Genomic DNA, 71,339 nt, shown 5'->3' on the forward strand with positions numbered 1-71,339 from the left:
TTTTTTTAAACAAATGTACGGTTGTTAGCGTCAGAAACTACTTAATGATATGTTAAAGATACTTACTGCGTTTGTCATCGCAGTCAGAAGTAAGAAAAGCAGAGCAGCTTGTCGCAACATGATTTGTGACCAGAGTAACAAACGAAATGGACGAAGCTCCTACGAAGAGATTATGATGACATAAATATTAGACTTCTATTCATGTACAGTTCCGATACAGCATAATACAACATTATTACTGGCCAAATTTATCATACGTACCCTGGATAACGTGATCCTAAGGTAAAGATGATCCGTACCTTGATTCCTTTGATGTGAATCTTTAAAACCTACGAAAGATAAAGACGCAGCCAGTTAACTTGAGCTTAGCTCCGATTCATGTCTTGATAGATGTATTTTTCAGTCACCGACAGGCATACTCCGAGGTCTAACTACCTACGACCTTCCGATTACTAGGCTATTAAACTAGTCTAATGTGACAAACATCCTGCATACTCCTAGGATTTGAATGGTGCTAAGTGCTATATATATCTTATTCTCAACCCACCTGGACGAAGGCTGCTGTTGCAAGTTCCCAAAGGAAATGTCCTTCTCTTGAAGAGGCAGGGAGGTTAATGATGAAATAGGTGTGGTAAATGTAGCTCTCCCATTGGCTGGTGGTGACGTCAGGAATCAGTGGTTGGCAATGAACAAGGTAAACGCTAAGTGACAGCTGTCAGTTTTAGAAGATTGGCAGGCTCAGCTGCACTATCATTAAAAATTCCCCAAAAGAAAGCTCATTGTTATTCCCAGCCCCCCAACCTCGTTGAATTCCCAAAGCAACTCTCTCCTTAAAGGTTGGTATGTTTCAATACAATTTTTGATTAGCACGCAAGCCACTTTTGTCCACAAACCGAACTATTTTGGAGGAATTTTAATAAGATAAAGGTTAGTTCATAAGTCTTACGCCTCTTTCGTGCTTACCAACCTCCGCTTGCATCCATAACTCGACATTCCCACTCTGCACGTTTAACTGAAAGCTCATTGCTATTCCCAGCCCCCCAATCTCGTTGAGTTCCCAAAGCAACGCTCTCCTCAAAAGTTGGTATGTTCACGGGCGGTCCAAGCTCAAGCTGTGAGCGATGACCATCTTGCGTAATAGCAATCACGGCGCAAATATAAGAGTTTGTATGGGAATATTTACGACCCGGGGGGGGTGGGGTACTCCAAAAAAACTGGGTAGGGGTGTGCGGCCCGCTTCCCAAAACCCTTACCCTATTTATGACCAAAATCTGCGATTTTCCCTACCCTATTTATGACCTGAAGTAGCTTCTTCTAAAAAAAAAACGAACCCAGGACTAGAGTGCAAAAATCTATACCCTATTTATTACCAAAATGGCGGCAAAATGGCTAAAATCGATACCCTATTTATGACCAAAACAGCCGAAAAACCATACCCTTTGGCGCCGCACATACCTATATAGTCCATATAAGGGAGTACCCCCCCCCCCCCGGGGATTTACGATTTGGTTTAGGAGGTACAAATACTGGAAAGTTCTTTATAAAAATGACATACCTTGCTTCTAAGGTGTATTGCCAATCGTCTGTTTGCTATTTTGCGCTGATTTGAGGCCATTTTAACGAGTTTTCACTTTCTAGGTTTCCCACTCCTAAGAGAAAGACTCTCTCGTAGGAGTGGGACTGACCTAGACAGTGAAAACTCCCACTCCTAAGAAAAAGTCTTTCTCTTAGGAGTGGGAAACCTAGAAAGTGATAACTTGCTAAAATGGCCTCAAATCAGCACAAAATAGCAAACAGACAATTGGCAATACACCTTAGAAGCAAGGTATGTCATTTTTATAAAGAACTTTCCAGTATTTGTACCTCTTAAACCCGATCGTAAATATTCCCATACAAACTCTTATATTTGCGCCGTGACCGCTATTACTCAAGATGATCACCGCTCACAGCTTGAGCTTGGACCGCCTGTGGTGTGTTTCAACTTAACTACTAAGTCTGCGTCCCACGCATAGAATTTTTGATTAGCACGCAAGTCACGTTTGTCCACAAACTGAACCGGTGTCAAATATTTTACAGGTTAAAAACAAGTGTTGGGCATAAGTAAAACTTGATATATCAGCAATTTGGCTCATATTGCCATTCGCCCTTATGGATTATTTTAAAACAAACATTTTGTCAAAGGCAATTATAACATAGCGTGCGTGCCTCCCTATCTAATTCCTGTAGGTGGATTGCATTGCCGCCATGTTGGTGGACCAAGCAAAAGAACATCTGTTCACCAAGTTTGCATAAAATTGGCCGCTATGACGTCACATGCAAACCATCAATTGCAATCATCACGGTATATTTCTCAACAAACGCTCGGCCGTGCGTCCATAAGATGAAAAACAAGCATGGAAATACGTTTGTCTACATTTTCAATGACTTTAAACTAATTCAAAGTAGCAAATTTTAATTGAAATTTTTAGATGAAACGTCCTAGTTTAAACCATACCATCGTGGCGTGTTTGTAACCAACCAATAAGAACCTTTGTTTTTCTGTACAGTGCATTGAGAGAATTTTGTAATCCATCGTTAACGTCTTATCAAGATCGATTTTGAGAAACATTTTACAAGGAAAATTAAAGAAAAAAACGTTACATGACGTTTCGATGACTTCATGTCATCATTATCAAATGCTGTAAAAGAATTACCATAAGAGACATATATATATATACAGCTGTTTCTACAAAGGTTGTCCAAAAAAAGTGTTAAAGCGTACGCGACAATGCCGAAAGGTAGTCTGGGATATGCTAGAAATACCCAATAAATTTCAATACTCGGAATCCATAATGCCTCGACCGTACAGTGAATACTTAAGATGGCGGGTAATATGGATTCTGAGCTTTTATTGAAATTTATTGGGTATTTCCAGCATATCCCAGACTACCTTTCGGCATTGTCGCGTACGCTTTTACGCTTTTTTTGGACAACCTTTGTCGAAACAGCTGTATACAGATAGAGATGTGTGTGAATTACAAAAATGCAATTATAGTAAAAGAAGAGCATGCAAATGTTTATACAAAGTGTTTGGCGCGAATAGAGTCACTCTGAGTGTTAAGCTTTGGTCCTTTCTTCCTGATCAAGAGCATTTCAAAAATCAAGCATTCAAACTTGCTCCGGCATTTTTAAGAATTTTGAAATTCTCCCGTAGGTCCGTTGGTCTCAAACCATGTTTGTCCTTGAAGTGTTTGCCGATTACGGAATGTTCCTCTGCACGTTGTTGGAGGTGGCCGCACGTGTAACCGATATAATTTGCATCGCACAAATTGGTTAACAATAACAATCTTTAATGGCTCGCAAAGAAGGGTCTCCAAGAGGACGGTTTACAGCATTTTTTTGAGGGTATTTCTTTAAAAACGGTATTCTATGAAAGGGGTGTTGGATAGGATTAGATTTCATAGCATGATGGCCAAGTCATTTGTCGCTCAACGTGAAAAACATCAAGGCAGTTTGATCTTCCTTGATAGTCGCTGTCCGTAGAGCATGGCAAATGACGAATGAAAGCTAAACACAACGATATCTTTTAGATGGTAAATTCATTCAAAGCTATACCTTGCATATATGAGATCCTAAACGCATTTGGTATTAGAAAATATGCATCGGAAAGCGATATTTTCCCCCCCACTGACATTGCTAAAACTAAAAGGCGACATTGGCAAATATTTTATAAACAGCTTTCGACCTCAAAAGGAATCACTCCATTGAAAGATACTTGGCTAAATAAAATGGGCTACGGAAAAAAAACCGCACGCTTTGAAGTTTTATGGGTCGGTTTCAAATACAAAAGAGAAAGCTAAAGATTTGTATTGTAATAAACCTATAGCTACATGCTATTGCAGTTTTTGTCCTGTGGCAACTAACATGCTAACCATTTAATTTAGAGAAGAAAATAGACTTCAACAAGGTTCTGTGCTCGCTAAACACAATAACAGCATTTTATTTTAACATGAACCTCATGATATAATAGATTCTTGTTCCCTTCATTTAAGTAGGTATTACAACTAATTGCACCATAACTGAAAGCTAGCTACTGCAGTAAAACTTTGCATGAATTTCGTGTTTATGCAATCTTAGAGCTTATTAAATCTTTTTTAATTTCTATTAAATTAAAAAAGGTGTGTTTGGCGGACACCCGCAGCCTGCTGTCATAGACGGTCATCAAGCCAATGGTATCCCCGGCCCGCAGCCTGATCACTCCGGCAGTGTATACGCTTCCATAGTCGCCTCGTCCCCTTGGATTTCATCATATTCAGTTGTGAACCCTTCGAATGTTGGTCCCTCCTGGAAATCATTGATTGCTGAAGAAAGAAAACAAAACAGAACGTTGAGATGGTCAATCGTGCGTTAGAGATTAGCTTTATGTTTGCCAAAGTTTCAGGAGTCCTTTCTTTCAAGAAAACTCTAGTTTTTCTTCGCAATTTAATCCGAATTTCTAAGCCGAACAGATATTGCACTCGAACGAATCATTAGCTGTTCGTGCTTAATCCAATCGTTTACCTGTATTGGCCGGTTGCGCAGTCATAGCTGTCCCTTCCAGCTGTCCCAAAGGTTTCTAGAAAGAAGGAAAAAAAAAATAGTTATGTATACAGTGGACCTGGAAACAGTCTGTGATATCCGAAGAGAGAGGTTTCTGGCAAAACTGTTTTCTGCGAAAATGGGAAAATTCAGATTTTCAATTTTAGAGTTAGTAATTGGAAAACTCGGCGCGAATAGTTTCCTCACTGGCTTTTCGCTCTCAAGGTGGGATCCGACCAGAAGAGGACGACTCTCCAACCGAAACTGATGTCACCGGTACATTAGGATTTCTTGGTTCCGAAGTTCAGAATATCTGTGAATAATATGAACACGTGTAACCGATTAGATCTTAACGTTGTGTCACTGAAATCTCTTCCTGTTCGATCAAAGTTTCACCATTTAACACGAGAAGTGACTACTTTGGGTCTTTTCCTTGAATTCTCATTTTAAAACTAGGGATCGCTCTTCCGTGAATCAGTATTGTCAAAGGAAAGAAACCTTTTGCTAATAAATCACACGGGCTGTGTTAGGTGTGAGTTCAGTGAAGAAGACTGCCGAACAGACGGCGAAACTCTACTTCGATGGCAACCTATCCTGAATTTATTTCATTAAAAGAGGCCTTCTTTGAACTTATCATTAAACACTTGCACAGTTTTCGGCGTCAGAAACTACTTAATGATATGTTAAAGATACTTACTGCGTTTGTCATCGCAGTCAGAAGTAAGAAAAGCAGAGCAGCTTGTCGCAACATGATTTGTGATCAGTTAACAAACGAAATGGACGAAGCTCCTTCTTTCACGCCAAATACAGGCACGAGATATTTACGCTCTTGGTACAACCTGAAGGGAGTAATCACATACGAGAAAAGTGCAATCAATAAACATTAAACAGCTGAGTAATGAAAAAACTAAAATGGAGATTTTCACAATGTCAATAGCACCAAAAACAGGTGAAATAGGAAAGGGAATGTAGAATATGATTGTTACTTTTTTTCTTAATCACCATTTCTCACAATTTCTTGAAAACAGATTGTTAAAAACTAATAAAATTATTTATTAAATGAAATTTGCGCTGTGAGGTAAAAAACTGTGCTAATATTTCGTAATTAAAAACAACAGCGTCTGGCAAGTTTGATTTCAACCTAGTTTTCCAATCCAAACAGCTATTCAAATAAATTAAAACAAATCCACTTTTAATTCAAGACCTCTTCGTTGCTTGTCAGTAAACAGACTTTCACTGTAAAATTGAATTCGAACCGTTTCAGACTCAAACAATTTGTTAATTATGAAAACTTTTTTTGATCCAGTGTACCTCATTTTTCATTGCCTGTGAAGTTAAATTTTGGTAATCCGTTACGTAATAGATAGGTGGTAAAACGTGCAATGAATTATAGCGATCACCTCAGTGTGATTAAGTTATCAGACGCATACACGTGTCTCAGTCATTCTTTGTAACAAGGGAACAGAGATAGCTAAACTGCAAGCAGTCCCTTTCTGGATAGTCGAGAAGTCACGCGAAAAAGCCGAGCACGAGAAAACTGGAGCAAACGAGCGGAAGGGGGCTTGGGGAGAGGCCTCTCCCCCAATCTCTTCTCGTTTATTTCTCCTCGCTCCAGTCTCGCTGCGTTGTGAGCGCAACCTTCTAGACTAACCAGAAAGGGACTGCTTGCAGTCTAGAGATAGCTGTTGAGATTCTTAATGGCTTCTCAGTTGTTACTATATTTTGATTACGATATCACTTAGTTGTCAAAGAATAGATTGTTGAAAATTCATGGAATCATTTAGTAAATGTTTTAGTTGTTTTATTGAAAATAAAATAATAATAACAAGTTTCATGCATGGAGTAAAACCGTTGCGAATTTAGTCGTAATTAAACACGTAATTAAAAGTCTCCGTCATCACTGAAATTACTTTTTCCTAAAAAGAATTGATTAAGAGGCTTCCTTCCACGGAACAAGCCAGTTACTTAAAAACGCAGGGGAAAATATTTTAACAATTATTGTTAGGCACCAAACATGTGACAGAAAAGTGCTCAAATTTTTGCTGCTAATATTTGCTTTTTATAAGCTTTACACAGCTGAGTGATAAGAAAACTTATAGGAAGTTGTTTCCAATGGAAATTCAAAGGAATGTAAATAGGCTATTGCTACTGTTTTTCTTATCACGATTGCTCACAGTTACTTGAAAAAAGATTGTTAAAACTTAAGTGTCGGAAAGATTTATCAATGTTCTTGTTTTGTTATCATGAAGATAAGAAATCTGCCACTTGGATGAAAAACTTTGCCGATCTTTTTCGTAATTAAAAACGGCAGCCTCCGGCAAGTTTGATAGTCAATTTGAATAATTTGAAAGACACCCACTCCAAGCCTTCTTCTTCTTCTTATCGTCGTTAACGTCATATATTTTTTTTTTTTTTTTCACAAGGCAAATGAACCACGAGTATCGCCCCAAATGTCTCGTGAAATGAAGATATTATGCAAGGCATCGCTTTGATTTTCACTCTGAAGTATCCATCTACACATCCTGCCTTAACATAGCCGTTCCTAACAGAAGACCTAATAGAAAGTTTTATTACTGGCCAAATTTATCAATCATAGCTTGGATAACGTGGTTCTAAGATAAAGATGATCCGTACCTTGATTTCTTTAATGTGAATCTTCAAAACCTACGAAAGATAAAGACGCGGACAGTAAACTTGAGCTTAGTTCAGATTCATATCTTGATATATGTATTTTTCAGTCACCGACAGGCATAATCCGAGGTCTAACTACGGGAGTTGAACCTATGACTTTCCGATTACTAGTTTGGGTGTCTACCGCTAGGCCAAAGGAGACTCGTGGTAGCTAGGCCATTAAACTAGCGTCATGTGACAAACATCCTGCATACTGTTAGGATTTGAATGGTGCCAAGTGCTATATGCACAATTCATATCTTATTCTCAACCTACCTGGACGAAGGCCGCTGTTGCAAGTTCCCAAAGGAAATTTCCCTCTATTGAAGAGGAAGGACGATTTATGATGAAAAAGGTGTGGTAAATGTAGTTCTTCCATTGGCTGGTGGTGACGTCACAAATCAGCGCTTGGCCATCAACAAGGCAAACACTAAGTGACAGCTGTCAGTTTTAGAAGATTGATAAGCCTAACAATAACAATAAGAATTCCCCCAAAAGAAAGCTCATTGTTATTCCCAACCCTCCAATCGCGTTTAGTTCCCAAAGCAACTCTCTCCTTAAAGGTTGGTATGTTTCAATAGAACTTTCGATTAGCACGCAAGTCACGTTTGTCCACAAATTTAACTATTTTGGAAGAATTATTAATGGAATAAAGGTTACTTCATAACTCTTCTTACAGACTGGTCTATTGTTGTGCTATTGACTACAAGTTTTACTTGTTTCCATTATTTCGAGTATAAAACCAATCTTATGATACTACTGCTAGAGAAAGTAGTGTTGCTCTCGATTACGCCGTGAGCAACTCTAACGCCTCTTTCGTGCTTAGCAACCTCCGCTTGCATCCACAATTCGACAATCGCACTTTGTTCGTTTATCATTTCTTAAACAAAAAAACATCATTGAGCCCGGAGTTAAAAAAAGGCTGGCTGCTCAGTCTCATGCTAAAGTACCACAGGAATGATTTCATTTATACGCTTTGCACGGTGCAAGTTTGGCTTATTCTCTTGAAAATGTTACCATCAGGTAACCAAAGCGACGCTTTCATTGGAGTAATCTTTTGTTTACATTTTCCAGAATTTCTGGCTTATTCCCACTCAAATGTTCCTCACAGTTACCTTACTTCTGTCTGATGAACTACAAGGAAAACGTAGGTAGCATAAAACAAACCATGCAAACAATCCCAAAGAGAAATCACTTCAACCCTGAAAACAGCGCTGGGATGAAAGGCTGTTTTATATCCCCCAATTAGCAGGGCTATTTTAAGCAAAGGCCCTTAAATTTTAGTATAATTATTTTAAATTCGGCTTTTACAATTATGGTTGTAATTAAAAATTTTAGATGAAACATCCTAGTTAAAACTATACCATAGTGGCGTGTTTGCAACCAACCAGTAAGAACCTTTGATTTTTCTGTACAGCGCATTGAGAGAATTTTGTAATCAATCAATTGCGTAAAACATTTTTCCGCCCACTACTTTTTTGTCCCTATGTAATAATAGAATTGGTTCATGCTTTTAGCTGTGCGTATATCGAGTTATGGATGCATGCTGGAAGTTTGGAGAGCAAGAGAGAAGCGTAAGATTTATCTTCACATTTAGGCAAGTCAACAAGACTAGAAATTCAACAAGACTAGAATACGTTTATCAGTGATTCTTCCGCCGGTGCGTGAACTATTTTTGATGGAATAAAGGACTGATTTATTGATGTGCTATTGACAGCAAGTTTTACCTAATCCATTATTTCGAGTATAAAACCGCTCTTATGATACTACTGCTAGAGAAAGTAGTGTTGCTCTCGATTACGCCGCGATCAACTCTAACGCCTCTTTCGTACTTAGCAACCTCCACTTGCATCCACAATTCGACAATTGCACTCTGTTCGTTAACCATTTCTTAAAAAACATCATTGAGCCGGAGTTAAAACAAGGCTGGCTGCTCAGTCCCATGCTAAAGTACCACAGTAACGATTTATTTTTTACGCTTTGCACGGTGCAAGTTTGGCTTATTCTCTTGAAAATGTTATTGAACGTGCTCTTTGCAATTCCAATTAAATTAAAGGTTTTCTTGCTAGATGAATTGCAATAAAAACCCGGTTGAAAAAAGTAGGGATCAAAGAAAGCAAAACAAATTAACGGACGACTTTTGTTTGTTTAAATGTTTTTAAATTAAGTTAACGGTTGCCTTTTGGGAGGAACCCAGAACAGAACTGGATAGGCGCCATATTTAACAATTAGATTATGAGCTCGAAATTTCGACTATCACGCATAGAAATCGAGAGTGAATAATCCAGTTGTTTTAGTAAAAATCTGCTATTTGTTCAAATCTTGCATGTAACAATAAGACAGGTTCACGTTAACACTAAAAAAATTGAGAATTTGCATCCATGTAAGTAAACTTGTAAAAATCATGTAAATATTCCAAAAGATACTGTAAATTCCAATTTGCATAGTTTTATACCATTTACAGGGTTTGGAAAATACTGTAATAATCATGTAAATTTTATTACTAAAACGTGTAAATACCATGAAATACCCTGTACATTTAGGTTATAAAAAAACAGCACTCGTGTCAATATGCCGCAAATTCTCTTTGAAACCTTGTAAAATATCCTGTAAATTTAAAAAGGGAGACTTCTTAAACCCTGTGAATATCCTGTATAAAAGTCAAAAAGGGAGACTGTACAGACCCTATAAATATGCTGTAAATTTAAAAAGGGAGACTGCTCAGGCCCTGTAAATATGCTGTAAATTTAAAAAGGGAGACTGCTCAGGCCCTGTAAATATGCTGTAAATTAAAAAGGAAGATTGTTCAGATCCTGTGATATGCAAACAAAGAGACTGTTTAGATCCTGCAAATATCCTGTAAATTTAAAAAGGGAGACTTCCCAAACCCTGTAAATATCCTGTAAATTTAAAAAGGGAGACTGCCCAAACCCTGTAAATTAAAAAAGGGAGACTTCCCAGACCCTGTAAGTATCTTTCAAACTGAAAAGCTGAGACTGCGCAGATCCTGGTGTGAAGTGACTGGTTACAAATGTCTATCCAACAATTTTTTTTTTCAACAAATACATGTTATGAAAAATTTGTAGACCAAACTACTCAAGTCTCATCTCTCGGCAGATGACTTGGGGCGACGTGCAACTTTACATGGAAGCTGACGGAACTTAATACTTAGAGCATTCTGAACGGCAAACGAAAACTAGAGCGGGAGCTGAACCTCGTTATGTCAGAGCTGTTAAACCGAAGGCTTTCGCAGCACTAAACGGTCCACCTGAAAGAGACCCAGTTGCCGTTTACAAGATTTATTCCGAAAAGCGAACTGACGCGATGCCGAATAAACCTGACGCGTCATACTATCTTGAAATAAATTACACAAAAAGACGTTTGTCAAATAACTGAACTGTGGTTTACGTCAAGGGCAATAGGTCAGAGTAAATTAAAGAGTTGATGATAACCATGGCGGAAAAAGGAGGCTTTTCAAGTAAACGACTGACAAATCACAGCGCTCGAAAACGCATGATACAAAAACTAAACGACAGCGACATACCTCCTAGTCACATAATGCAGCTCTCAGGCCGCAGAAATGTCCAAAGCATTAACAATTATAGCCACATATCTCAGCAACAGCAAAAAAGCATGTCAAGAATACTGAGTGCGACCTCGACTGAACTTCATAGAGTATTGGCTACAGAAAGTCAAGCTGAAACTCTGTCTTGAAGTTTTCAGTCATTAAGCAGTCTTACAATGCATGGAACAAGTGTATTTAGCGGAACAGTCTTTCATGGAGAACACTTTAACATTACCATAAACACAGTAAATCAGTCAACTAATGCAAACTTAGCAACACGAAAGCACACCTTCAAGCATGTTAACCCTATTTCAGATTCTTCGGGTAAAGATAGTCCTCCCTTGCAATAGACGTTTTTAGCGTGGTTACATATCCTCAGTTCTTATTCGTATACTTTATTTTTGTACTTGTTGTGTGAAAATTCTTGATGTTCGATTTCTAAACCGATTAGAATGACTTAAGACACGAAAATTATGTTATGAATCGTCTTTTTCCAACCATTTTGCTGTTGTTGTTTTCCTTTATGAAACAACGTGATATTTTCGTGTACTTCCATTTTGTGTACTTTCAGTATAACAATTAAACACTTGAGAGCTATGTGTACATGTTTACCAAACCTGTTGAGCGCGGAAAAATCTCAGTATGTATTAGCCTGCGAAGACAGACGTATTTCCGGCTGTCGCTTCTCTCCATGCGACAGCCGGAAATACGTCTGTCTTCGCAGGCCAAGTGCGTTGTAAAATAAACAAACAAAGGGAAAGTGCTTTGTACGGTGTTTACGCACGAGTTGTTTTTGCGAACGAGTTCGATTTCTGCTACGTCAACAACTCGTGCGCAAACACCGTCCGAGCGCACTTTCCATGAAGAAATCTATATATATTAGCTGATATATCTGAGTGTATTTCCCGTGAAAATTAACTAGTACCTAATCAATGATACAAAAGGAAGCTGAAAAAAACTCCACTATTGTAGCAATGTATTGTATTCCTCCCCTCAGAGTATGATATGTACGGAATCTGACGTATATGTCTATCATTCTTTCGGACAAGGGAACAGAGATAGCTTTTGAAAAGGTGAATAATTTATTGATATGTTTGACCACAAATTCTGCCCTAAAATTGCTGAAAAATAGATTGTTAAAGACTTTTGTATGAAAAAATGATTAGTTTCCGGTATGGAGCAAAAACAATGCTAATAGTTCGTAATTAAAAATGCTAACCGTCGGAAAAAATTTGATGTCACGCCGGTTTCCCAGCTTAAACAGCGACTTAAATAATTTCAGAAACCCACTCAGAATTCATGACACTAATGTAAATGATTCGCCTTTGAATTACTTCAAAAAGTGGTGATAAAAAGGACAGGTACCTCATAATAGTTGTTCTAACTTTGGTTGGAAAGCCCAGTTTGGTGGCTACTTTGGTATCAATTAATGTAATGTAATGGGATAAGATCATTTCGAACCTTGATCACCAACTCCCCCTTCCCCCACCCTCCCCCCCCCCCCCCCCCTCATTCCAAGGCATTGGACTCTTTCCGTGCCCAGGTAGCATGAATTATCCATGGGCAGTGTGGGGAATTTGAACCGGAAGTGTCAAGTTAATAAATTATTCGTCCCGCGGAAACTGGGGGATCTCTAATGGCTCACAATTAATGGTCTCCAACAAGTTAACAGCATTTTTTTGAAGGTTTTTTTTAAAAAACGGAAAGATGCATGCAAGCGATATGTGTCCCCAACTGACGCTTCCAAAACTAAAAGGCGACTTTCGCAAATATTTTATAACAACTTTCGACCTCAAAAAGAATCACTCCATTGAAAAATAGTTGGCTAAATAAAATGGGCTGAGGAAAAAAAAACCGCACGCTTTGAAGTTTTATCGGTCGGTTTCAAATACAAAAAAGAAAGCTAAAGATTTGTATTGTAATAAACCTACATGCTATTGTATTTTTTGTCCTGTGGCAACTAACATGCTAACCGTTTAATTTGGAGAAGAAAATAGACTTCAACAAGGTTCTGTGCACGCTGAACACAATAAGAGCATTTTATTTTAGCATGAACATCATAATATGACAGATTCGTTCCCTTCATCTAAGAAGTTATTACAACTCATTACACCATTACTGAAAGCTAGCTATTGAAGTGAAACTTTTCATGAATTTCGTGCTTATGTAATCTTAGCGCTTATTAATCTTGTAAGCTCCAAAAAAGGTGTGTTTGGCGCCCATCAACAGCGCACTCTCTTTGACGGCCATCAAGCCGATGGTATCACCCGGCTTCAGCATGGCCACTCTACCAGTGTATACAGTCCCATAGTCGACGCCTCCATTGCCGTATCCTGTCGCCAAAATGGCGAAGGATTCTCCGTTGACAGTAAGGGCTACGCGGTTTTTGCCCGAAGGTCCATCTTTGTAGCCAAAAAAAAATACTTGGGCGTAAATGTAATAAAACCCTTTCTTCGTTACTTTGATTTGATCATTTTCAGTTGTGAACCCTTGAAATATTGGTCCCTCCCGGAAACCAGTGATTGCTGAAGAAAGAAAACAAAAAGAACGTTGAGATGGTCAATCGTGCATTAGAGATTAGCTTTATGTTTGCCAAAGTTACAGGAGTCCTTTCGCTCAAGAAAACGTCAATTTTTCTTCGCAATATTAATCCGAATTTCTAAGCCGAACAGATATTGCACTCAAACGAATAATTAGCTGTTCGTGCTACATCCAATTGTTTACCTGTCTCCGCCGGAAAAGTTTGCTTTCCCTGCGATGCCCCTTCCAACTGTCCAACTCGCTTTTTTTTCTAAAGAGAAGAAAAAAAATTATGCATACAGTGGACCTGGAAACAGTCCGTGATATCCGAAGAGAGAGGTTTCTGGAAAAACTGTTTTCTGCGCCGGAAAATGAGAAAATTCAGATTATCAATTTTAGGGTTAGTAATTGGAAACATCGGCGCAAATAGTTTCCTCTAGATTTCTCACTAGCTTTTCGCTTGTAAGGTGGGATCCGAGCAGAAGAGGCCAACTCTCCAACCGAAACTAATAACCCAGGTACATCGTTGTGTCACTGAATTCTCCCGGCTGTTTCATTAAAGTCTTACCATTTAACACGAGAAGTGACTACTTTGGGTCATTTCCTTGAATTCTCATTTTGAAACTAGGGATCGTTCTACCATGAATAAGTATTGTCAAAGGAAAGAAACCTTTTGCTAATAAATCACACGGGTTGTGTTAGGTGTGAGTTCTGTGAAGAAGACTGCCAAGCAGACGGCGAAACTCTACTTCGATGGCAACCTATCCTGATTTTATTTGATTAAAAGAGGCCTTCTTTGAACTTATCATTAATTAAACACATGTACAGTTTTCGGCGTCAGAAACTACTAAATGATATGTTAAAGATACTTACTGCGTTTGTCATCGCAGTCAGAAGTAAGAAAAGCAGAGCAGCTTGTCGCAACATGATTTGTGGTCAGTTAACAAACGAAATGGACGAAGCTCCTACGAAGAGATTATGATTACATAAACATTAGCAAATATTAAAGTAATTATTATTAGCAAAGCGGAACTGGACGAAGATCCTTATACTCTTGGTACAACCTGAAGGGAGCAATCGTATACGAGAAAAGTGCAATCTATACACATTAAAGTGCCCCTAACCCTTCGATTTGTTTTCTTTTGGTAGATTTCCATATCTTTCAAGAACTCATTTTCGGAAACATTTATGAGAAATATTGAATCATTTTCTTTTTACGAGCGCTAGAAGTGAAGGCAGTCTTGTCGATATTTTCACCTATCGTTCGCATTAGTCCCCCACTCGGCCAAATGTGTCCAAATATGGAGCGTGACGTAAGAAAAGGACATCATGCAAAAGTATCCGAAGATTCGCGGTAATGCTTCAATTGTAAACAGACAAAATTGTTGAAAAATGTGTGATTTTTGGATGCAGCAACTCTCGAAATGTAGAGAAAGGAATCAGCATGCATAAGATTCCTTCTTTCTTTCAATGCTTCGTGCTTTGGAATGGTGTCCTTTTCTACGTCACAACTAAGAAAGTGTCAAATATCGGACACTTCTCATTGGCTCGTTCCTAATGAGCCCACGAGACAAAAATTTGTCCAGCGGGGCTTAAAGCGCGCAAAAAATTTAAAAATTTCAGTAACTTTTAGCCCTCGTAAAAGAAAAGGATTCAATATTTCTAAAACATTTTTTCGAAAATGAGTTCTTCTCAGATATGGAAATCTACCAAAAGAAAACAAATTGAAGGGTTAGGGGCTTAAATGGAGATTTAAATGGAGATTTTCACAATGTCTATAGCACCAAAAGCGGGTGAAATGGGAAAAGGAATGTAGAATATGATTGTTACTTTTTTCCTTAATCACCATTTCTCACAGTTTCTTGAAAACAGATTGTTAAAAACTAATAGAATAATTTATTAATTAATGTTTTCGTTTTGTGACGAAGCTATGAAATTTGCGCTGTGAGGTAAAAAACTGTGATAATAATTAAAAACAACAGCGCCTGGCAAGTTTGATTCAAATAAATGAAAAGAAAACCACTTTTAATTCAAGATCTCTTCGTTGCTTGTCAGTAAACAGACTTTCACTGTAAAATTGAATTCGAACCGTTTCAGACTAAAAAAAAATTGTTAATTATAAAAACTGTTTTTGATCCAGTGTTCCTGATTTTTCATCGCCTTTGAAGTTAAATTTTGGTAATCAGTTACGTAATAGGTAGGTGGTAAAACGTGCGATAAATTATATCGATCATCTCAGTGTGATTAAGTAATCAGACGCATAGACGTGTCTTTGTCATTCTTTGTAACAAGGGAACAGAGAAACCTGTTGAGATTCTTAATAGCTTCTTGTTGCTATATTTTGATTACGATATCACTTAGTTGTCAAAGAATAGCTTGTTGGAAATTCATGGAATCATTAAGTAAATGTTTTAGTTGTTTCATTGAAAATAAAATAATAATAATAATGATAACAACAAGTTACAGACATGGAGTAAAACCGTTGCGAGTTTAGTCGTAATTAAAAACGTAATTAAAAGTCTCCGTCATCACTGAAATTACTTTTTCCTAAAAAGAATTGATTGAAAGGCTTCCTTCCACGAAACAAGCCAGTGACTTAAAAACGCAGGGGAAAATATTTCAACAATTATTGTTAGGCACCAAACATGTGACCAAAAAGTGCTCAACTTTTCGCTACTAATATTTGCTTTTTATAAGCTTTAAACAGCTGAGTCAAGAAAACTTATAGGAAGTTCTTTCCAATGGAAATTCAAAGGGATGTAAATAGGTTATTGCTTCTTTTTTTCTAATCACGATTGCTCACGGTTACTTGGAAATAGATCACAGATTTATCAATTTCTACTTTTGTAATCATGAAGATAGGAAATCTGCCACTTGAATGAAAAACTGTGCCGATCTTTTTCGTAATTATAAACGGCAGCCTCTGAGTGATAAGAAAACTTATAGGAAGTTGTTTCCAATTGAAATTCAAAGGAATGTAAATAGATTATTGCTCCTTTTTTTCTTATCACGATTGCTCACAGTTACTTGAAAATAGATCATAGATTTATCAATTTTTTGTTTTGTAATCATGAAGATAGGAAATCTGCCACTTGGATGAAAAACTGTGCCGATCTTTTTCGTAATTATAAACGGCAGCCTCCGGCAAGTTTGATTGTCAATTTGAATACTGAATTTTAAAGACACCCACTCCAAGCCTTCTTCTTCTTCTTATCGTCGTTAACAAGGCAAATGCTCTACGAGTACCGCCTCAAATGTCTCGGGAAATGAAGATATTATGCACGCCTTGCTTTGATTTTCATTCTAAGTATCCATCTACACATCCTGCCTTAACATGGCCGTTCCTAATAGAAGACCTAATAGAAAGCTTTATTTCTGGCCAAATTTATCATACGTACCTTGGATAACTTGGTCCTAAGATAAAGATGATCCGTACCTTGATTCCTTTGATGTGAATCTTCAAAACCTTCGAAAGATAAAGACGCGGACAGTAAACTTGAGCTTAGTTCAGATTCATATCTTGATATATGTATTTTTCAGTCACAGACAGGCATACTCCGAGGTCTTACTACAGGAGTTGAACCCACGACCTTCAGATTACTAGTTTGGGTGTCTATCGCTAAGCCAAAGGAGACTCGTGGTAGCTAGGCCATTAAACTAGTCTCATGTGACAAACATCTTGCATACTGTTCGGGATTTGAATGGTGTCAAGTGCTATATGCGCAATTCATATCTTATTCTCAACCTACCTGGACGAAGGCCGCTGTTGCAAGTTCCCAAAGCAAATGTCCCTCTATTGAAGAGGCAGGAGGATTTATGATGAAATAGGAGTGGTAAATGTAGCTCTCCCATTGGCTGGTGGTGACGTCACGAATCAGCGATTGGCCATCAACAAGGCAAACAGTAAGTGACAGGTGTCAGTTTTAGAAGATTGATAAGCCTAACAATAACAATAAGAATTCCCCAAAAAGAAAGCTCATTGTTATTGCCAACCCTCCAATCTCGTTGAGTTCCCAAAGCAACTCTCTCCTTAAAGGTTGGTATGTTTTAATAGAATTTTTGATTACCACGCAAGTCACGTTTGTCCACAAACTGAACTATTTTGGTAGAAGTATTAATGGAATAAAGGTTAGTTCATAACTCTACTTACAGACTGGTTAATTGTTGTGCTATTGACTTCAAGTTTTACTTGCTCCCATTATTTCGAGTATAAAACCGCTCTTATCATACTACTGCTAGAGAAAGTAGTGTTGCTCTCGATTACGCCGCGAGCAACTCTAACGCCTCTTTCGTGCTTAGCAACCTCCACTTGCATCCACAATTCGACAACCGCACAATATTCGTTTACCATTTCTTAAAAAACATCATTGAGCCGGAGTTCAAACAAGGCTGGCTACTCAGTCCCATGCTAAAGTCCCACGGAAATGAATTTTTTTTACGCTTTGCACAGTGCAAGTTTGGCTTATTCTCTTAAAAATGTTATTGAACGTGCTATTGGCTATTCCAATTAAATCAAAGGTTTTTTTGCTAGATGAATTGCAATAAGAACCCGCTTGGAGAATGTAGGGATCGAAGAAAGCAAAACAAATTAACGGGGACCTTATTTTGATTAAATGTGTTAAAATTCAGTTAACTGTTGCCTTTTGTGAGGAGCCTAGAGCAGGACTGCATGGGCGCTATATTTAACAATTTGATTATGAGCTCGAAATTTCAACTATCACCCATAGATATCAAGAGCGAATACACGTAATCCAATTGTTTTAATAGAAATATGCTAGTTGTTCAAATCTTAACAACAAGACAGGTTCACGTTTTTTCTTTGAATAATGATATAAATAGGTCACCCCACGCGTTACTCTCTCTACTCACTATCTACAACAGAATAGATAGTGAGTAGCATAGCCGTCTACTAAGAGCCGTCTACTAAGAAAATACTTAAAATTGATATTGCCACGGAAGATACTTCGCCTGGACAATCAAAATACTAAAGAGTGAAAAATACGTTTGAGTTTACAATTATTAAATCTTCAACCACTTAGACGGATGTAAAATTTTATTCAGGGAAACGTTCAGCTCAACCTTCATTATGCATTGGCATTGCTTTCACGTGAAAATTTGCCCGCGACAACAGAAACAGCATTATTGGTGACAAACCATACCATCAGGTAACCAAAGCGACGCTTTCATTGGAGTAATCTTTTGTTTACATTTTCCGGAATTTCTGGCTTATTCCCGCTCAAATTTTCCTCACAGTTACGCTACTTCTGTCTGATGAACTACAAGGAAAACGTAGGTAGCATAAAACAAACCATGCTAACAATCCTTAAAAAAAAAACATTTTAACCAAAACACCGATGGGATGAAAGATTTTTTCTATCCCCGAATTTGAAGGGCTATTTTAAGCAAAGGCCCTTAAATTTTAGAATAATTATTTTAAATTAGGCTTTTTCAATTATGGTTGTAATTGAAAATTTTAGATGAAACATCCTAGTTCAAACCATACCATCGTGGCGTGTTTCCAACCAACCAATAAGGACCTTTGTTTTTCTGTACAGCGCATTGAGAGAATTTTGTAATCAATCGATTACATAAAACTTTTTTCCGCGTACTACTTTCTTGTCCCTATGTTATAATAGAATTGGTTCATGCTTTTAGCTATATGGAGTTATGGATGTATGCTGGAAATTTGGAGAGCACGAGAAAAGCGTAAGATTTATCGTCACATTTAGGCAAGTCACCAACACTCGAATACGTTTATCAGTGATTCGTCAGGGTGTGAACTATTTTTGAGGAACTTTTAATGGCATAAAGGATAGTTCATAACTCTACTTACAGAGTGGTTTATTGTTGTGCTATTGACTGCAAGTTTTACTTGTTTCCATTATTTTGGGTATAAAACCGCTTTCATCATACTACTGCTAGAGAAAGTAGTGTTGCTCTCGATTACGCCGCGAGCAACTCTAACGCCTCTTTCGTGCTTAGCAACCTCCGCTTGAATCCACAATTCGACAATCGCACTCTGTTCGTTTACCATTTCTTAAAAAACATCATTGAGCCGGAGTTAAAACAAGGTTGGCTGCTCAGTCCCATGCTAAAGTCCCACAGGAATTATTTCTATTTTACGCTTTGCACGGTGCAAGTTTGGCTTATTCTCTTGAAAATGTTATTCAACGTGCTATTCGCTATTCCAATTAAATGAAAGGTTTTCTTGCTAGATGAATTGCAATGAGAACCCGCTTGGAGAGTGTAATGATCAGAGAAAGCAAAACAAATTAACGGACGACTTTAGTTTGTTTAAATGTTTTAAAATTCAGTTAACTCTTGCCTTTTGTGAAGAGCCTAGAGTAGGACTGGATAGGCGACATATTTAACAATTTGATCATGAGCTCGAAATTTCAACTGTCACGTAAAAAAAATCGAGAGCGAATAATCCAATCGTTCACCCAATCGTTTTAGTAGAAATCTGCTAGTTGCTTAAACCTTGCAGGTACCAACAAGACAGGTTAACGTTTTCTCTTTGAATAGTGATATAAATAGGTCACCCCACGCGCTACTTACTCTAATGACTATCTACAACAGAATAGATAGTGAGTAGCATAGCCGTCTACTAAGAGAACTGACAGCATTCGTGATAGAAGACTAGTAGATTTACAAACTAAAAATTGATATTGCCACGGAAGATATTTCGCTTGGACAATCAAAATAATAGAAAGTGGAACATGTGTTTAAGTTTCCAATTATTAAATCTTCAACCACTTACACGGATGTAAAATTTTATTAAGGGAAAGGTTCAGCTCAGTCTTCATTATGCATTGGCGTTGTTTTCACGTGAAAATTTGCCGGCGACACCAGAGAGAGTATTATTGGTGACAAACCATACCATCAGGTAACCAAAGCAACGCTTTCATTGGAGTGATCTTTTGTTTACATTTTTCAGAATTTCTGGCTTGTTTCCCCTCAAATGTTCCTCACAGTTACGCTACTTCTGTCTGATGAACTACAAGGAAAACGTAGGTAGCATAAAACAAACCATGCAAACAATCCTAAAAAGAAATCTTTTCAACACCTAAAACAACGATGGGATGACTCGGGCTGTTTTCAATTCGCGAATTAGCAGGGCTATTTTAAACAAAGGCCCTTAAATTTTAGAATAATTATTTTAAATTAGGCTTTTACAATTATGGTTGTAATTAAAAATTGTAGATGAAACATCCTAGTTAAAACCATACCATAGTGGCGTGTTTTCAACCAACCAGTAAGAACCTTTGTTTTTTCTGTACAGCGCATTGAGAGAATTTTGTAATCAATCGATTACGTAAAACTTTTTTTTCGCGCACTAAGTACTTTCTTGTCCCTATGTTATAATATAATTGGTTCATGCTTTTAGCTGTGCGTATATCGAGTTATGGATGCATGCTGAAAGTTTGGAGAGCTCGAGAGAAATGTAAGATTTATCGTCACATTTAAGCAAGTCAAAAACATTCGAATACGTTTAGCAGTGATTCTTCCGTCGGTGTGTGAACTATTTTGAAGGAATTTTTAATGGAATAAAGGTTAGTTTATAACTCTACTCACAGACTGGTTTATCGTGGTGCTATTGACTGCAAGTTTTACTTGTTTCCATTATTTCGAGTATAAAACCGCTCTTATCATACTACTGCTAGACAAAGTAGTATTGCATGCTCTCGATTACGCCGCGAGCAACTCCTACGCCTATTTCGTGCTCGCTTAGCAACCTCCGCTTGAATCCACAATTATTCGACAATCGCACTCTGTTCGTTTACCATTTCTTAAAAAACATCATTGAGCCGGAGTTAAAACAAGGCTGGCTGCTCAGTCCCATGCTAAAGTACCACAGGAATGATTTCTTTTTTACGCTTTGCACGGTACAAGTTTGGCTTATTCTCTTAAAAATGTTATTGAACGTGCTATTCGCTATTCCAATTCAATTAAAGGTTTTCTTGCTAGATGAATTGCAATGAAAACCTGGTTGAAAAAAGTAGGGATCAAAGAAGGCAAAACAAATTAACGGACTACTTTTGTTTGTTTAAATGTTTTTAAATTCAGTTAACTGTTGCCTTTTGTGAGGAGCCTAGAGTAGGACTGGATAGGCGACATATTTAACAATTTGATCATGAGCTCGAAATTTCAACTGTCACGTAAAAAAATCGAGAGCGAATAATCCAATCGTTCACCCAATCGTTTTAGTAGAAATCTGCTAGTTGCTTAAATCTTGCATGTACCAACAAGACAGGTTAACGTTTTCTCTTTGAATAATGATATAAATAGGTCACCCCACGCGCTACTCACTCTACTCACTATCTACTTAACAATTAGATTATGAGCTCGAGATTTCTATCGCGTGGTAGTTGATGAGGGCGAAGCCCGAATCAACTATCACGCATAGAAATCGAGAGCGAATAATCTAATTGTTTTAGTATAAATCTACTAGTCGTTCAAAACTAAACAAGTAAATTATCTATTTCCTCATCGCAGACACTTCGAAAACGCGAAAAAGCGGGTGCCATTTTGTTGAAAATCGCTACTCACTATCTATCACAGATTATACAATGTACTGAATACTACACGCGCTGTGATTGGTCGTTGCCCGTGATCTATTAGAGTACAGACACACGGATGACGTCAAGAAAAAATTGTTTTTCTTTGTTTTGTCCAACATGGCGCGCGGTTTTTAAAATGTTTGCAAGATTATTTCGAATTGAGCAAGTGAAAGCCTCGAGAAAAGTTAAGCAGGAGCTGTTTACAAACAAGAAAACAAGAAAAAGAAGAGACCAATTAAGTGTTCTTATCTATTTGAAAATGCCTAAACTGGAAAAAATCTTCAAAACAGCTGTTATCGCTACGAAAACGCTCACAGTTTTGAAAATATATACTCGATTATTCTGCTTTGAGCAAGCGAAGGCCTCGGAAAAAAATTAGAGGAAGCTGTTTACAAGTACAATAAAGAAGAAAAGAAGAAGCCGACACGGAAAGTAGCGTTGGTGAAAAATGGTGAAAATGCCTGAACTGGCACAAATCGAACAGTCAAGCGCTCAGAGGCAAGTATGTCGTGTTTCCTTTCTGTTCATTGTATAAAACAAATAGATTCCAAGTTGCCGTGCGTCTGTTCAGTAATAGATCACAGAAGACGTCAAATTGTGGTAAGAACATCAGTGACACACTCGCCTGCGGCTCGTGTGCCACTTTTTTGTTCTTACCACATTTTGACGTCATCTGTGATCTATTACTGAACAGACGCACGGCAACTTGGAATCTATTTGTTAAATAGATAGCGAGTAGCGTAGCCAATCAGAGAACGGCATTCGTGATAGAACACTAGTAGATTTATACTAAAACAGAATAGATAGTGAGGAGCATAGCCGTCTACTAAGAGTACTGGCAGCATTCGTGATAGAAGACTAGTAAATTTAAATACTAAAAATTGATTTTGCCACGGAAGATACTTCGCTTGGACAATCAAAACAATAGAAAGTGAAAAATGTGTGTAAGTTTACAATATTATCAAATCTTCAACCACTTAGACGGATGTAAAATTTTATTCAGGGAAAGGTTCAGCTCAGTCCTCATTACACATTGGCACTGCTTTCACGTGAGAATTTGCCCGCGACACCAGAGACAGCATTATTGGTGACAAACCATACCATCAGGTAACCAAAGCGACGCTTTCATTGGAGTGATTTTTTGTTTACATTTTTCGGCTTATTCCCCCTCAAATGTTCCTCACAGTTACGCTACTTCTGTCTGATGAACTACAAGGAAAACGTAGGTAGCATAAAACAAACCATGCAAACAATCCTAAAAAGAAATCATTTTAACCGAAACACCGATGGGATGAAAGATTTTTTTCTATCCCCGAATTAGCAGGGCTATTTTAAGCAAAGGCCCTTAAATTTAAGAATAATTATTTTAAATTAGGCTTTTTCAATTATGGTCGTAATTGAAAATTTTAGATGAAACGTCCTATTTCAAACCATACCATCGTGGCGCGTTTCCAACCAACCAATAAGAACCTTTTGTTTTTTCTGTACAGCGCATTGAGAGAATTTTGTAATCAATCGATTACATAAAACTTTTTTCCGCGTACTACTTTCTTGTCCCTATGTTATAATAGAATTGGTTCATGCTTTTAGCTATATGGAGTTATGGATGCATGCTGGAAGTTTGGAGAGCACGAGAAAAGCGTAAGAGTTATCGCCACATTTAGGCAAGTCACCAACACTCGAATACGTTTATCAGTGATTCTTCAGGGTGTGAACTATTTTTGAGGAATTTTTAATGGCATAAAGGTTAGTTCATAACTCTACTTACAGACTGGTTTATTGTTGTGCTATTGACAGCAAGTTTTACTTGTTTCCATTATTTCGAGTATAAAACCGCTCTTATGACACTACTGCTAGAGAAAGTAATGTTGCTCTCGATTACGCCGCGAGCAACTCCTACGCCTCTTTCGTGCTTAGCAACCTCCGCTTGCATCCACAATTCGACAATCGCACTCTGTTCGTTTACCATTTCTTAAAAAAACATCATTGAGCCGTAGTTAAAACAAAGCTGGCTGCTTAGTCTCATGCTAAAGTCCCACATGAATGATTTCTTTTTAATGCTTTACACGGTGCAAGTTTGGCTTATTCTCTTGAAAATGTTATTGAATGTGCTATTCGCTATTCCAATTCAATTAAAGGTTTTCTTGCTAAATGAATTGCGAGAGAAACCTGGTTGAAAAAAGTAGGGATCAAAGAAACCAAAACATATTAACGCACGACTTTAGTTTGTTTAAATGTTCTAAACTTCAGTTAACTGTTGCGTTTTATGAGGAGCCAAGAGCAGGACTGCATAGGCGCCATATTTAACAATTTAATTATGAACTCGAAATTTCAACTATCACGCATAGAAATCGAGAGTGATAATCCAGTTGTTTTAGTAGAAATCTGCTAGTTGTTCAAATCTTAACAACAAGACAGGTTCACGTTTTTTCTTTGAATAATGATATAAATAGGTCACACCAGAATAGATAGTGAGTAGCATAGCCGTCTACTTAGAGAACTGACAGCATTCGTGATAAAAGGCTAGTAGATTTAAGTACTAAAAATTGATATTGTCACGGAAGATATTTCGCTTGGACAATCAAAATACTAAAGAGTGAAAAATACGTTTGCGTTTCCAATTATTAAATCTTCAACCACTTAGACGGATGTAAAATTTTATTAAGGGAAAGGTTCAGCTCAGTCTTCATTACGCATTGGCACTGCTTTCACGTGAAAATTTGCCCGCGACCCCAGAGACAGCATGATTGGTGACAAACCATACCATCAGGTAACCAAAGCGACGTTTTTATTGGAGTGATCTTTTGTTTACATTTTCCAGAATTTCTGGCTTGTTTCCCCTCAAATGTTGCTCACAGTTACGCTACTTCTGTCTGATGAACTACAAGGAAAACGTAGGTAGCATAAACGAAACCATGCAAACAATCGTAAAAAGAAATCACTTCAACCCTGAAAACAGCGATGGGATGAAAGGCTGTTTTCAATTCGCGAATTAGCAGGGCTATTTTAAGCAAGGGCCCTTAAATTTTATAATAATTATTTTAAATTAGACTTTTAAAAATTTAAATACAACTTAACACCAACTATATTTTAACCTATAAAATGCACCCAATAAATATTATCGATGCGATTTCGGGAATTCAAACAGTAAGAAATGCGTACATTTTAAAATCGTATTTCCCAAGTAATTTTTTCTTTGTTTCCGACCCACTCACCCAGCGCCAACTAGCTCCAACTGATCAATGAAGGGGTGGTGCAATGTTTCCTTCGTTATGAACGCAAGCAGCATGTAGAAAGAATTCTAAATCATCTAAGGTGAAAGGTTGAGAACTGGAGAAACACACTAAAGCCGATCACCGCTTGAGTAGCTAGCGCCGAGTTGCGCTGAGTGTCTGACCGAAACGAAATCGCTAATGGAACAGAAAATTTTCGGGGGAAAGGACAACCTCCAGATGTTGACCAAAATTTTCGAAACGAACTTTTTGAAAGTTACCGTTCCATTTGATGCTGTTACGGAATTTCCGGAAATTTTGGTCAAATGGATCGAGCCCTAAGTATCTTCTTTGGTGCTCCTGATAAAGTCCCATGCTAATGACACGGAGGCTAATTGTGTTTGTGTCCTAAGAGACTCACGCTTTTCAGAGAGAAACGCACGTTTGAAACCAAAACACTTCTGACATCGTTTATTTAAAGCTAAAGATACACAGGGCAACAGCGTTCAGCACTTGTTGCTCAACAAATCTCGAACGATTTCTAGACTTGTTGGCACCACCATAAAATTGCTTCATCATCATCATCATCATTTATTTATTTGCCTTACTAAACAAAGAAGAAATGATAGAATTAACAATAATGGCGAGGAGACCTCAAGAAACCACCAGGTTTATAAGAGAGGCCACCTCGGCTGTCATTAATAAATAGAAAATATGGTGCTGCGTAAGTGCAGCTTGGTCAATTCATGATTTTATAGATAAAAACTGCAACATTTTTTTCTTAAAGGTGAAAAAACTTGATGAAGAGGTAATTTCGGAAGAGAGTTCCAGATTCTGGGACCTTGGTAAAGGACTGTAAATTACTAAGATTTTTTCGACAAGAATGCGATCGATAGTGGTTGGCTGTTCTGGTACAATAATTATGCACTTGGCTACTTGTTAAAAACAAATTCAGAAACATTGGAGGTAATAATTGATTTTGATAATTAAACATAAGTTTGGCTATTTGAAAGGAATTAACTTGGAAAATGTCTAAGATACCCAATAATGCTTTCATACGTTTGAATGCTGTTCAACATGCGAAGTTGCACCTTGCTGAACAGAATAAACCCAAGTTCTATTCTGTTCAACTTGTTGCTGTTACATAAATTGCCTGATATTTTCTTTTGCCTTTCAACATGTTGCAAGGCTTGTTGAACGGAATTGACCCAGGTTCTATTCCGTTCAAAAACGTGCAGCAACGTTTAACTTGTTGACTGCCCTATTTTCAACATTCAACATGAAGTGATACACTGTTCAACATTTATTGAACAACTCAATCAACATTTGTTGCTCGAAAAAATTTTGCATTGGCCTTAGAATTCTGAGCACTCCAAAACTAAGACCCTTTCACGACCCGTACACCCATACTGTATAGCTAATCTTTTAACGCACATATTACTGTCTCAACCTTTTTTTTTTTGTTTGTTTGTTTGTTTTCTGCATTCAGTAATCACTGGTTTCGAGAAGGGAACAACATTCGTAGGGCTCAGGGCTCAGAAGTGAAAGTGATACAATCAAAGTATGGATAGAGGGGTACTTTCATATTAACGTCCAAGTATTTTTTGTAACCTAACCCGAGGGGCCTTTAAAGGACGAAGATGTCTCGACCACGGCCACGCTAAAGAACACTAACCTAATTTCAATCTCTACGATTTGCTGGAAAACGTGTTGGAAAATACCAAGACTGCGTGGAATTTTGCAGATAACTATATCACAACGGTTGATGGGTTAAAAAAGCGAAGGACCTGTAAATGTGATCGTGACACGCCTCGCTAAGAAAATAGGCAATTACTGTTCTGTTATCTTTTCAATACACAAGACCCACCGGACTACGAATCCCTACTTTGCTGGGAAACTATCTTGAATTTCTTTGCTTTAAAAAAGAGAGTCCTTCCCTAAACGCACTGCTTAGCTAGAAATTCATTATTAACTCTAGTTATTACAATATTTCGTGAATAACTTACTAGGTTCCTTTTTTTGTATATATCCAAGACAATGCGTGGATTATATATTATATTTCCGTCCATAACGATTTTTTTACCACAACTGTTTCTAACCTCGCAATCTGATTGGCTAATTTTCCGTTGTCGATAAGAGTCTAGACAACGCTGCTCGCGTTAATCAGCGCGCGGAACTTTTGACAGTTATTTTGTAAAAATTTTCTTTGACGTTGATATTGTGGTAAAAAACAAATCGAATGTGGTTTGGCGTTGTCTGTACTCTTATCGACAACGATATTCGTCATAACAGTGGTCAAAATTTGTTGTGGACTCACTCGGAACATTTTGACCACTGTGATGACGAATATCGTTGTCGATAAGAGTACAGACAACACAAAACCACATTCGATTTGTTAAGGGGAAAACAGACAAGATAGTGGTGAATTATAATCAGACATTTTCGCTATCGTATCATTTTCCTGCTTATCATGTAGGAAGGAGATTTTTGGCTAAATAAATGGGCTGCAGACAAAAGTAAAAAAAAAATGAAAGACGCTTTGAAGTCTTATCCGTCGGTTTAATTTAGGTAACTAAAAAAGAGTTGTAAGAAACCTACACGCGATTTCAGTGTATTAAAGTCAGTGATCAGGTTTTAGTTCCTTGTATTCTGTTAGCCGTTTGAATAAGTCATCTGTTAGTTTGTTCGTCGTTTAACTGTCAGTTGCTAAGTTTTCTAGTTTAGAGGAAATCACCGACAAGGGTAGTTAGTTTTCTTGTAAAAATAAATATAAATAAATAAATAAATAAATAAATAAAAAGAGGACCATTGCATGATAAATGTAAATTTTAATTAAGTGCCCTATTTCCTTCTCCCGTAAATTCTTTTCCCTGGCAAATAACAAACACTCTTTAAACTACAACACATATGCCTCATTTATTTTCTGCTATAAAAATGTGGTAAATAATTTTCCATCTCAAACCTACAGTGACAAATATAAGAATTTTCTTAAACTAGAGTCAAACGGACTCGCAGGCAAAAGCAAATCAAAAGGAATGCGAAACGTCGGTTGAAGTTACATTTTCCATTGGCCCCTGCTTTTAAAATCCAAGATGGCGGCTCAAGCATTCGCTGTCCAAAAAAATACGCTTGCATTGCAGGTTAAACGAAAAACTGCTGAGTTGGTATCTTTCATTTGAATTCTCACAATTCAGGAACGAAGACGACCACAGGAAAATACTGCTTATTAGCTTTCGTCGGAGTGGTCACACTTTAGGATTTTATCCAGAGACTCAAACGTTGGAACTACATAACAACACTTGACCGAGGTTTAGCAGCGTCAGCGAGAAGGCAAAAAACGGTTCAGCTGATCCAGTAGGGGACAAAACTGAGGAAAACGCAACTTCACTGCAAGTCCTTGGCTTGCATCAAGTAGCCAAGGAAAGACAAGTATTGTATTGAAACATTTAGCTACCTACAAATAAATATTCATTAGAATTAGAACAAAAAAGGAAATTGAAAAAGATTTAAGAGTAAAAATCTTATCGAGGAACTCGTTCACTCTTTAAATATTCTTGTGTTGAAGAACAGAGGAATCTGCAGCTAGCGAAAAGTATTGGCGCTAATTTCCTGGCTTAAAATTGTCTCCTTCATTTCATAGGCAGGATAGTCCATTAATTTATTCTTAAACACTGTAAAGCAATCTGGATAACAACGGCGATTGTTCCACAGAATCCTTGTTTCCTTGTCTTTGTGTTGATGCCAGATCCGTAGGAATAGATACACGGTTTAACCAGTAGAGCAACACTGCATATGATCGAGTGTAACGAATACCCATTCATCTCATTTGTTGTTGTCCAGTCTGAGAAGCGAAGACGAAATTATTTTACTACAAAGACATTACGGACGGTGCCTGCTAATATCAAAGTATTTTTGTGCGGTTTATGACTATGCGGGAAAAGCAGATCTTAGGAAGGCCTATTGGAATCCAAAACGAAAATTGGGGGTAGCCACGCATTTTTCAGAGATAATTGAGCAATAATATCTCAGTCTAAAAAGCCCCAAAATATGAAGCAATGTATGAGATTTTTTCCTAAATTGAAGCTTAATTATCTCTGAAAAATGCATGGTTACCCCCAATTTTCTTTCGAGATACCAAAAGCGTTTGCTAAGTTCTGCTTTCTCCGCATAGTTTTAATCTGCACAAAAATATTCCTGTATAAGAAGGCACCACCCATAGGAAACCCGAGTATCTCGAGATGCGCAGCACGTATGCGCAGTAGCAATAGTAGGCACCGTCCTTAAGGTAATGTTATAGACCTCACAAAAAGGATTACCAACTTTGAAAGCATAGACACCAATGTATTTCAAGGGCTTGTTGCACAAGGCACTTCTTTTTTTCTCTGCAACTTGCACGCATACTGATGAAGGCAGCAACAGCAACGTATCTCGCAACCTCGTCTCCAGGATCGTCTCTCTTCCTCCCTCGAGATAAAATAATGGCGCGAGTCTACCCCGACTCGGGAAAGGTTGTTGTATGTAGTCGCGAGGCTAGCCGCAACCAGGGTCCTTTCTCGAGAGAGGAAGAGAGAGGACGCTGGGAACGAGGTTGCGTATCTGGTAACCTCGCGAAAAATAGATTAGTCAACTTTGTAAGTTCCTGTTGCGAGGAGAGTTGCACAGAAGTGTTGCACCTGCAATTTCGTCTGCAACTCGTTTCGCAACTGCGTTGCGTTGCAAGTTACAGCAACTATATCAGCAGCTTTATTTTCGCGAGTTATAGCTGTAGCTATCTTGTCGAACTCTCTTCCACGGGAAATAAAGCTCACAGCACTTCTACTGAATAAGATTAAAACCTAGCATTTCAGGAAAGCAACTGAACCTGCATTCAACTGAGGACTGTGAAAGTTCACTTGATATCAGTAAATTCATTTTAGTAATTAATAGAGGGATTTAGAATCGCGTTTACGGGAAACGGCAAACGTGAGATTCGCGTTTATGTTTTCTTGAAAAAAATAAGTGCACAGATGAGAATACTGCAAAATAGATCTGGCCTTTCATGCTAACGCAAAACTACTCAATTTTATTGAGAAACTGAAAACAGCGAGCAGCAAATAAAGGGTAAACATGGTCACGTGGTCATTTCAGCAGTTGCCGTAAATGAAATTCTAAATCTCTCTGATATTTTAACATTTTTGATTTCTTGTACGCCGGTATTATAATTTTAAAGGAAACCTCCACTGTTGAAATAAATTAACGTTAAATTGTTGAAAATACAATCTAATTTTAAGTTTTGTTTGAAATCATGGAAATAATATTTCTGTGTCGGACAAAACAGGATTTGATTATAGCTCATTTTCGCTTTTAAATTTCCCGTGCGCCGCCATGTTGGATTTTATAACGTCATACGGTTGTTTCACCCCAAAGAATTTCTGCTCACTGACAATAGCGGCAACCGTATTACGCCATAAAATCCAAAATGGCGGCGCGCGGGAAATTAAAGCAGACGATAATTATATCTAAATTTATTTAATAAATGTTTCTGAAATGTTGTTTCTACTTTTTTAATTAAAATTTACAATTTAGACATTTCCAACAATTTAACGTCAAATTTGTTGTCAGAGTGGAGGTTTCCTTTAACTATCTCGATTTTTGTTAGCCATTTTTGTAAGGCAGTTAATCGTATATTTGTAAAGGGCATTTTTATGGATACAACCCTAGATAAGTAAATAAATTTAAATAACTTTAACACTGAAAGCAAATTCTGTGGCTTTACTCACTTTGGTCTCTTTCGTCTGTCGAATTCAAAGTAACTGAACAAAGTCGAGCTTGCAGCAGAGGTTTTCGAGTCCGTGGAAATGTTTGGCTTGGATTTCTTTCTTGTTATACCCATGGCACGACATCTGCCGAGGCCAGTACTTCGAGCCCCTGAAAAGAAACACAAAATCAGAACACTGTTAACTTCATTGCGCCGATTTTGCCGATTGGTCTCCAAGGAGACGACACCGACGAAAAAGACCCGACTTCCCGAAGAGTTTCCGATTTTATGAACCAATCAGATAATTACACGAACACCCGAGAACACGGTTGTTAATTATGCCATATACAGTCCAACCATAAAGCTTCAATTTGAAAAAAAAAATGGCATACATTGCTTTGTATTTTACTGGTTTTTAGAATAATTGTTGCTTAATTATCTATATTATATCTAATTTCTATTTGGATTTCAATAGCCCTTGCTAAGATCTGCATTCACCGCATAGTCATATACCACAAAAAAATACAGTCGAACCTGTATTAAGCGGTCACCCTCGGGAAAGTGACCGCTTAATACAGGTTGTACAGAATACATCACTTACTTAGTTAAGAAAGTTCGGCGATAAAATGGTATAACAAAGGAGAGCATGGTATTGAAACAGGCTAGTAAAACATTAACGCCACGATTGTGCAGCTCATTAGAAACTCAATTGCTTGGCACGCTATTTGTTACCATATTTAAGTGGTTTCCTTTTACAGAGTGACCGTTTAAAACAGGTAAAGACAATAGAAATCAGCTCGTTGAGACTCAGTTTTGGGTGACCGCGACCGCTTAATAGAGGTGACCGTTTAATACAGGTCAGGATTACAGTAATTAAGGGAAGTAATTTTCGGGACTTTGACAACTGACCGCTTAATAGAGGGTGACCGCTTAATACGGTGCCGCTTAATACAGGTTCGACTGTACTTCGGTATTAGTAGGCACCGTCCTTTCTTACTGTAATTTTGACTTCTATTATAGCGGTCGTGGTCACCCTTTACTAAGTCCCAACGAGCTGTTTCAATTGTCTTGACCTGTTTTAAACGGTCACTTCATACAAGGAAACCACTCAAACAGCAGTAACGAACAGCCTGCCAGGTGATTGAATTTCTAGTGATCTGCAATACTGACTGTAGGATCTTGACTTAAGGATGTTTTATTAACGTTTTGTGCATAAACTGTACATTAAGTTACCAAATGCGAAATGAAATGGCGAGTTGATTGTTTGATGTGATATATCAAACACGAAGAAGGTGTGTTTCATCAGGTATCCAAACACTGACAAGTAGGTTGAGAAGACGAGGCGCAACCAAGTTTTTTAAACGAAAGTGTTTGGATATCTGATGAAACACACTTTCGAGTATTTGTTATGGCTTCTCAAATAAGCAATAATTATTGGCGAAATTCAAGGCTAAAGTTGGCAAAATTTTACGGTAATTAGGATCACATATCCAAACCACGGTCACAGTAGTGATTTTCTTTGTTTTCTCTTAATGAATTATTAATGAGTTTGAGAAGTGTATTTTGTGCGACCTGTATTACGCTGCCACTTAGCAATTCCCTGAGAATGACCGCTTAATACAGGTTCGACTGTATTAAAGGCAGTAAAAGTGAAATATGATGGTATCTCAGCTATGAGACCATCAATAAAACTGTCACAAACGGATTAGTTTTACCTGGTTTGGAATTGAGCTGGATCTGTTTCTTCGTCATCTGACAGCAGAGACAAGAAAAGAAAAAGTTAGAGAACCTACAAGGAAATATTGGCGCCATAGCTCAACCGATATGTACGCCAAGAGCTGTTTAAACAAGATATTTAAACAGGCCACTGACTATAGCCAACTTTATTAAAAACGATTACTAGTTCGGATGCTCTACCACTGAGCTACAGGAGACTCGTTCGTAAGACAAACATCCTGCATACTAGCTGCTAGGATTGGAATGTCATGTGTGGTATATGCGCAATGGAATAAATGTGATGGAATATTTTAAGCCTGGTGAATAAATGAGAATGATGTATTATTCAGTGAGTGACACAGGAATACTCGGAAAACAAAACTGAGAGCTCCTATCAGGAGTCGAACCTAAGACCTTAGGGCCCATCTTAACTTTGTAGGGCTTCGTTGATCCGGCCCCAGAAAGTTATCTAACGCAATAGGTCCTACCGATCAACGTCAAGCGTCCGGTAACTCCCTGATAAGTTTTCTTCCTTAATACTTGAATCTTCCACTTTTTGCAATCCTGGTATTTTCCTGATAACTGCCAGGTAACTTACACGCAAAGCTATTGTAGCTCCGGTGCGTTCGTAAGTAAGCAAAAAGTTTCGTTTAATCTACAAACAGTAGTGCCTCCGCTGACGGACACCTCTCGTAAGTGGACACTTGGTCATGTTTTCAGCTACATACAAACACTACATTTTTTACTTCCTATAAGCGGACACCTCTCTTAAGCGGACACTTTTTCTGGCCCCAAGGGTGTCCGCTTACGGGAGGCTCGACTGTAATTGTAACATTGTTCAGCTTCGTTCCTACAGACCTTGGCAACCGTGTTAACTGACCGGTGAAAGTTCTGGCTACTACAACACTTGACGTTGAAATTACTAAAAAGTTTCAAAGATTTCTGTTCATTATTCCAAGAAAGGCTCCCAAGAAATTCTACAAAACAAAATATGAACATCATACCTTAGTCCCAACAGCACTGCCTTGTCTTAACGGTACATTTCCTCCTGAGGGGAGTGGGGTTAGGCGCACAACACCCGATGGTGTAGGAGTGCATGTAGGAGTGCTACCATCTGTGCTCATCTCTGCATCGGACAGGTATCCACTGTCGACATCTATAACTTCAACTGGTTGCACAGGGACATCAACCGTGGCATCTGCCTTCCGTGGAGTGGGAACCGAACTGTGATCATCAAGGTTTCTTGTTTTGAGAGACCTTCTGTAGCCAAACAACTCTCCCAGACATGTTTCTCTGGATTGATCAGCGATCGAGCAAGTTCTCGAGTCATTTACGTTCGAAGAATGATTTGTCAAAACGCCTTGCTTTTGCGTCTTTTCAGGAGAAACCGATATTCTGTGTAAGGAGTTTCTGTCGTGATTCGCTCCAACTTCCTCTAGCTTGCGTTTGGAAATTTCGCGTCTTTTGACTGAAGCAGACTGACTGCTGTTCAACTCTTCACAAGTCGAGTGTAACTCATTCTCTTTGTTTTGTTCAGTGTCATCATCGCCATCAGAACAATTTCCGAGTTCGCTGTCAGATAAATCATCCACTGCGTTATCTTTTACAAAACTAAGAACAGCGCCGGGCTCCCTTGCACATGCTGCTCTTGTATCGTCGTCATCTTCAGTTTCCAAGTGCTCACGTTCGTCCAGAACACTTTCCTCGTTTGTTTCAGAAGCAGGCTGGCATGATTCAGTGCTTCCAGCCAGATTGAAATACCTGCCAATACGGAAACGATTCCAGCGCTTAGCCTAACGCAAGTGCAATCCACGGACATATAACCACAAAAAATTTACTTAATGAATGTTACAGATATAAATATGGCAAGTTTAGCGTCAAATTTGCTGCTGCTGAGTTTTGGCACACCATCATCTAAGCATCAAGAATGCTGCATCTCCCCAGTGTTTTAGAAAGAAACTTTAAAAAGCCCAATTGCTTACATCAGGGAACAATATGAGGCTGCTCCGCGCAAAAGCAAAACACATACCAAACCTCTTTGTAATATAGTAGTTACTTCTGGGCCACGCTTGACGTTTGAATTTAATGCGCGGCGCCAATCAGTACATTTTAACTTGTGGTAATCCCGCAATACCAAACTCTAAACAAACCCTTGAAATTGAAATTGAACCCTTGAGATTGAAAATGGGATGAAAGCCTCCCGGAAGGGGAAGTGTGGGGGGGGGGGGGTGAGTATTCCTCGGAAGTTTTCCTGCTCGGTTCTCCAAACCCTGATCCTATTGCAGACCAAACCGTTTAGTTTTCCGGTATCCTTTTTCAAGACCTGGCCTATAAAATCCATACCCATGTTGACACCTGGTCTCTAGAGTCCATACCCGTTTACAAACCCGTTTTTCAGACCAAAATGGTTAAAATCTATCCCCCATTTCAGACCTGCTTACTGCGGTTCAGTTCAATTGAACTGTCCATCGAGCGGTTGTTAGCCAAGGCTTAAGCCGCCGTTACACGTTGAAACTTTTCGCTGAAACTTGTGTGCAACGGCGCTGCGAAACAACTTTAAGCAGGCGTTGCACCGTGTAATATGGTCAGTTTCGCGAAACTTTTTTGAACTTTTGTTGCGAGACAAGTTTCACGAAAAGTAGAACCACTTCTGTACTTCTGCAACGGCTCGCAATGGTGAAAAAACAAGAGTTTCACCGTGTAAAACCACTACGTGAAACTGGTCTCGTTCGCCGTTGCACACAAGTTTCGGCTAAAAGTTTCAACGTGTAACGGCGGCTTTACTGTACCTACCTACTGATTACTCCCTTCTCTTTTGACTTCGCATCTTGGTCGTCAATTTTAAACGGGTTTTTGAACTTTGCCTTTTTTTTCCCAGGACCCAGTAATGTGCCCGACGCCTTGCGTTGAACGTTTGGAGGAGCACGAGTGGACAAGGACTTCGGCCTTGACCTCACAGCAGTATACATGTTGAAAAGTGAGTCATCGTCAACACTATCCTCCTCAACTTTCCTTTTCTGCCCTGGTGGCACGAAAGGCTTCCTTGTTTCAGCTGATGGCTGAGAATTCAGCATCAGCCCAGAGAGGCTTTTCTGGACGTCGTACCCAGTCTTCCCTCTCTTACTCATCACCGAGTGACCAAAGGAAGATGTAGAGGCTGGGGTGAGAGCATTTGATTCACTATTGTCATCGCCATATTCCAGATCGATGATCTAGATGAGACAAAATTTCATTTTATCTAGAAGTATTATTCAAACCATTTACAAAAGAAGTATTAGGTTATTCAGAATTCAGTATTAGGTTATTGTTATCATCATCATCATCATCATTATTATTATCATTAGGTATTCAGAGTTTGCCGGGTGTCATTTAGAGATGAATCGAATACCACAAGTACCTTTTTTTGTCAATGTGGTAGTTTAATAGTGTTAAACCAGGGGTCAATTTAATAAAATTGTTACACTTGTAATTTACAAGCTGAGCCCTTGCTTTTACGTGCAAACACAGGAAAGAGCACATTAAAGATCTCAAAAACCAGTTCAATAATACTCAGTAAAGAATTCTAACAATGTTTGTTGAAAAGGATTTTCTGCTTATGTGTGTAATTACAAGGGCACAGTTTGTTAGTTACAAGTGTAAAAGTTTTATTAAACTGACCCCAGTATTACAGGGGTACGATTAAAACAGTGGTTGAGATCGCCATTGAAAAGGAGTCGCCGTAACGTGGGGCACAACAAAAAGTGTCTTCGGACTTGATGAATAAAACTGTTCGCGGAAAATAAAGTTAAAGTCTCTCAAAATTCTGAAGACTGCAAATGACTACATTGGAGTCACGAACCTTGAAGTCTAAATTAAAGTAGCGATGTTTTAATTTTTCTTGATCCTTGTTGGTGTTGTGCTGCTCCAGTACACGCAAAGATTAGTTGTAGAGTTAGCTTTTCCCCCCATTCTTTTTATTTCCAAATCGTTTTCTTTCTTGAGCCAGCCTCGAATAGCCCAAAAGCTAGCTGCGGGTTTTCAAATGTTTCCTCGCCAAACTTCTTAACAACTTATTGGGATCTGCAATCTTGCATATGAAGTGAGTTTTTTTTTTTGTTTTCTTTCTGTTTCTGCTGTTGTTGTTGTTGTTGTTGTTTTGCTTTTCAATAACGTGTAGGCTTCGAAGGTTTGTAATGTGAATGCACGAGTTTACGCAGGGATGGCGCAGTGGTGAGAGCACTCGCCTCCCACCAATGTGGCCCGAGTTCGATTCCCGGACTCAGCGTCATATGTGGGTTGAGTTTGTTGTCGATTCTCCTCCTTGCTCCGAGAGGTTTTTTCCGGGTACTCCGGTTTTCCCCTCTCCTCAAAACACAATACTTCTAAATTCCAATTCGGTCTCGAAAGTGTCCCAAAGAAGTGCTCTGCGCTAAGTGATTTTTTTCCCTGCATACGTTTGACGTACAAAGGAGCCTTTGGACATTGAAATAATCGTCTTTTTTGTTCTGATTACCTTAGTTTTACGGGGGCTGAACTCTGCCAACACTTCCCCTGTAATGGGATTAATGTTGCCAAGTGCGATTCCAAGCGCTTTCTCCCTTGACATTGACCTGCAAATCTGTTAAGGACTGAAATGTTTTTAGAAATGAAATGAAATGTTCATGCCAGTAGGGAGTTCGATGGTGAAGATCCCACCGAGTTTAAAACAGTCAATCCATATCCTGAATGCATTGTTCGGCGGATACTTCCCGACATCTCCAGTGCCACTCAAAGGTAAGTAAACAGTTCCTCGCGTCTCGATCCTCGCGCCTCGAGACTCGATTCTCAAACGTTTCGAGGATCGAGTCTCCAATCGAGCTTCGAGACTTTCGAGGAGCGTCTTTCGAGTTTCGAGTCGAGAAACTAATGAGCTTGTCGCTTGACGGATCCCTTGAGAAATAAATTGGAAAAAAGGACCGCACTCGAAGGCGTTGAACATACCATTCAGGTTAAACCGTGTCGGAAATTGAGATACAAGTGCCACGGTTTTCTTCCACAAAATAACCAAACAAACGAACCACATGTCTAAAATTCGCCGTTCCTGTATCAAACCAAAGTGCAGGTACCGTAGAATGTTTTATTGTAATTCTGATCTCTTAGATGCAAGACTACGATCTGCAACGCCTCGTCTACGAACCACTAAAACAGCCCATTGGGCTCTCGATCAAGTTATCTCTAACATGTATTGCATAGCCTCCCTTCTCCTCGCTTTTGTGAACATTCCCATCTGCCTTGATTTGAAAACATCGCTCAGTATTCTAACTCAAAAACGTTAGGTAATAAGTGAGACACAACACCTTTTCTGCGTTCCCCAGCAATATGCCACAAAAATTCGAATACTTTAGTTCAGAAAATATGAGTACTTATCCTTGGGCCCCATTTGGTGCGCCAACGTAATTTTTATGCGGCATTTTTTTTTTTTTTTTCGAATCGCGGAAATCCCAATATAAACCCTGCAATAATTATTAAATTAATAACAGCTGCACAAGGATACGGTCCAGCAAACTCTAGATCTCCAAGCTGTACGCCTTCCGGGAGCTCATTCAAAGGAACGAGGCTTCTGGAGACTGGATCAAACACCAGCTGGTACAGAAATGTCTCATCTGCCTGCTTGAAGCTCTTCTCGTAATCAGCGGGAACCTGCATCTTAGCGTCAAGTCTTAGGGATTTGATCACCTAGGGAGAAGACAGAGGGGTTCACGGATGAGTGCCGTAAGAAACAGACAGCGAGCAGTCTCTCTTTTGCTCAAGAATCAGAGGGGAAGAACGCAAAAAAAAAAAAAAAAACTGAGCCAGCACGATTTTCGGGGGAACGGGTCGCGCGCGCGAGCGGCAAAGCCACGAGTAGCGCGGGCGCCGGAAGGCGAGCGAAAAGAGAGACTGCTGTGCTTTCATAGGCGATTGTGAAGCCCGGCACTCTGGTGACGGAATAATTCTATTGGTCGATGATGGCGCCTTCCAGCGCCCGCGCTACTCGCGACTCGCCCCTTCTTCCCCCCCCCCCCCCCCCCCCTCGCGGATTCTCCAGCAAAAGAGAGACTTCTCGCGGTCTTCGTGAGAAAAGGATGAAATAAAAACACATTTGCTGGGAGCAGTTTAAATGTTTCACAAGTAAACCAAAACCTCTGCCTGGTTTGCTTAACTATTCTTGTCAATTTTTCACTGAGCAAGTAGACTGAAGTTGACAGAAGCTTCTACTATTTCGTCTGCTGTTATAGCAGGTACCACAAAACTTTTTCTGTCGGCACCTTATATAATGCTGTTCAAGGTGGTTCTAGCTTTGAGTGTGTGGATGAAAGCCTTAACTGTGACAATTTAAATGAAAGCTACTGAGCAGTACTTGCCCACGATACTTGTTGAAATCCTATTACGTGGGACCAATCAAATGAAAGCTTGTGAACGTTCTGGTGATGCAGGTTCTTGTTCAATAACTTTCACACAAAACAAAGTTACGCTTTCTTTTTCATGTGAATGAAAGTACTTACAGTCCGTGTTAATGGTACAAGAACCTACCTTGTCAACGGAGGATGATTTTCGTAGAAGTTTAATGGCCTTGTGGAGACCAACACCCTTGACAGAGGGCAGGTAATCACAGCCGGACAGAATGCACATGTGTCGGAACTTTTCTTGAGTGAACTCGTGTAGCTTCAGGTCTGTAAGCTTGGAAAGATCAGCTAAATCAACAGCAACTCCATGCCCATAAGCATCCATCTTGAAGATTACCTGGGAAAGAATAGAAAAAATTGATGCCCACCAAACGTAGGCCGCGTTCTTTTGGGACTATTCCGGAACGGGAATACTCGGAATAGACGGTATTTGTGTTCTTTTGGGAGCTATTCCGTTTTCGGAATGAACGGAATGTCATTCTGTTTATTTTGCTCCCGATAGCAGAATGAACAGAATGGAAGGAATACGGTTTACTCGGAATAGACAGAATATGCGTTCTCTTGGGAAATTTTTGGCGGGAAATCCTACGCGGCCGCTCGCGCGCGCAGAAATAGTAGTTCTCAGGTCACCTCCGCCATGGGTATTCGGTTTCCAGATTTTTGGAGCGTTCCTTTTCCATGTATTCTGTTATTCCTAAACCGGAATAACAATAGCTAGAATAGCCCCAAAAGAATGCACCCTTAGTATTTGCTTGGACTCCACTAGAGGTTACAGCCTAAATGCCTCCAAGTAACTTAGCTTTATTTTCCTTTGGTAGACTTGTCAGTCAATGTAAAAAGTTCAAATAAAAGCCAACTGCACGTGCCAACAACATACAACACACAACATGGCCTTCCTGGGGAAAAACCCTCTGTACTGAGGAAATGTTAGACCTCAAAATGAAATTACCATAATTGGAGTAATGATTCTGTCATATTCTTACTTTGCTAGCAAGTTACAAAGATCAGAAATCACTCTACATGTACAGTATGATATCAACTGAATAATTATTTCAAAACCGTTGTTTACTGCTACAACAACGAGAAGTCCCCTTCTCTTTGCTAATTGTCCAAGCTTTTTCTTAGTATTCCAACATTTCCTCTAAACCCAAGGCACATAGGATCTGGTGTCATAACCACACCCCAACCCACCTCCCTATGAATGGTGTTTTGTCCTCCACCCGCTCCCTCCTCCCCTCACTAGTTTGCCCAAGTTAAACCTACATGAACTAAGGACTTAAGCCCCACAAAGCATTATGGATGAGGGGGTTAGTTTACTGTGGTGCTGTGTTGTTTGGTTTATCAACAAAGTTGATAACTAAAGGTAAATTAGCCACTGTAAAGAGATTTGAAATGAATGCTCATGTTTTGAGCGATAGGCCTTTGTCAGAGTCGATCAAGGAATTGTGGGTTGTGTTTTTATAGCAAGCAGTGCAGCTACACTATAACCCAGCATAGCCTTTGGAATAATCGAGACAATCAGACTCCAAAACCATACTAAGGTGACCCATAAGGTGTGCATATCAAGGGGAAATCAATGATTTGTATCTAGGCTTAATAGCAGCACTAAGAGAGGACAGAATTAGACTGCATAAGAGTGTTTTTTTTTTCTCGCAAGACACGCAAATGGCAAAGAGTGCAAACTTGCAGGGAACAAAACACCAACAGCATGCATTCTTATGAGCAAACTTTGCAGGACATATAGCATCTCTCCTTAGACTCTTTCTCTTTTCCCTTGCTCACTACTGAACTGCACTGTTGTTTGAAGCCTTTGCAGACCAACTGACACAAAACGTACTGGCTATTTGGGGAGCAGGGATGACCCAGTGGTGAGAGCACTCGCCTCCCACCAATGTGGCGCGGGTTCGATTCCTGGACTCGGCGTCATGTGTGGGTTGAATTTGTTGTTGGTTCTCGTCCTTGCTCCAAGAGATTTTTCTCTGGGTACTCTGGATTTCCCCTCTCCTTAAAAACCAACATTTCCAAATTCCAATTCGATCCAGAATCCGAGAGCCACAGTTTTGACAGTCACAACAGATTGCCAAGTGTCACCCTCGTTAAACAAAGTCCATTTATTTATTTATTTATTTATCTATCTATCTATTTAATTATTCATTTCTACTCTCTACAAATGTACTAAAAAAGCTCAAGACACCATTATAATAGAACTGGGTGCCTACCCTTTTGCAGCCGTACACAAGTAAATCTGAATCTTCAGATATGATGGCCTGTGCTATCCCAGCTTTCATCAGGTATGCTAGTTGAGCGTCAGCCTCATAAGGTGCTACAATGCAGTCCACGCCCTTCTTTCTGCATTCCTAGAAAATTAATTCGAGTATCTATTTTAAGACTCAAAGATTTGAAGTGCAGTTTGAGTTAATCAGCTCTTGTCTTGCAAATCAGACATCCAGCTTTTCAACATACTAGAGTCAAAATATTGTGGTCAAGTTGTTCTTCACACACGGTAATAGAGCTGTCACAGTGTTTTTAGGCACCTTCAGATAAGAGTACAAGTATTAGAGTACGAGATTGAATACAAGGGCGACTTTCAAATTTCAAATCAGTCACATCCCCAGAACTCTCGCTCCTTACCGTTGTTTACCAGCAGATATAGAAGACCCTAGAAACAAGATTGGTGTGACGAGTGGTCGTACTTATGCTCAATCTCATATTAGCAATCAAAATTATCTGAAGGTCCCTTTTATCCTAGTGGATGGGATGGTGAAAAAATATTAATGTCTGGTTGTAAAGCCCTCTGGCTCTCTTTTTGGGGGGCTTTTGATGGTTTAACAGAAAACATAAATTATGCAATGTATAGTAAAGACAATGATTTCTCTCAATGTACATGTACATGTTATAATTTTGGACATCAGAAAACAAAAACCAGACCTTTATGACATCAAGAGCCATCTCTGGGGTGATGTCAATGCACTTCTGAAAGCTTTCCAGAGCCTGCTGCCTGTTACCAGCTCGTAAAAAAGCCAATCCTTTGGACTTGTTTTCTTGTCTTGTCCTAGAGCGGCATGAAATAAAAGCTGAAGCATATACACACATATTGCACACATACACATAATGTACATGGTCACCAGTCACATGATAACAAACGTTTTGGTTCACAAGTTTTGTTTATTAGTACTAGTTCCTGTTGCCAGAAGGTGACCTTATTTCCTAGCTTTAAAATCCCCTAGAAAGGCTGGCACACATAAGAGACCTTGTTAACAGGTTTGCCCCTCCAACAAGCACCAGGAAATGTCTACAGCCACTTAAACTTGTCAAAGGGTTCTGGTAAGGGAACGTATGAAGACAATCTGGAATTTTCAGCGGAGCACCCTTCCATCGGGGCAGGGATGGGAGGGGGAAAGGGGGAATGGATATTTTCTGGAACAGCACATTTTAACCTTTCCAGAAACCAGGATTTGAGCCCCTGCAACGATTCCTGTTGGCAGTTGCATACACTGTTCATGGGGGAACTTCCCATGAAGGAAAATAAAAATTAGCAAATCACATTCTGATCAAACTGCCTCTCAGTGCGCAATTCCTGCAGCCAGTCTCCTCTTGTTAACAGTTACACTACAACCAGAGGGCTTGCCCCTAGAAGCATACCCTAGGAGTAGCCTCTTTGTGAGTGTCAATCAAGAAACCATATTTAAAGCCATACAAACACAGCTTTACTAGAAAATGTACATTGTGGAATGGTACGTACTTTCTTCGCCGTTCCTCTTGTCCAGCTTTGGAAGGCAGGTAAGATCCATCAAATACTAAAATGGGCTTCACATTGAAATGCAACAGCATGTTGACACGTTTCAAGACATAGTTGATATATCTGGCAGAAAGAAAGTTAACAGAATGCATAAATTATTGTTTATAACAAGAATAATTTATGCATAATATAATAATAATAATAATAATAATAATAATAATAATAATAATAATAATAATAATAATAATAATAGAGAGATTTAGAATTGCATTGGAAAATCATATGTGACCATGTTTATCCTTCATTTGCCATTCGCTGTTGACGGTTTCTGTGTAAAATTGATTAATTTCTCTTTAACATGAAAGGCCAGAATTGTTTTCCACTATTCTCATCTATGTACCCATTTCTTCAAACAAAAAAAAAACAAATGCGAGTCTTAAATTTGCCATTTGCTGTTAACATAATTCCAAGTCTCTAACGATACAAGTCTTTCAACAGGGACCCGTGTCACAAAAGTGGTTATTAAAAGTGGTTTAGCCTATTAACTCAGACTAAAGCTGTAATAAAATAATAGTAATTTTGGTTCAGAACATGCCATGGCTTGAAATGTTGGTAGCAATATGCCATAATGTAAGTAGGTATCTAGTAAAGATTATAACTATATTATTAAATAGCTTGTAAAGTGCAAAATTTCTTGGATATGAAATGTACAAATACCACTGTTTCCTTGTGAAATGCGATCTCCTAAAAAGATCCAAGAAGACCAACAATATTTTTGCCGTGGCGTGGGATAAGAGAAATCATTGATTTAAATAAAGGGTACAGGAATGGGGAGTTCAGCCATCATTACATATTGTCCCCTCCACTGCCTGGCTAGCTGAGTTGGAAGAACACAAAACTTCAGAGCAGGGGGTTGCAGTTCGAAACGCTGAGCCAACACTCAGGGTCTGAAAATAACTGAGAAGGTACTGCGCTTGCTTTGATGTCTGCAAATGGGCACTTAACTTTAGATGGTTTGGATGACCACCTACAAATGGCAGTCCTGGGTCCTGTCTCTGATATGGCCATGTAAAAGAATACGAGGACATAAACATCTCTGGGTTTGACTATTCTCATTCCCAGCACATGGTCGGCTTGGTGTTATTTCTCTGAAATGCTTCTGAGTAAGACGGCCACAACTCAGTGTAACAGCCAGAATTTAACATGAATTTGACAAGTTCTGGAAAAACACTAAAGCTTTAGCTTTGCAACCTGTGTACTAACTGCTCTCCCCACCCACCCCACCCCTTCAATAAGAGGGTACATACATGCCATTGTACTCCAGCTTTTGGAATGAACCAACACACAGACCTTCTGTCTCATGCAAAACCGAGCGAAGAAAAGAGACAGTGTTTCGTACTTACATGAAGCTCTTCTTTCCTTCTACCAGTTCCATAGCGCATCCATAGGCTCCCTTGTGAAGCCAGCAGTAGGCGTCAACTCCAATTACTTGGCCAGCGAAATCTTCAGCGATCGACACAGGCTTCTGGATTTGCTTGAGCAATGGAAGCAGGCCCTGGATCCCCATTTCACGTTCCCTTACCAAAATCAACAATCTGTCCCTCTACAATTCTAATTTAGAACGGTCAAATTCTTCTCGCGACATCACTGAAACTGCGACGCCGCGCCATCAAATGCAAAGTCCACACGATCACGATCAAATTGCCTAAAGAATCGAAAATATGAAACTTGAATACATTATTAACCTAATGTTTCAAACAGCAAGTCGATATTTTTGACCATCAGCGATCGAAGCCTTCTTGTAAATATTGGAAAGCTTGAACGGACTCAGACAAAAACCACAATGTCGACATGCAAGGGCGACCAACACAAGCAAACATCCTCCTAGCCATCAGTCATTTCTAGTCTGTAAATTCAACGTTTTCGACAACTCCAACCCATCGAAAATTAAACCTCTTACCTTAAGTACATATTCTCGCATAGTTAAATGAAGTTTTCCTTTGTTAAAATGCTACATTTAGAGGGGGAAATTGTTGACACGGAATGAACAAAACCACAGCGACACAGCTTTACAAAATTTGGCGCCACGAGATAGTTCCAGACCTCTCGCATACCGGTTTAGTTTACAGGAAGCTGGTGACGATAAACCTCCCCGAAAAGAAAACGTAGAAGCAAAATGGCGGCCACGTCAGTTCCTCTTTACTCAGCATCTTCAGACCCTCTTATAGACAACATGGAAGCAGATAATCCGGTGGACGAATTTTCATTTGGTCCTCCAATGAGCCAAGATTCGTCCATGTACACTGGATCTATTGAAGCACAGGAAGAATTCATGGAAAGCGGCCGAAAAGACGAAACGAACGGAGGCCCTCGGTACAGATTTCCTTTCTACTCACAAATTTTCAACAGAAAAAACTACGATTGGCTCTTGGAGGTCGATGAAAGTGGAGATGACGAAGACTTTAAAAAACCATTGCTGTAAGTGTGCTTATTTATGTAAATTATTTTACCTTTGTTGTAATACGTACGTATACAAATGTAGGGCTTTCAACAGAACATAGATCGATGACTGTATATTTAACAGTCGCTCGGAATATCCCCTGATACTTAGCCGACGAGGCCGTTGGCCGAGTTGGCTAAAATCAGGGGATATTCTGCAATATTGAGCAGGATAATGTTTCAAGTGGATTGTTTTGATTCTCCTGTTATAGAATGTGTCTCTTCCCCCTGCCCCATTCAAAAAGATCCTTCTCATTTCAGCTGCCGTGCTATATTTACATTACATAATTTTCAATTCAATTCAATTCAATTCAATTTATTTGCCATTAACAAAAAAAATACAACATTTGATAATAATTTGATAATACATTTACCACACAAGCCTATCCCACAACTCTGAGGATTGTTGGCGGAGAGAATTGATCTAACTAATGTTGCTAGTGTCATTGTCAGCCATCCATCTAGCTATACAGAATTCTCACTGGTTAAAGTTTCCTAATTAGGGCCTGTGTATATGACCGCAAAAAATACGGAAATGGACAAAGACTTTAAGGGATGGAAATCCGCCAATCACAGTGCACAAACATGTCCTTTTCACCCCGTTGAGCCAAACGTTTTTGTTTTCTTAGATGTTCGCTGCAGTGATTGATGGCAGTGAAAAGCGTAACGGTTGGTTGAATCTTAAACTTCAGAGTCCGCCTGTTATTGAAAGGCAGAGTAAAAGTGGTGTTTCGTCGAACCTTCAAAAGTGTATTTATTTACTTTTATCCTCAACCTATTGATCCCTGTCGTTCTTTTCCAGTGAGGAACTTGACATTGATTTGCAAGACATCTACTACAAAGTGCGCTGTGTGGTGTTTCCAATACCGTCGCTTGGATTCAAGAGAGATGTGCTAAGAGACAGTCCTGATTTCTGGGGTCCCTTGCTTGTGGTGCTGATCTATGCAATGCTGGCATTGTTTGGACAGTTCAAGGTCTGTTTAGTCAGTCAGCAAACAGTAACTGCTATTAATAATTAACAATAATTTATTATTCCATGAGCATGCATTTCATACGAGATGATAGATAGCTAACGAGTGTGCAATGCTAGATCACCTTATATCCAACAAGTGCAAGTAGAATAATTGTGTTAATAAAGGAAACCTCCACTGCGACAACAAATTGACAGTAAATTGTTTGAAATAGTGTCTAAATTCAAAATTTTAGTTTAAAAAGTAGAAGTGTTCAAGTGGGCTAAAAATTAAATACGATTGTTGCCTATTTTCGCTTTTATATTTCCCTGGTGCCACCATTTTGGATTTTATGACGTCATGCTGTTGCCGCTATTGTTAGTAGGCAGAAGTTCTTTTGTGTGAAACAATAGAGCAACCGTGTTACGTCATGAAATCCAAGATGGCTTCGCCCAGGAAATTTTTAAGGGAAAATAGGCAACAATCACATCTAATAGACCTTTTTACCGATATAGCGGCCATTTTGAATAACTTAATTTTACAGTATATTATGGGATGCCCAGGGGGCAAAGAATGCTTGCGTGACTGAACGCGCTTGTTGTTGTCATTTGATAGCGCGCGCTGTTTATACTTTCTCATCACCATTTAGCTATGGCTGATCAACCGGATGAAAACACAAAAGAGTTCAGTATGGAAGAGCTAAATGTATGGAATGTAGAGAAACTGCGAAAATATTTGAGAAATCGTGGCATTGCTATCGCGAATGATACTCGTAAGCCCGACTTGTTATTGAAAGTTTACCATGCTTCTCGGCTACATTTGCCATTGACTTGTTGTGTAGCACTAAAGAACAACGACGATGTCCAAATTGCAGCAAGAAGAAAGGAAAAGCTCTTTATTGATGGAATTTCGCTTCCTTTCGGGGAGAAACTGGACAATTGGCTGAAGGGAAGCTATTATTTTCCTGGCATGATGATGAGTGACATGGATACGGAAGCGTACTTGTCGAAAAACAATGACATGAAAAAATCTATAGTATATGAAACCGGACATGTCACTGATGTTGAGTACAATAACATATCAAATTGAAGGGCTGGGAGCATAAGCGACTTATGTCGAATTTCAGCCCGTTTTTCGATGTAGCTCGGATTTGTCCAAACTGTTGCATGTGAACTGCAATTCGATTGAAAACCATTGTCCAGTATTTTTTTCACGCCGCTTTGTGTTTTAATGCCATTGAGAAATTTTACCATCTTGTAAAGATATATTGGTAACATTATAGACACTGGATGACCAAAAGGACAATGCACTGAGGATTAAATACTTGTATTCAATATACACTCGTTGTCTTCGAATCACGGCACACGAAAGCGGTGTTTTCCGCGGGAGCAACGAAAAGAATGCTGTCACGCTTTTATTTGATTCTGTTACTAACTACTACGTACGTGACAGGAATGTCCGAAATGTAAACAGTTACATTCTCCAAGAGAAAATGTGTCCATTTCCTGGCGTAAAATCCAGCTTTGTCCCGTTTGTCGGTGTTAACCGTTGAAAATCTATGTTAATCGTACTTTTATTGAAGCATTGCCTTGAAATTGTCAAGTTAATCGTTACATGCCGAATTTCAAGCCTGGCAAACCACAACTAAGGCTTGCAAAACACCTTGCACATGGCGGGATTTGTCTCTGATGCTCCAGCGGGATTTGATAATCGAATTGAAAAATTCGCCACGGCACAGTCATCACTACCAAGGAGGGATTCTTTGAACAACATTTCCACCAGTTCCTGTGAACTGCATTCGTCAATTTCATAACTTTTCAAAAGATCCATAGATGTCGTGCGTTTACAAACTTCACCAAACAAAAGCGAAACCAACTAGCCAGTACGATACGCAAGTTGTTTATCCCGACTGCCTTGATCTATTTTGGGCTTGTTACAACCCGGAAAAGCAAACCATGATATCATCTCAAACGTTACTTATAGAAACAACAACTGGTGCGGCTAAACACGGCTCTTGGACAGTGGAAACTTTTAGCCTACCGATAATTTGGAAAACGAGTCTGCCGTGGACAAATCCTATAAAAAAATTGGCCTTCCAAGCGCGTTCACTTGTGGACAAGCAAACTACCAAATCCCCCTCCCCCTCCCCCTGACTCAATGTTGTCTTTTGGGTCACGAACAGTTTCCTGGCAAGCATCACTTCCCACATCAACATTGCATAAGGGGGAGGGGGGGGGGGAGGGAGAAGTAACTGTGGTAGAATTATGAAGGGAGAAACAGTAAGTGAGTGGTTTTTTGGCTGTCTGTGTTCGCTTCTCATTGCATAGGGGGAGGGGGTGGGAGGGAGAAGTAAGCAACTGGTTTTTGTTCTGTTCGTGTTTGGTTTTCTCAAGGAGTTTTGTCCACGATTGTAAAACTGCGAAATGTTTTCCAAAGCAGGGAGAGCCAAAATTCGTACAAATCCGTGGGAAATCGAAAGCTGCGCTAAAATTCGACATAAGTCGGTTATGCTCTTAGACCTTCAATTGTCTTAAGTTTTGTTATGTACGTGGAAAAGTTGTCCCGCAAACGAGAATCGGAGAAAACCCGTACACTAACCAAGATAATGCGTTGTTTCGCTTCAGTTTTTGCCCCCTGGGCATCCCATAATATTCAGCAAAATTAAGTTATTCAAAATGGCCGCCGTATCGGTAAAAAGGTCTATTTTAAGCACACTTGAATGTTATTTCTACTTCTTAAACTAAAATTTAGGATTTAGACACTATTTCCAACAATTTTACCGTCCACTTGTTTGCGGAGTGGAGGTTCCCTTTAAAAACAACCATGAAAAATTGCTAATTCTTGCTGATTTAGTCATGTTCCTTTCCCCCTGACACTCTCTCTTACCATATTTGTGGGGTAAGGTTTAATGGCCCACATACCATGGCCACTAAATCAGTCAAAACTCTACAATTGTGCTTTCCAATGAGTCACTTTTTAATAAATAAATATTAGTCCTTGGAACTGAATCATGTACCCTCAAAGTAATGCTTAAAACACGAGCAGCAGTGTTTTATCAGTTTTTAAAACCACAAGGTGCCGCCGAGTGGTTTTAGACCCGATAAAACACGTGCTGCGATTTTTTTGAACAGCTTCAAAAACATCCCTGGAAAAGCGTGTGTCAAGAGAGTTCATAACAATGATGCTTTTGTGAACCTTGGAAATTAGCATGCAAGAAAAACGTGAAACACTGCATACTAATAAGGGGGAGGTTTTATTGGGTTTTAAAACCACTGCACGTGATGTTTTATTGACCCTTTGTTTGGTCAATGGGCTTATGAATTATTAATGAGTTTTTGAAGTATATGCATTCAATGCTAGCCCATCTAGGGCCAAATGAACTACATATCAGTTTGTTCTGTTTCTCCAATTTAACACCTGTTTATCCCCCTTGAAGAGCTTTTTCATGCAGATTTGATACACAGACACTGGTGAAAATGTCATTGTGTTGTGTCGTCTAGAGGAATATCTATGCATTGAAATCTTTCAATGTATACTTGTGGATTAGAGCTGCTGCATCTCTTGCTGATTTCAGATCAACTCACTTAAGCAGCAACAAACGCCATAGCCAAAGAAAAGGACTATGGACTGGATATACTGTACTGAAATTTGTGTTCATTATAATAAAATCAAAAAAATTGAAAATTAAACTGAATCAGACAAAACATTAAGTAATGATTATACTCAGCAGCCATTCAGTAGGGGAGAGAAGTAACCTAACAGGGAGCGTGTTCCTGGAACGCTTAGGGAATGCAAAGAGGAATGGTCAGGGAATGCTAAGGGAATGCTCTGGGAATGCTAAGGCAACGCTCGGGGAATGCTAAGGGAATGCTCAGGGAACGCAAAGCAGAACACTTTAAGAACACATTCAGCGCAGCGTTCGCTGTTTGGTTACTTCTGTCCGGTACTGTACATTCAACTAACATGTTCTTTAACTTGGGTTGAAAGAGATAACTGATGCAAGCAGATAATGCAAAGTAGTCAGCACAGACAAGACTTACAGTAGAATTTGTGTTGTATGATTATGAGTTATCTAATGGCAACTGTTTGTTGATAGAGTTAATAGATATTTTTATGCTTGTTCCTTGATCTGAATCTCATAACTGCTGTTTTAACAGGTTGTTTCGTGGATAATAACAATCTGGCTTCTGGGTTCCCTCATTATCTTCCTGCTGGCTAGAGTACTCGGAGGAGAAGTAAGTCAAATGAATTGAACAAGCAATGCTGCGCAATAGAAGATAGAAGATTCTTTTTTTAACAATTTTTATTTGCCTTACATGACACATTATTAACAATAATACATGTACAGATTACTTACAATAATTACTTTTTTTTCTATTATAATGCAACACACAAAAACTAGTTACAATACGATATTTTACAGTTTACACGTCTTACATCGATTACATTGTTTACAGCTACTTACACTTAAAGAAAAGAAAATTAACTCATTGCAGTACCAGTTCAAAAACTATTATTAATATTAATATTAGAAAGAAGCGAAACACAGAGATAAGCGAATTAAAAGGAGACAAAACTGAACTAGGACAAGACTGCACTGAAGAAAATTATTATAGCTTTTGGTTGCTGTTGCATGACTGGATAAAAAACTATATTAAATTAATACAGGGTGGCACAGTCAGTGCCATATGGGCCCTGTGGAACCTTCAAAAAACTGCAGTTGACTCCCAATAACTCAAACCTTCAAAGGAAATTGAAAAAGGTTCAAGTTATCAGGAGTTGAGAACAAATGACCAGAAATAAGAAAAAGAACCGTGTTTGTTCTGTATTTCTATTCATACAGTGTACATTTTAAGAAAATTTAATAAAAGAGAGATAAAATGAAACAATACTGTAATTATAAATTATAAATCAGAATGTGTCGTAATGTGAAAAAAAAACAGAGCAAAGAAGCAGGAGAATAATAGGTACTGAGAACTTTGCAGGTTTCAAAGACAAACATGGTTAGAAGTATGGAGTGTAAAATTATATAGAAAATGACCTAAAGGGAAATGGAAATTGCTTCAAGTTAATGGGATGTTCAAGTTTTTGAGAGTTTGAGTTACCAAGGATAAATTTACAGTAAATGTCTGACAAATCCGAGGGAAATTTTGGGTTGAGTTAGCGCGACGTTTGAGTTAGTGAGGGTTCAAGTTATTGGGAGTTGACTGTAGTACAATTAACTAACAATCATTTATGAACAGTGTGATCCTAAAAACTAAAAATATCTGTAGATTTTAGTTACCATATATATAACTACGTGGCTCAACTTATTTTAAATCTTAGGCGAATGAGCTATAATTCCAATGTAATGTGTCTTCTAATTTGGGACTAAACAAAGCTGACGAGGCTGCATCCTTTCTAGTTTGTGGATTTATTTGATCCTAATGGCCCCAATATCAACACACATTCTTCACTGTACTTGTGTACATGTATATTTCTTATGGCACAAGTTAGATTTGTCAAAACATCAAGCTGTGTTGTAGAATCCAGAGTAAAATGCCAACTCTGTGGGCCACACATGGTCCTTGTTCAACTAAATCCATTAGTATAATTGTGATTCAAATCTTGTTGTTATGTTACAGGTCAACTACTCTCAGTGCTTGGGTGTGATTGGTTACTCGCTCATTCCTCTGGTACTGACTGCTGCAGCGCTGCCATTGGTACATTATTTCCCCACGATAAGCTTTGCTGTCAAGGTAAATACAATAGTCCTTATCCAAGTTGCTTTGAGCCTCACTATGAAAGCGAGGCTTTGTACAAATTTTTTATTATGAAAATTAGTTTTCAGTCATATGCAAACAAACCTAATTCTCACATGAAAAGTTTTTGCGCTTAGCTTTGTTGTAGTAATAAGTTTCAAAGCAACCCGCAATTTAACAGATTTTGTTCTCTACCATTCTCCTATCTTTAGTTCTGTCTGTACATCACCTCAAGTCAATAAGGTTATTCTTGTGTCTGCATGTGTGCAAAATTCTAAAAGATGTCTTGGGAGAGCAGTTCAAGGGATTAGTGCAAAGGGGTATGAATAAACCATAGGCCCTGTCTCACAACCCTTGTTTGTAAATAACTCTGTGGGAGTCGTTAAAGAACCCACTCACTGTTCGCAAAGAGTAGGGGACATAGTTCCCGGTGTTGTGGTCTGGTCTTTGTGTGTATACTCTGGTTGGGTGGGTAAATGCTCGGAGATATTAGCTGCATAAGCTACTCTTAAAAATCCGAGGGTAAATAAAGGTGATGTGATGCGATGTGATAAATTGCTCAGGGTACTGAGTGTATAACTGAGCTACATGTATAGCGCTTTTTAGATCGCTTAGCTCCGATTCACCAGATTTGTTTCATGTGGCCTTTAATTCCTTCAGGAAATGTTACTTTGATGTTTCATCTGCTGATTTGCGCTTCAATATGGCGATAAAAAATGAAAATCTTGTCCACAATCATATTTGCTTTTTGCCTAAAGGCTGAATTTCTATGTATTTGATCACATGGAACTGTCACTACATTAGAGCAGAGGCAAAATTCCTAGTAAATTCTTTTTAGCCCAAAAAAATGTAATACTTTCTAGGGTTTACTTTAGCACGCAAAATCCGCATTGTAGTCCAAAACTGTGATGAGTGATTGCCCTGAAAAGCAATGCACACCCCTTTTGTACAAAACCCATCAATTCAGAGTTCAAGATTAAATCATAAACTTGTGCCCTCTTGCATCAGTCCATTGAACAATTAAAAGGAGAAAGTCATTGTCATGGTAACGTGCGTTAATTGTCCTTACCAATATTTGGTTTATCAACAGGGTTGACAAAGAGATTCGCTCTGAAGGAGCGCTAACGCTCGAAACGTTAGCACTCGAATCTCTTTATGTTGGCCAATTTGCTTTTAGTTATCAAGTCTGTTGATAAAACAAACATTCGTTTCTACTCCCCACCGACGCATCACCGCAGTTTCTTTACAAACTAACCCCTTATCCGTTTATCGTCCTTGTTTGCAGTTGTTTGGCGTAGTGTGGGCTTCATACAGTGCTGGATCTCTCCTCATCCAAGAAGAACTCAAGAACAAGAGGCTGTTACTCATGTATCCCATCTTACTCCTCTACATCTACTTCTTTTCTCTGTACACCGGCGCTTGAGGCCACCCATGTACTCAAATGACTGGTTCGGATAAATATGTAATAGAGCTGTTTTCAATTGAGTGTCGAAAGTAATTTCGCGTTTGCTTGCGTTTGCTTTGTTTTTGCTTTACAAGACTCTATGATTGGTTGGCAAAGTTCACGCCATTTTCTTTTAAACCAATGGGAAGCCAAACCCAAACTAATCGTGCTTGGCCGCACGCGTTTTCCCGCGCTTGACGCAGGTTACATGTATTTTCTTCGAGTTCTGATTGGCTGATTGTACGTACTGTTTACATCTGTTGTGATTGGCCAGAGAAATTGCTTTGGTTTTGGTTGTGCAACACTCAATTGAAAACCGCTCTATCAGAGAGACTTAGAATCACGTTCACGGTACACGGCAGAAATGACCACGTGACCATGTTTATATGCGGCTAAATGTAATTTAGTCTAAGTTAGACTCGAGCCAATGCTGGTCTGCGGCGTGTGGGCGGTCTTGCGCGTTTGGGGTCTCATTCGGGGGTTTGCAGGGCTGACTTTGTGTTGCGTTCCAGCTCTGTGAGGACGTGTAGTTGCTTTAAGCGTTGAATCTGCTCGTGGCGTGTTTTGCTGTCTGTTAATCCTACATTTGCCGCTCGCTGTTTTCAGTAAAATTGAGTTGTTTTTCGTTAGCATCAAAGGCCAGAATTATTTTGTACTATTCTCATCTATGTACTCATCTTTTCAAGAAAACATAAATGCGAATCTCGCTTTTGCCGTTTACCGTAAACGCGATTCTTAATCTCTATATTATTTGGTAAAATAGAGAGTTGACTTTGTCAGTAATAGGAATTGGAGCTTAAGTAGTAAAAAGAGTTCGTATGTGAGCAATATCTTTTGACAGTCCAGAGGGAAAATAGGTAATGTTTACAGTCATTCAGTATTAATAAAGCAAAATAATGTAATAGGATTTGGCACTCACAAATTTAGCGGCAATAAGTAGGTTGGTGCACGAGGCTTCTAGAAATTTACCTCACTGTAACCAGGTTTTTGGTTTTGTTTTTTGTTTTTTTGTTGTTGTTTTTTTTTTTTTTTTTTCATTCTTAGCAACTGTTTCCAGACAATCTGTTCATTTTGAACTTTTTACTAACACTTGATTTTCTACTTAGCTTACCTGTGGGAAGTTAATAAGGTCATCTGAATGTTGTTTATCATTTTTTTTGTTTGCTCGTTTTTTTTTTGTTGTTGTTTTTTTATTATTGTTTGTGTTACTGTGGACTACGTGTAACCTTCTTTTTACCTGTTCTGCTTTTTGCCACGGAGGAGCTTGGCGATTCATTTTAACTCATGACCAGGATATGGCAACATGATTAACCTGATAATGATAATAATACACTTTATTTCTGTGCCAAGTAAACCTTAAGCTGAAGGAAGTAATCCTTGTTCTAATTGGAAACACCTACTAACTTAAACTTATTATTAACAATTCTATGAACATGATTGAGAGAACTAATACCTACGGTTAAAAGTAGCAAAGACAAGAACCAGTTAAGTCATATTTAAGAAATGTTCTGAGGTCGCACTCGCGTTTGCTTGCTTAAAATGTAGGATCTTTCATTGGTCGATAATTGCCTCCAGAATTTCTGTCCGAGATATCGGAGGGGATGTTTTCTAAATGCTACTAGGAACCTTAAGCTGTGACGACGAGAACGTCGGAAAACAATAGTTTCAATTAGCTAAACAATGGCTCTGCACGTGCGTTATACACTGTGGTACATTTCTTTGTCGTCCTCTGCAAAACAGCAACGTGAAATGACCAAATTCAAGGTTTTATGGAGAACTTGAACGAACCAGGAGGAATTATACTGTACCATCGCAACTACAGTGTTACAATTATGTTACCTGCTGTACGACTCTGCTTCAAATTAGGGTACGTTGGATTGATCCTATTCCAGAATAGGAATGCATACGAAGATTACAAGAAATCCCTCATAACAGGTTTTTGGAGTCACTGGAGTACAAAATCGCTCTTAAATTTTGTGTCAGCGAAAGTTTCCAGAAATGTCTATTAACCAAATTTACCTAACAGCTATTCCGCTTATTCTTATTCCAGAATACGGTCAGTCGAATGCACCTAGTTTAGTTCTTATTGTATCATAGCAGCCATTTATTTGCCCCACTGTGGGATTCGGTTTGCTTTCGCATTACTATCAGATACTAGACGGTCTCTCCAATGAGTCACGGATTTTAGAAGTGATGCTACAGTTCATACAGTCAGGAAAACTGACTCTTATAGCTAGTGGAGACCACATAGCACCACAAGTTTAGTCATAGAAGAACAAATTTAAATTAACTTATTTATCAGAGTTGTACATAACATGGGCTGGAATAAAAATGGTGTAATTTTCATTTGTTGTTGTCGTTTTTCCTTTTATCTATTTTTCTGATTTATTTGTTTATTTATTTGTTTGTTTATTTATTTGTTTATTTTCTAATTAATTATTATGAACCTTTCTTTTCCGTCTACAAGATAGTTCCTACTTTTGAGTCCGTGGATTGATACTCACAGTTCGGTCATTGAAATAAAAGCTACTAAGAAGCAAATGTTTGGTTTGGTTTATCAACATAGTTAATAACTAAAGGTAATGAGAGTAAATATATGAAACATATATTTTGAGCTGCGGATGAAAGATCAAATAGAAGAAAGATCCTCGCAGTTTACGGACTCGCAATATGATCAACTCCCAGTTGGCTTGATAGCTCAGTTGGTAGAGCACTGCACCGGCATCGCAGAGGTCATGGGTTCGAATCCCGTTCAAGCCTGAATTTTTTTGTTGTTGTTTTTGTTTATGTTTTCAGGCTTTCTTTTCGCAACTGCTCTAGTTGCGTACTAACTGCGATGATCTTTCTTCTATTTGAACTAACGTAAATTGGCTACTGTAAATGGGTTTCGAGCGCCTTTGTTCTCGAATCTCTCTTTGGTGGCCAGTTTACCTTAGGTTCAGTATCAACTCTGTTGTTCTGTGTTGCAAAATAAAATTTGGTACAAGGTGGTTGTAACTTTTGAGCAGGTAAGCGAAGGGGTACAATTCAAATGAAAGCTCAGGGGCACCCAACGAAAGTTTTCTCTCAAATCCTTTGAAACGCAATTTTAGTCTATCTGTGCCTTTAAAGCCCTGTAGGTTCATTTCAGGCCGCGCTATAATATTTTTATCTGTTCGGTCGTTCTAGGGGAGCTTGAGTCTTTTCGAAATTACTGGGGCATCTTTGTCCATTTCCCGAAAGCCTTGGGTCTTATTTTGTTTCCGAAAATCTTAGCTGACCTTTTTTTGGCATCCTAAACGACATTTCTATCAATCCAAAAACACTAAGTCTTAAATTTCCCATATCACGAAAGTATTCCCTTTTGAAAATTGTAGGGGATTATGGGCCTTCCGAACAGATAATTTACCGAAACGATCCGTTGGGTGCCCCTGAAAGCTACCAGTGATCAGGGGCACCCAACGGATTGTTTCGGTAAATTATCTGTTCGGAAGGTCCTTAATCCCCTACAATTTTCTAAGGGGAATTTTCACCTCGAACTTTCGTGATATGGAAAATTTAAGGCCTAGTGTTTCGGATTGATAAAAATGTCGTTTTGGGTACCGAAAAAAGGTCAGCTAAGATTTTCGAAAAGGAAATAAGACCTAAGGTTTTCGAGAAATGGACAAAAATGCCCTAGTAATTTCGAAAAGACTGAAGTTCCCCTAGAATGACCGAACAGATGAAAATATTACAGCGCAGCCTAAAATGAACCTACAGAGCTTTAAAGGCACTCCAGATAACCTAAAATAGCGTTTCAAAGGATCTGAGAGAAAACCGTCGTTGGGTGCCACTGAGTGATGAGGAGTGATGATATTTGTACACCCTTTTTATGGGAAAACAATAAACTGAACCGAACTGAACTGAACTGAGGAGTGTTTTTAATTTTTCCACTGTTCCTTTGGTTTTGTTTGTTTGTTTGGCGCGGTCAGTGGAGAGAGATGGAATTAGAGCGAGGGATCGCAGGTTAAATGGATGCTCTATCGAGCAGTGATTTGCTCCAGTGTACTCTCGGTCTGTTCATTGTTTCGAACTACGGTGAATTGCCCCACGTGCAAATTCGCCAATAACAAACTCGCCCACAGAGAAGATGACATTTTGTGGTCACTCTCTTAAAGAACGAGACAAAGTCATACTTGGATTGTCGCTTTCTTTGAGTCACAAGTTGCGCTTGATTGCACCTGTTATCACGGAGTGTGCTCATGGTGGCCATATTGGAGGAGCCAAACAATAAAAGGTATTTGCATAAAAGTAAAAATTATTTCCCAAAGGAAAATCATTCCATTGTTTCGCTCCTCTAATATGGCCCTTGTTGTTGTTGTTGTTGTTGTTGTGGGCGACTTGGCATTATTGGGCGAAATCACTGGTTATGTACAATTGTTTCATGATATGTTTTCTGCTTGAGCGACGTTTTTTTTTTTAACAAAAAAAAACTATTCAATAATAAACTATAGGTAAATTCACTGAGTAAATAAAGCGAAGATATCGCCGACGACCACTGGCAAATGCCGTTTGGTCGTAAAAGAAGAGAGCACTTTTGTTTTTCGGTTGGCACATTAATAACCAAAAAGGTGGTGTGATTGTAAGTGAAAATCTTCCATATACATAAGTTTTACAGCTACTTTCCTTGGAATTATCTTTTCTCGACCTGGTTTGTGTTAGTGTACATTGTATGACCTTTTTTAACACAAAAACTTTTTCAACGAATGCGTGCCTCTTCAGAAACGCGCGTACGTGACCACAAACGAGGCGCCGAGCTTACACACTTGACCAGGGGAATTGATGAGTTCCATAAAGAAAATCGCAGGATGTTGTTAAGTGTCAAACGGATATCTTACCAAAAGAAATCTCCTAAGTTTCGCGAAGCATGACCGAATAAAATAAACACTCAAAATGTTTAAAACGACACTACAGAGAGTCAAAAAAGTACCTTTTAAGATGATATTGGAAATAATTCGAAAGAAGCTTCTGTTCATGGGTGGAATTAGATTAAATACAGTAAGTATACTACTTATGAAAACTGAACGGCCTTTATTACAACTTTTAATTAATAAGAACAAGAACACAAAATAAGTAAAAGTAACCCTTGTATACATGAGAAAACAAAAGCGTAGAAATGTGCTAAAAATGAGGTAAATTTGTTGCAATTGTTGATTCTCAAGAATGGTTTCTCCCATTTTTTTTTTTTCTAACATGTAGTTAACGAGAATGCGGTGCTTAGCGTTTTAGACTTCCTGTCTAATGGTCGGAAGATTGAGAGTCGTGGATTCGCGGTTAAGTTGGTCTTTTGACTCTCTTCATTGTTGTGTTGCTTCATTAGACAAGGTACGTTGCTCCACATTGTCTCTCTTCACCCAGGTGGTACCGGCGACATACTGCTGAGGGTAACCCTGAGCTGCGATGTACTATTATTCCTTCCAGGGGGGTGGGGTAGCAATACTCCTAGTTGCTTTACAGAAACGGCCATGTGGCCCTTAAAGCTCGTGGTGAGACATTACCTACCCTTCCCATCTTAACTGTTGTCAAGCCTTTGAGCTTAATTTAGTGATTTGACAATATGGCTGCGGTGAAATAGACGATAATGAAAGTGTTTGGGAGGGGGGGGGGGGGGGGGTAGAAACACGATATACCTCAGAAGCCTGAAAATGCTCGCCTAGACTCAAAGAGCGAGCTTTAGTTGTCTGAAAACAAGAATACATAATCATGATGATTATTATGATCAATGAACCAGTGTGTAGAGAAATGGCGAGCCGGAAAAAACTTGAACATTACATGCGGCTAAAACATACTCTAGCATTGTTAAAACACGCGAATGGAACTTTCTTCACTTGGTAAAGAAGAGAAAAAACAACTGAGATTAACCCAGACTTTTATAGCGCTTTTCAGAGAGAACCGTCTTACTCTGTTTGGCGCAACTTTGGAGAAGACAAAAATACTGGAGTCAGTTTCGTTCCGCGGGCTTCAGTCTGCGTGCTACTAGAACTTACCGACTTATACCTGACTCAATCAGGTAGGTAGGAAACAGCCCCCACGCAAGATAATGATATGTCCATACAGGAAACTCAGCGCGAACAAGTTTTACTACGAAACGCCCCCGCATTTATCAAGTTCCCTTTCATAGACCATTCCTCCAAAGTCACGCATTCAAAATCTGAAAAGTGAATGGCGTTAAAGTTGCACAAAGTGAAGATTTGATTCTTAATCTGTACCGGAATCCTAAAGGCGTTATATGCCGTCGACACAACTAGTTTAGAAGATACGAGGTCTGATCAGATAGCTAGGAAGAGATTGGAGAGCGAACATTCTTAAACCCTCTGAGCTGAAAAGTCTTATGTATCGCTACGTGCAATCAGACTGCCAGAAATAACATCGAGTAACAAACTTGTGGGTCAAGTGGGCCGCGCCGAGTCTTAAATATATGTTTTCAGGACGTAAGTTCATCTCGTGAAGTCACGTTCTTATGTTGTTCTGATTCACGGCATAAAATTATTTTCCGTTTCAGCAAGCCTTGAGATTCCAGCTTTTCTCTGAAAACGACATATCCTCTAAACCACAAATCTGTTCCTTTGTGCTGTAAGTTAAGCTTGTAAACATGCCACTCCCCCGTGGAACTGGGCAAACTCGATCGCTCCCAGGGGTTTTCCGCCCTTGAAGATTCCTGGGAACGCGGTTGACGGAAGTGCACACAAGTAAACGAGCAAGCTGAGCTTTTTCCTTGGACATCATTGTCGCAATTTGCTTGTCATTAACGAGGTCGACTCCGCTATATTTTGCTTTTCAACAAATTCTTCTGAGAGAGCTTCAAAAGGCCCCTTTGCCGACCTTTCCCGGTGGGGTAGCGTGACGAATACGAAAGAATTCAGTATATTATTGGCTTAAAGCGAGAGCACGTCGAAATTAGCAGAATGGACAATTTCTGAGGGTGCTAATATTGAGGAACGAGTGAGTCTGTTTATGACTGAATCGTTTAAATATTTGATTAAAGGATTTACCGCCTTTCCTCACAGGAATTCAGTAATTGATTTCCTCAATTTTGACCTGTGTTTTTCATTTCGGAAATTGTTCAGGTTTTTTTCAATAAGGGACATGAGTTTATCATTTAAAATCTTGTTTTATTTTCTATCACACTGCAACTCAGCAAAATTTGAATGGTAGCTCTCGTGCAAGTTTTTGTAAACCGTGCTTGCAAGTCATGACGTGCCCCTGTGACCCTGGTTCCTTTTGATGACGTCACAAGTGCTTGACTTATTATATCAGGTTATTTTTCGCACGTTCTACTGTATGTTACATAATTGATACAGAGGTGTATTAAAACGCATTGTATATTTTTTCCTTCAAAATGATACTTCTAAATAAAACGCTTGGCTTGTTAAAATGTCTGCCCACAAAGTGAGTTGTGTTCTTTCAGAAGCCGTTTCTGTTAAGATTTCCGCCAGTGGGTGTTATTTGTCGAAAGAAGTAGACTGCTAGTAGAGAGCGAACAGCAACAACAAAATTCGAAAAAGAAAGAGCTATATCTTTTGCTTGTTTATAAGCTCCGGGCTAGCGTAGCTATCTCAACTCCCTCAAGAAATTAAACACAAAAACTTTGGTAAAAGATTCGGCTATCCATCTACAAAACCGTGAAATGCAACAAATAATGATTAGAGATACGGCGTAAGCATTTTGCAAAAATATAACCATGCTTTTGGCCACAAAACATCGAAGTACAACCAAACTGACACTTATCCGTCAGACAAGTAGAAAGCATTTTATCTACCCGAATCGTTGGATTATTTTTAGTTGATGTGTTTACATTCAGTAAGTCCTTTTTGCGGCCCGTTTCATAAAGCGGTTGTTTTTAGCTCGTTGTAAACTGAGCACGGTTCTAAAGATGTTTTTTTTTTTCATTTAAATATACCCAATGAGTATTTGATTTCTCTGCCCTCACTATTAATTATAATTTCTAATGTTTTTATGTAAAAATTGTAGTATGATTTTATGCACCCTTATTTTCTTATCTTTTGTTTTGTGCTACTTAGTTAGTTGCACATTATACGCTAGCTAGCTGCACGTGGTAGTGACCAACTCGAAAGCCTAAGCTCCTTTGGACACTCGACTGCGCACATTTTACTTTTGATGATTTTGATGTCATTTCAAAACCCAGAAATGTTTGTATGTCAACAAAAACAAAAATAATTGTCTAATTTTGTTATAAATTATGACTTCATTGCAATAAAATTGTCGATTCAAGCCTCTGTCCAGGGACAGTTTAGGTCGGTATGGATTGAAACTTGAAAAATGGTAGGCTAACATTTTTCAAGTTCTGGCATTTTGTTTCCAAAATGCGCTAGGACAGCTCACGAGTTGCTCCTTTCAAGAATTGAGTTGATTTCTTTCCTCTCGTTGTTCTAGAATTATTTTGTAGCCAAGTGAAGGTCTTATTTCACAATTTTAACAAAAGAGGTCAAAAAACCCATGATACTTCTTTATGTCACTTTTGTGATGTATCGTAATTTCCTTTTGTAGTAAACTATTGAAATAGTGCAGGCATGAAAAAATCTGAATCTGCCGTAAAAAACACAACACAAATCGTTGACTGTAGTGTAGGGTATTACGGATAACGATTTTGACCTGAACCAAGCGAGGATGAGCAACTTCATCCTCTCTTGCCTAGCCTGAACCGTTTTCTCAGAACTGACCACCGATCAAAAATTCCTCCTGAACATCAGTTTAACCAACAGATGGTTTAACCCGTGCATGTCTAACCGCCTTAAAAGAACCAGTAATTTTAATTCGTCTGCCTGACTATTTTTAATGCCCCTGAATGGTGAACTTTTGAGAATACTTTAGAGAAAGGACACCCAGTTGGACGTGTTAATCGTTTACAAGTAATCAATGTTGTAAGTGGTATAAGTTGTTAGCTTATTGTAAGATCGTATTGTGCGCATTCTTTTGTAAATATTGTTAGTATTGTCGGGAGTAGTGTATACTGGTATTGTAAGTACAGTCAACTCTCGCCTTGCGGACACCTCGCTATTACGGACACCCAGACAATACGGACAGCAGCTAAACCCCCGGCAAAAATAAATGACAGACGTTTGACTGAAAATGAAATCTCGGCTACAGTCAACTTCCTTTACTGCAGACATCCTCGGGACCGCGAGAGTGTCCTTGATATCGAGAGTCCGTAATAGCTGGATAATTGGAGATGTCTTTTTAGCATTTCACCCGCAAAGGAACGCTGATTGCTGTAATAGTACGAACTCTGACCGCAACCGGCCTCGACGTCTATCAAGAAAAAAATTGAGCACGGAGCCATAAATGCAGCCGAAAATATATAGAAACAGGAAAATATGACATCGCGGAAGAAGAAATACAGTTTCTAGTATCGAGCAAACCACTCCAAACTAGAGTTAGACACATTATGCCGGCATAACTTCTGGCACTGAATGGCATAATCAGAGCATCGAGCATTATGCCGGCATAATGGCCAAGTTTATAGCCTAATTTTAGTATAATGCTACAAAATTAATATTTTACCTCTTTTCAGTGAAAATGTAAGAAAAAATATTGTGTTTGCCTTCTGTCTGATTATTCAGCTCTTTCTAAGGCTTGGTTACTGGTTAAGAGGCCTGGTTACAGCAGTATGCCAGGTCCATCATACTTGTATTAACATGCTTTACACATTTTAGATTTTCCGCGTTATTGTTGGTCGCCTTTAAGAGGAAAACAAAAATATTAAAATGTTGCGTTTTAAGCTTTGGGGATTCGTTTGGGTGGTACCGTGGATTCATGGGCGAAATTTCAGCCAGCGTCACACGAGCATAATGGCCTAACACGAGCATAATTTTCGGCATAATGGTACGATTTTTAGGGTGAGGCTAAAAAGCATAATGATCAAATTTACGAGCATAATGTGTCTAACCCTAGTCCAAACCAAGAACCGGTGTTTACCTACGCACATTGCTATTTATAACCATTTTGCGTCATTGTTTATAAATAGCAAGTTTAATAAAGCTATGTACACAGTGATGGCCATAATATGGAAACCGCAATCTTGGTTATTTTTTGGTGCTCTTCTATCCGGATCGGACTGAGAAGGGTGAACTATTGCTCGAACATTCCCTAAAGAAGAAAGGCCGTGCATTTCGAAATATTGGAAAATATACTTCTCTGACCGTGAAATCAGCCTTGCTCTTTTTTTTTTAGATGATTTGCTTAACGATACATCATGGTACGATTTTTAGGGTGACGATAAAAAGCGTAATGGTGAAATTTACGAGCATAATGTTTCTAACCCTGTCCAAACCAAGAACCGGTGTTTACCTACGCACATTGCTATTTATAACCATTTTGCGTCATTTTTTATAAATAGCAAGTTTGAAATAGCTATGTACACAGTGATGGCCATAATATGGAAACCGCAATCTTGGTTATTTTTTGGTGCACTTCTATCTGGATCTGACTGAGAAGAAGAAGAAAGGCCGTGCCTTTCGAAATATTGGAAAATATACTTCTCTGACCGTGAAATCAGCCTTGCCCTTCAGTTTTAGATTATTTGCTTTACAATTTTTTTGCTGATTAGATCCTTCACTACAGGATCCGGTACCAAGTTTTATTTTGTCGCGGTGGTCCGGCAAACACAGTTTATCGCTGGTTTTTACTGCTTAATGGGGATGGCTCATTAGATGCCTATTTTGCAGGCATTGGAACGGTAAGTGTTCATTCAAATATATTATAGCGGTGTAGGCGGTTGAATATGGCCAGCCTTGCACTAAAGTGAACGCATGATTTCTCTACCGGCTCTGATATCTCAGTTTTGTTTATGATATATCGTCTAGCACCTGCAAATTGAAAACACAGATACCTTGTTCCTCAGCTTTTAGAATTCTCGTCTTCGCTTGTCCAGCTTAATGTAGTGCCTGCTACGACATTTTATTCACAGTGAGGATGAGATGCATCTTTGACAAACCTAGGATATATAAAAGCTGCAACTTTTGCGCAACTTTTAATACTGAACCAAACTGAGGAGTTTTTCACGCAAGTCGATTAGTAATTTAATGAAACATTGTTGTCTGGTGGGGTTTTCAGATGCACTTTGATATGAAATATTTTTTGATTTTCATATCCTTCGCATTGTTGACGCTGGTGTACCGAGGAAAGCTTGACAGAACACCTGAACTTTTCATTTTTTTGTTTGCGATCGGTGATCACCTACTTAGAATGAAATTCATTTTTATAGCCATCAACACACGAGATTTTATTTCCAAATAACAACTTAGTTTTATTTCACCAGAAATAAAACATGAACGATAAAATTATGTGTTTACTTCCCTTGGATTTTAAATTACCCAAACTGGATTTTCTATATGCTGCAGTACATGTATAGACCTTTCTTCTAGTATAATACTTGATACAAATTTCGATGTACCAGGACACGATATTTGTCCGCAAAGTTTCCACAATTTCAAGTGTCAACAGAAATGCTGAAAATAGGAATCTTCGAATCCTCCAGCAATATTTTCATAAGACCATATTCTCAGAAGGATGCCTAACTTAATTTCAAAACATCGTTTCAATACACTAAGCCGTCTGCCTTCCCGAGCGATTTGAAAATGCACCAAATCTCGTCAAAATTTAACGCCGGCTGCGACGCGATCACGGCATTTCACATTATTTCGGAATTCTCGAAAACGAAAAATGTTTGGTAAGTTTCATTGTTATTTTCGTAAATAGTTCTCCAAAGGGGTTCTTTCGACAAAATATGAGGAAATCCGAAATTTCAGTTTTGACCGCGAGTTCTCGATATTCTGAACGCCGATTTAGACAGTACTTTATTTCTTACGACTGTCCCATGCGATTTCCAGAGCACGCGCTGCTCGCGTCATGCAAAAACTCGCCCGCAACTCTTGTCACTCAACATTGCCTATACCTACGACTGTCGTAGGATTTTAAAACTACGACATTTTTTGTGACGTACACGACAGTCGTAAGCGAGTTGTAGGTTTGATTTACACAAAACAATTCGTGTCGCAAGCCTGACGGAAGCTCGTCGCATGCGACAAAGTCCTGCCGTGTAAATCGCCCTTTAAGCAGCCGCTCCTTTAGGGCGATTTACACGGTGCGACTTTGTCGCATGCCACAAGCTAACGACAGGCCTACGACGCGAATTGTTTCGTGTAAATCAAACCTACAACTCGCTTTCAAGTGTCGTGTACGTCACAAAAAATGTCGTAGGATTTAAAACATGAGTCTGAAAATCCTACGACAGTCGTAGGTATAGGCAATGTTGAGTGACGAGAGTTGTGTGCGATTTTTTGCATGACTCGTGCAGCGCGCGCTCCAGAAATCACAGGCGACAGTCGTAAGCAAAAGTTGTACCGTCTGAATCGGCCTTTAATTAGACAAATAACGTTCGTATCAGCGTAAAAAACAAGACAGACACGATTTTGGAAGTTAACTCGTCTGAATTTGTCCCTCAATTTATCCTTTCTATTTCAGACAATTTAAAGAAATTAAATAAGACAACTCAATTTGCGTCAAAAAAAGGTGTCCGCCCGATTTTCATACTAAGAAGACTTCTCCGTCTGAGATGACCTTTTTGGCGTCCAAAGACTCGGTCTGTCCCTTATTCGTCTTGTAGCGTGAAAACCGGCCGCCACTAAGTATAACGGACACGTGAGTCGCGGAGAGAAGATACTAGATCACACACGACTCGTTCGTCGCCGGTTTAGACATGGGAGCTAGGTCAAGTATTTAACATAACCAAGATCATCCTCTCTTGATATAACTATGCAGGAGAGAATTGATGGAAACCCGAGAACAATATTAGAAAACTGTAGGCTGTACATAGAAATTGGTAAGCAAATGGACTTTGTACTGATATAAGTGTGCATGAAATTGAACAAAACTCGTTCTTTTAATCATTGCGTTGGAATTTTTTAGAGAGAGGCACACAATTTTAGCGTTAAGCCTTGATGATGAATACTGGCGAACCCGGCAAGCAGAGTCCTAGAAAACGGGAAGGGAAATGACTCCTCAGCTCCTTCTCCCCGCCCCCACTGATTTTCTAGGAAGATCAAAAGGATCTCCGTTTGTAGGGCAACTCTTGATACCACTTCCGAAACTCTTGACCGGATGTTGTTGAGCGCATGCGCTTTTCATTTGGAAGTGATTGGATTTGCCTCTGCACTGATGTACAAAAACTACACCGCTTACACTTACACAGCACACAGGTGCTCGCAATCACAATAACCCGTCACTGAGTAATTCAGCCCACTCTTTCCAACCCCTACCCCTCAGCTCTCGATGCTACCTGAGAAAGTCGCTCGTAGCCAGCCAAGTTATTAAAAGCAAGAGTAGACCAAAGTGACCTCTTGTATGACCCAAAATTGTGGACGTAGGCAAATTGCGGCGTCTCTATTTTTGAAGTTCCGGTTTTAAGTTACACGGTAAACGGGTCGTGTTGGTGCTTGCCAAAATCACAAAACAGAAACGTACCGAACTATATCCAGATTTATTTATCTTCTACAGAGGAATGTTAGGCTAACTGCAATGTAAGGTTTGACGAGACTCTACTCTTCTGCAAAGAAGTCCGCAGAGAGCCGTACAGAACCGGTTTCAGAGTGTCAGCGAATCCACAAGTGTTCGGACGTGACGGATATAGTAATACGAGACGAACGTCCGTTCACTTAGAACAAAGGAAGAATTGTTCTTTTCTTGGCAGCATACGTTATGTTGACAGAGCTAATCTTTTCATGCCTGTGTGATCACGATGTTGCGTCAGAGAGAGCTTGGGGAGGTGCAATAAAAAACGATATCACTTACCGTTGTTTGGTACCATTTGACGACAGGGCCTGAGACAATGGTCGGAGCGGAGTTAATGGCACAAATGTCCACAGAGGAATCATTCTACGAGGAGGTCATCGTAAAGGGACAATTTTCATCGAAGAGAGATGTTAACTGCAATTTAGAACTCAACGAAGACGAAGTTTACTCTACCATGCGTGGAAAATATACTCAAACGGCAATTATGCCGAACGATGGCGACTTCCAAGACTCCGAGAACATTTACGAGGTTATACCGGGCAACTATGCACAGCAGAAATGCGAGCATAATCCAATGATTCGATCGTATAGCTTTGGAGCTAAGGAAACAACGACTGGAAATATTGGAAAGAAGATATTGCCCCCATTACCTCAGCACGATAGTTCAGATAGCAATGAATCAAATCTTCGTGTGTCGTCTGCTCTCACCGTGTCGCGTTCCAATCCTGACATCAGCTCAACGCAGTACGCTGAGATCATTCACACCAACAAAGTCTCTGACTTCATTCCTTCGCGACCGACGCGGGAATCAGAAAATCCACTTCTGAGGCACGATTTTAGCGGTAATCTGTCCTTCTTGCCAAACTTGCGAAATCTTCGCAAACACCTCACAGAAATCTCCCAGGATCGCTGCTTAGAACGCGAACAACGGAGCGCTAAAACTACGCCGTCCACCACGCCGGAACCTCCACGAAAACCTAAGGAAACTCTCCCAAACCCGCAGTGTTTATCGAAAAGCGTTTCGCCTAGGCACTCACCACAACATTCGCCACGAGCGAAAAATTCACCAGGACCTATCTATGTCAACATGGAGTTTCCGCTCGTGGAAAATGGCGACAACCTTTCACGCCGCAGTTCTGCTAGTAGTAGAAGTAGCGTTAGTTTTAATGAACGCCACAGTTTGAGTAGCACGGAAGATGGAGTGTTTAGAGATGTGGACGTACCCCCTTATGAAAATATAAGGGACTTGTTCGATGGTGGAAGAAAGAGAGAAGGGAGCTCGCCAGTTGATATTGTTTACAGCGATCTGCATTTTCATGGCTCACGCCGTCCCCAGGGCTCGAAACCCAGGCTAGCAAAATCAGAGTCGACTCCACTCGGCAGCAGTGAACCCGATAAGCTTACAATCGAGGAAAGATCGCTTTCGCTGCCTGGCCAATCGAATCCTAACCTTCCACCGCCGAAAAAGTTACTGAAGGATCCAAGACCGAAAAGCAGAAGCCTCGGAAAGCTCAACGGCGGAGCGCTGGGTTTTTACCTGGCGCGCTTTGTAAAGAGCGCAACTGTCCAAAGATCAAATTCTAAGACACTACAATCGACTATTCACGACATTGTCTCTAAGGCGAAAGTCGAAGATTGTTCTTCGGTGAACGTTGAAGTTACGTCGGACATGATGCGAATAAGTACAAATTGTTCGCCGTGGGAAGTGATCGCAAGTTTTGACATTGAAAACATCGGTTGTATAGAACTGTACGAACAGGATAATACGATGCTTGGAGTGATCGTGTGTGTACCCGAAACAGAGGCCCAGTGTTATGTGGTTCGATGTCCCGATGCGCAGCTTATTTACAGCGCTGTGAAGAATGCTTTTAACTCTTCAAACTCGAAGGTAAGCGTCTCTTTTCAGAATATTTTTCTTTTATCTTAAGCGCAAAGGTATTCAAAAGTCGTTGACCCTGTTTGCTCGAATAAAGCCGGCGTTTAGGCACACCATTCGTTTACCGGCCTGTCTGTTTACATTGTCATACACACGCGACAAATAAAACCATTAGCAATTAACATTGCTAAAAACAATAATTAAAAGGTTTCAAATTTGTCTAAAATCTCGAGCGCAATATTAGAAAATGATACTGGCTCTCTCTCGTTTTCTCCTTTGCTTTCTTTTTTACACTTTTTAAATTCTTTTATTTTGATTGATAAATTATTATCGACGGTCATTTCCGGTCAACCCAGCTAAAGCATTTTCATTACCAAATTTCTTTAGATCGAGTTAAAAGGGAAACTCTCCGACTAAAACCCAAAATTAACATATATACGTTATTTGAGTGAAAAGAAAAGTTAGTAGTTTAATATTTTGTGATCAAACGGAGCTCGAATATGAAGGTGAATTGACAGACCCCCCAGAGTTTTGCGCGAAATGAAAATATGTGCTTCGTCTCACTTCAAACGACTCAATGGCTTGTTTTGAAATATAATCCTTTGCAGAAGCAATGTGCTGTTAGTTTACGTTTTTAATAAAAATTATTTCCTTTCAAAAATTCACAAACGTGAATCCAAATGTACAAAAATGGCTCTTTCTAGATGAGAAAACATTCTTGAATTTGTCGTTGATCAGTCGTGAAGATTCAGTGTTTTGGAATGCCAATATAAAGTAAGTCCAACATATCGCATAATGCTCGCGTGTTTTACGCGCTCCGACATGAAAAAATCCGTTCTGTTGGCACTTTGTTTCCTGTCAATCTATTCACGCTATTTACAAACATGGTTTGTTATCGGCCAGCCCTCTTTCACACCCATTTCTCTTCAGTTGTTTAGCGCGAAATTACGTTTAAAAGAATCTTTTCCCAAAATAGACTTCGGTTGTAAGTTTTAAAGCTGTTTCCAAGCTTTTCTCGTATTTTGTTGTTGTTGTTGTTGTTGTTGCTGTGGTTTTCATTTTCATTTACAATACGTATAACTAACTGTTAAACCACGCAATCTCGGTTTCGTGTCGACTTTGTCACGGTATCACCAAGCCAAAACCTTTAGTGATAGAAATCAAAGACGGAACTGCTGGCGTCAAACTGTTATCCGAAGATCACGTTTTCTGTGATTCAAACAGACCCTCTTCACGTTTCAACAGCGACAGCGACGGGGAAAAAAAACGCTGTCAAGGTGACCTTAAAAGTATTCGATTTCACAACTTGTTTGCGGTAGACTGAAGTTGAAAACCGGAAAATTTTACAACTCTAGTATTGGCAGAATTTATTAACTCAAAGGCGTTACTAACTTCCTTGTGAAAATTTGCCCAGAGGAAACAGTGAGCTCAATAATTGCTTCATCTGGTTTAGTTACTCTGTTAAAATTTCGGCAAACATTCTGCCCGCTTTCCACCCAGTTTTAACATCAAGCTTGTCGTTCGGCCAAGGAAGCCAAGTCCATTAAGTTTGGAAATTTGTTTTGGTTTTATAAATTTCAAGTTAAAGTATTAGTGAATTTTTCACTTGTTTTGCTTACTGACAGAACTGTGAATAGCTTTTCAAATCCAACCCCGTTCCCAGGGTCTCTCTTCTTCCCAAGCGTTGGAGCGAGAGGAGAGACTCTGGGAAGGAGGTTGTTTCTAATCAAGGCCTTGGCCCTACTTATCACGCGAGATTCACATGATTTGATCATGACCTTTAATAAATGGTGAAGTAATAAGCCGCTAAACCAATCGCAACACTCTTTATGTTTGTAAGAACGTCTTTGCATACTATGAATATGATACATCCTATTGCAACAAGGCATTGATTACGAGTAGTCTGGTAGTTCTCTCATGGAAAGAAACAGGCGATCGTGAGAGAAATAGATACTATATGAACACCCAGTAAGCGAACTATCCATTTCGACGGAATATCTGCATGGAACGTTTTTTGCCTGTGATAATTGGGTTCAATTGTGATGAAAAAATAGAGTTTTCTTTGAAAGTGATATCCCATCTCCAACTTTCGTGACCTGGTGAAACTAACAACTTTTGTTTAGTCCTTACCCCGAGAGGTTTTCTCCGGGTACTCCGGTTTTCCCTTCTCCTCAAAAACCAAAACTTTTAAATTCCAATTCGACCTGGAAAGCGTCTCAAATTAGTGCTTTGTGCTGAATACATTGACACTTAAATAAAATGATTTTTGTATTTATTTAAGTACGAAGCTATTCAGGCCAGCTGAGATTTTCGGAAAGTCAATAGCATAATCGCATTGCACTGCAATAAAAAGTTTGGATCTTCATTTTCGTTTTCTTCTCGTCTTTTCCTTCTTCAGACGTTCAATGTCCCAGTGTCCACTCCAGTGGGGCCAGAAAGCTGGCTGGGAGAAGAAGACGTCACAACCTTCACCGGTATCTCGTATCTGGGTTCGTTGAAGATGAAAAAGACTTATCTTCTCATCAATGAAGGCATCACTTCGCTTCTGGAGAAGGCGCACCCTAAAGAATTCCAAAACATTTTTCTTGAAGTACATCCTG

General features: G+C 39.2%; 6 protein-coding genes across 7 annotated transcripts in view; 2 read left to right on the forward strand and 4 right to left on the reverse strand.

Annotated features, from left to right (window-relative positions):
- The window catches only part of LOC146467280 (uncharacterized), a 12,719-nt gene extending 11,730 nt beyond the window's left edge, over window positions 1–989 (reverse strand). The window contains exons 1-2 of the mRNA XM_085126228.1: window positions 548–989; window positions 262–329 (exon numbers count right to left, since the gene is read on the reverse strand). The gene's annotated coding sequence lies outside the window, so the exon portion shown is untranslated. The remainder of the gene's footprint in view (window positions 1–261; window positions 330–547) is intronic.
- The window catches only part of LOC146467281 (uncharacterized), a 13,772-nt gene extending 6,216 nt beyond the window's left edge, over window positions 1–7,556 (reverse strand). The window contains exons 1-3 of the mRNA XM_085126230.1: window positions 7,504–7,556; window positions 7,192–7,221; window positions 5,255–5,396 (exon numbers count right to left, since the gene is read on the reverse strand). Of these exons, the coding sequence (XP_084982356.1) occupies window positions 5,255–5,308 (54 nt within the window). The 5' untranslated portion in view covers window positions 5,309–5,396; window positions 7,192–7,221; window positions 7,504–7,556. The remainder of the gene's footprint in view (window positions 1–5,254; window positions 5,397–7,191; window positions 7,222–7,503) is intronic.
- The window catches only part of LOC146467275 (uncharacterized), a 118,761-nt gene extending 101,584 nt beyond the window's left edge, over window positions 1–17,177 (reverse strand). The window contains exons 1-5 of one of the 2 annotated variants that reach the window (XR_014867817.1): window positions 17,062–17,177; window positions 16,711–16,778; window positions 14,186–14,277; window positions 13,517–13,583; window positions 12,849–13,317 (exon numbers count right to left, since the gene is read on the reverse strand). Coding sequence is in view for 1 of the 2 variants with exons in the window: in XM_085126225.1 (XP_084982351.1) it covers window positions 12,965–13,317; window positions 13,517–13,583; window positions 14,186–14,239 (474 nt within the window). In the remaining variant the exon portion in view is untranslated. Of the gene's footprint in view, window positions 1–12,801; window positions 13,318–13,516; window positions 13,584–14,185; window positions 14,278–16,710; window positions 16,779–17,061 lie in introns of those variants that run through there. The other variant, XM_085126225.1, reaches the window with a different exon arrangement.
- A 10,798-nt stretch (window positions 17,178–27,975) lies between these two features.
- Window positions 27,976–44,765, reverse strand: LOC146467282 (exonuclease 1-like). Its single transcript, XM_085126203.1, has 13 exons — window positions 44,642–44,765; window positions 44,085–44,386; window positions 42,685–42,804; window positions 41,871–41,994; window positions 41,162–41,299; window positions 39,070–39,279; window positions 38,051–38,232; window positions 37,031–37,127; window positions 35,332–35,750; window positions 33,543–34,299; window positions 32,538–32,574; window positions 30,845–30,992; window positions 27,976–28,926 (listed from the first exon to the last, which is right to left on the reverse strand). The coding sequence occupies exons 2-13, from the start codon at window positions 44,246–44,248 to the stop codon at window positions 28,908–28,910; spliced, it is 2,415 nt and encodes an 804-aa protein (XP_084982329.1). The 5' UTR covers window positions 44,249–44,386; window positions 44,642–44,765; the 3' UTR covers window positions 27,976–28,907.
- Window positions 44,766–44,822: 57 nt separating this feature from the next.
- Window positions 44,823–55,661, forward strand: LOC146467283 (protein YIPF4-like). The gene is made up of 5 exons (XM_085126223.1): window positions 44,823–45,159; window positions 45,983–46,154; window positions 50,288–50,365; window positions 51,755–51,868; window positions 53,157–55,661. The coding sequence occupies exons 1-5, from the start codon at window positions 44,858–44,860 to the stop codon at window positions 53,292–53,294; spliced, it is 804 nt and encodes a 267-aa protein (XP_084982349.1). The 5' UTR covers window positions 44,823–44,857; the 3' UTR covers window positions 53,295–55,661.
- Window positions 55,662–67,025: 11,364 nt separating this feature from the next.
- The window catches only part of LOC146467284 (uncharacterized), a 6,810-nt gene continuing 2,496 nt past the window's right edge, over window positions 67,026–71,339 (forward strand). Inside the window, exons 1-2 of the mRNA XM_085126088.1 lie at window positions 67,026–68,751; window positions 71,138–71,339. The exon at window positions 71,138–71,339 is cut by the window's right edge and continues 347 nt beyond it. Coding sequence (XP_084982214.1) covers window positions 67,180–68,751; window positions 71,138–71,339 — 1,774 coding nt within the window. The 5' untranslated portion in view covers window positions 67,026–67,179. The remainder of the gene's footprint in view (window positions 68,752–71,137) is intronic.

Source organism: Pavona decussata, unplaced genomic scaffold (assembly GCF_977016875.1).
Source record: "Pavona decussata unplaced genomic scaffold, jaPavDecu1.1 SCAFFOLD_137, whole genome shotgun sequence".
NCBI lineage: Eukaryota > Metazoa > Cnidaria > Anthozoa > Scleractinia > Agariciidae > Pavona > Pavona decussata.

Excerpts from the sequence above, each read along its gene's own strand:
- LOC146467282 (XM_085126203.1), bottom strand. The coding sequence starts at position 44,248 with ATGGGGATCCAGGGCCTGCTTCCATTGCTCAAGCAAATCCAGAAGCCT. Across the intron at positions 39,280-41,161 it reads TTGTGTACGGCTGCAAAAGG|GTAATCTTCAAGATGGATGC; the intron begins GTAGGCACCCAG and ends ATTCTTTCCCAG. Across the intron at positions 30,993-32,537 it reads CCAGCTCAATTCCAAACCAG|GGGCTCGAAGTACTGGCCTC; the intron begins GTAAAACTAATC and ends GTTTCTTTTCAG.
- LOC146467283 (XM_085126223.1), top strand. The coding sequence starts at position 44,858 with ATGGCGGCCACGTCAGTTCCTCTTTACTCAGCATCTTCAGACCCTCTT. Across the intron at positions 45,160-45,982 it reads GACTTTAAAAAACCATTGCT|TGAGGAACTTGACATTGATT; the intron begins GTAAGTGTGCTT and ends GTTCTTTTCCAG. Across the intron at positions 51,869-53,156 it reads CGATAAGCTTTGCTGTCAAG|TTGTTTGGCGTAGTGTGGGC; the intron begins GTAAATACAATA and ends CCTTGTTTGCAG.